This window comes from Hydractinia symbiolongicarpus, chromosome 6 (genome assembly GCF_029227915.1).
Source record: "Hydractinia symbiolongicarpus strain clone_291-10 chromosome 6, HSymV2.1, whole genome shotgun sequence".
NCBI lineage: Eukaryota > Metazoa > Cnidaria > Hydrozoa > Anthoathecata > Hydractiniidae > Hydractinia > Hydractinia symbiolongicarpus.
The window spans coordinates 18,959,060-19,028,288 of record NC_079880.1 but is presented as its reverse complement, the minus strand read 5'-3'; the positions used below and the strand labels follow the sequence as shown (position 1 = coordinate 19,028,288).

General features: G+C 35.8%; 4 protein-coding genes across 5 annotated transcripts; 3 read left to right on the top strand and 1 right to left on the bottom strand.

Annotated features, from left to right (window-relative positions):
- Positions 1–25,184: 25,184 nt before the first annotated feature.
- Positions 25,185–30,182, top strand: LOC130648140 (uncharacterized). The gene is made up of 3 exons (XM_057454172.1): positions 25,185–25,218; positions 25,345–25,925; positions 25,971–30,182. The coding sequence occupies exons 1-3, from the start codon at positions 25,185–25,187 to the stop codon at positions 30,180–30,182; spliced, it is 4,827 nt and encodes a 1,608-aa protein (XP_057310155.1).
- Positions 30,183–40,877: 10,695 nt separating this feature from the next.
- On the top strand, positions 40,878–43,671 carry LOC130648139 (uncharacterized). The gene is made up of 5 exons (XM_057454171.1): positions 40,878–41,998; positions 42,129–42,589; positions 42,646–42,761; positions 42,996–43,051; positions 43,629–43,671. Exons 1-5 carry the CDS (start codon positions 40,878–40,880, stop codon positions 43,669–43,671), a joined length of 1,797 nt encoding a protein of 598 aa, XP_057310154.1.
- A 1,691-nt stretch (positions 43,672–45,362) lies between these two features.
- Positions 45,363–54,694, top strand: LOC130647352 (uncharacterized). Its single transcript, XM_057453176.1, has 3 exons — positions 45,363–51,506; positions 53,304–53,519; positions 54,205–54,694. Exon 1 carries the CDS (start codon positions 45,370–45,372, stop codon positions 47,746–47,748), a length of 2,379 nt encoding a protein of 792 aa, XP_057309159.1. The 5' UTR covers positions 45,363–45,369; the 3' UTR covers positions 47,749–51,506; positions 53,304–53,519; positions 54,205–54,694.
- On the bottom strand, positions 51,405–54,499 carry LOC130647354 (uncharacterized). 2 transcript variants are annotated; one of them, XM_057453177.1, is made up of 4 exons: positions 53,052–53,260; positions 52,620–52,935; positions 52,257–52,446; positions 51,405–52,175 (listed from the first exon to the last, which is right to left on the bottom strand). In XM_057453177.1, exons 1-4 carry the CDS (start codon positions 53,177–53,179, stop codon positions 51,853–51,855), a joined length of 957 nt encoding a protein of 318 aa, XP_057309160.1. In that variant the 5' UTR covers positions 53,180–53,260; the 3' UTR covers positions 51,405–51,852. The 2 variants fall into 2 exon arrangements, 1 of the variants encoding a protein (XP_057309160.1); XR_008982849.1 differs by lacking the exons at positions 51,405–52,175; positions 52,257–52,446 and adding an exon at positions 53,704–54,499 and having other exon boundaries at positions 52,796–52,935; positions 53,052–53,497.
- Positions 54,695–69,229: the final 14,535 nt, after the last annotated feature.

Here is a 69,229-nt window from a genome sequence, read left to right as displayed (position 1 = left end):
CAAAGAACTACCAAAAGATAGTATTGATATATTCAAGCGGAATATGTTAGATAGGTACATAGATAGACCTAATGCAAAATTTTCGAAAGGGAAGTATGCTATCGTTGATGCATTGTGTTATGCAGAGTTTCTTTCCCATTATTACTTGAAAACAAATGATCATTCAGAAAACGATAATCAGCCTACAGTTCTAGTCGATGATATCATTGAAGAAAACCATAACCCAATTATGTACCCAAGTGTATTGCCACTTATGTCATCAAAAGAAAAGCTAAAATGTCGAAGGGTTAAATCTGTGTTGGGGTATCACGTACCGAACAGGCACAAAAAACCAGAAGAATATGCCCATCACATGTTGTTCATGTTTTTCCCATTTCGAGATGAATCTACATTAAAGTGTCCAGATACTGGTAGTTATATGAATAAGTTGATGCAACCAACAGTGCTGGACATTGTCAATGAGAATAAAAATTTTTTTGAACCATTCTCAGATTTAATGGAAGATGCAATCAATAATTATCACAGGGACATGGTTAATAACTTAGATTCATATGCTCAGCAAGAGAATGATGAAGTACAGGAATTATTGAACACTGCTAAGACAATTGAAGATTATGAAGAGGAATGTCTTCTTGATGAGGAATCTGTGCTACCTTCTACTATAGGTAACAACACTTCATCAATTCATGATGATGAAATCAATGCAAATATAAGGACATTGAACCATAAACAGAGAGAAATATTTGAAGTTGTTATAAAATGGTCAAGAGATTGCATTAAAAATTTATCAACTACTGTGAAATCACAAATTGATCCAAAATACATATTTTTGACAGGTAGTGGTGGTTGTGGGAAGTCGCACCTTGTGAAAACTATTTACCACTCATTGACAAAAACACTGTCTTATCATTCTGGGGAATATGACAAACCAAAAGTATTACTTCTTGCACCAACTGGAGTAGCTGCAGTTAACATTAATGGGACCACAATTCACTCAGGATTAGCTATACCTGTCGGAAATTTTAAAAAATCCATCCCTAAATTAAGTGACAAGAAGCGTGCAACATTAAGACAAAAGTTATCGGAATTGAAATTTATTATCATTGATGAAATTTCAATGGTTTCAAATTACTTACTGTTACATATTCATCAAAGATTGGTCATGAAATCAATGCAAATATAAGGACATTGAACCATAAACAGAGAGAAATATTTGAAGTTGTTATAAAATGGTCAAGAGATTGCATTAAAAATTTATCAACTACTGTGAAATCACAAATTGATCCAAAATACATATTTTTGACAGGTAGTGGTGGTTGTGGGAAGTCGCACCTTGTGAAAACTATTTACCACTCATTGACAAAAACACTGTCTTATCATTCTGGGGAATATGACAAACCAAAAGTATTACTTCTTGCACCAACTGGAGTAGCTGCAGTTAACATTAATGGGACCACAATTCACTCAGGATTAGCTATACCTGTCGGAAATTTTAAAAAATCCATCCCTAAATTAAGTGACAAGAAGCGTGCAACATTAAGACAAAAGTTATCGGAATTGAAATTTATTATCATTGATGAAATTTCAATGGTTTCAAATTACTTACTGTTACATATTTATCAAAGATTGGTCGAAATATTTGGCGTGTCACAGGAAATCATGTTTGCAGGGATATCTGTGATTGCATGTGGTGATTTTTATCAACTCCCTCCTATTCAACAAAGACCAGTATATGCAGAATATCAGGATGCAATGCTAAATATGTTTTCACTGTGGAGGCATTTCAGAATTGCAGAACTCACCGAAGTTATGCGCCAGAAAGGTGACAACTCTTTGATTGATTTGCTCAACAAAATCAGAATCAAAATCAGAAAGAACAAAAGCAGGGTTGGATGATGATGCCGAAACTCTTCTAAAATCCAGGTTCATTTCTGATAGTGACGATGATTATCCAAAACGTACTGTACATATATGGGCAGAAAATAAACCTGTATCGGATCACAACAATTGTATGCTCGAAAAACTGGACACTCCCTCAGTGAAGATTGATTCCATCGATACCATTCCGAAAAATGTACCAACTTCTCTTATAGAGAAAGCTCGAAATCGAGGTCAAATGGAAACTGGAGGACTTGCTCGCACTTTAACGTTGAAAGTTGGTGCAAAGATTATGTTGACTGCTAACATTGATATTGAAAGCAAACTCACAAATGGACAAATAGGAACTGTTTATCATATTAAGATGGATAGTGTAGTTAATGACCTGAAGGTGATTTATGTTAAATTTGAAGATGACAGTATTGGAATTAAGCAAAAGAATGCAGATATATATGGAAAACATAAAAATGTAGTACCTATAACAAAATCAGAAACCAATATTTTCCTCAAAAAGAGTGCTTCATCTGTGACTATTAAAAGAACACAATTTCCATTAATGTTAGCATGGGCATGTACTGTGCATAAAGTTCAAGGTAAGCAATTTCCAGAGGTAGTGGTGAGCTTCAATCTGCTGAAACAGAGAAGTTTTAATTATGGTCAAATGTATGTAGCACTGAGTAGAGTGACTGCTATGAAGGGATTATATCTTATAGGAGAATACAAGTCATCTGCTATACGTGCTGATCCAAAAGCCATTTTAGAATACGAAACATTGCGAAATAATTATATCATGACCCCTATCAATCGTTTATGTAAAGATGAATCATCATTGACCGTCATGTTGCTGAATGTACGATGAAAAAACATGCCACTGATATTTTATCAGATGAAGCTTTATGTGACTGTGACATATTGTGTCTTACTGAAACTAAGATTTCCAACAATGATGACTTGGGTTTGATCAATTCGACCTTGAATCAATTCACAGTAGAGCATAGTATAAGCAATGATAAATTTTGCAGCTTAGCATGTTGTGTTCAATCAAATATCGAGATTGTTGATATTTGGACGTTAAAAGGTGCGCTGCTGGTTACTGTAAAAGTGTATGCTATTCAGAAACAAGAGTTTAATATTTTGTTGTTATATCGTAAGCAATCACTATCAGTGGCGAACTTTCTGTATGTAATATCACACTGCATGTCTGTCTGTCAAGATAATATACATATTATTTTAGGAGACTTTAACATTAATGCATTGAACACAACTGATAACTCTTCTATTCAACTTGAAAATGCATTAAGAAATTACGACCTTATTGTCAATGAACCGACTCACATTTCAGGATCACTTATTGACCATGTGTACATTAAAAAGGATATTTGTGACTCGCTGAATATAACCTATATGATAACCTATATGATAAAAAATGTTTTTTTCAGATCATGATGCAGTGAAAGTCAAAATAGCAACACTTCCATAATTCACTTTTGGTCAGTCCTTTTTTTTTCTTTTTTTTGTGTGTGTGTGTGTTTGTGCGCTTTGTGTTACAAAGTCGATACAGTCTGACAGGAATAATTTGTATTACCTTTATAATTTTAGGCGTCAGCCAATACACCGTCTGAGTACAAATGTGTTCCAAGCAGTCACGATTTTTTTGCAAATTGCGTTGTCGGAATAAACGAATTATGCTTATCTCCTCGAAGAATTTAGTCATATAACGATTAAAATGATTTTTATGGTTAATTCATGATATGTGACGTCATGGGTGACAAGATGAAAACATTGCATTAGATCCTCTTCACATATGTTTACTGCACTTACCGCTTGCCACCCATGATGATTGAATAGGCTATATAAACGTGATTTATTACGTTATATTTATCAAGATAATGATGAGATGCTAAGCTAAAATATCATAATTATGATAGAAATTAATCAGGTTTCTCAGAAAAATTTTTTAACAATTTAAAACAGATAGTGATACGTGTCTCAATCGATTTTCTATCTTTTGTAATTGCTCAAGTTTCTTTACAAGAAGTCGTTCTGTTAATGAGAATTTTACGTGGTTGGAGACGGGTTTTTTATTTTATTTTTTTATTTTGTTTTTTTTTGCATTGAAATTTTTTCTTAGTTTTTTTATTTAGTGGTTCCAGGACTGAGACACAAAGGACTGACTGACAACATGCAAGTTGAGATTATTATATAAGATGTTTATAAGGATGCATACTTGAAATTCATGTCTCATGTCCTGGTAGTTTTCAGTTCATTGACTTATTGTCTTACTGTTGTTCAAATGTTTTTGATACAAACAGCATATAATTTTTATATTTTACAAAGACAAACTTTCATGTAAACTATCTTTTGCTGTTTATTGTATATTGAGAAACTGTGATTTTTAAAGATATTTATAACGCATGTGAACTCAATAATTATATGAAGCAGTCTGCACAACACACGAAGTGTTACAGATGAATAATTGACAGTCATCATCTCGGCGGTGTATCAGAAAAAGCGAGAACTCATTGGTTATAATCCTTGACATGATAAACACTATTGTATCCATTGAAGTGACAATCAAAAGCAAATTGTATGAAAATAAAGTGGTGATAGACAGTTTATCGAACCAAACGATTATACGAAAGCATGAATGAAGCACACATGTTTCAAGCTTTACATTACAAGTATCCTTCGCTCCATTCATAGAAATGGTGATTGAAACCGAATAGATACAGGTGATTAAAATATAGTTCAAGGAAGTCAACACACAAAAACAAGCATGCGTGTTACACCAGTGATCATATAGAAAGAACATATAGTTATAGCTGTTATTAGCTGTGTGTCTTATTTTCAGACATGAACCTACCCTATGAAGAGAGCGAATGACCCGGCAAGATTTACCAACTCTGCTGATCAACTTATTCATTGTTCTTTTGTCCGTTGTCCGGAGAGACACATTCGTTGAATTTAGAAAACCAACAAAATGGTCACGGTACTATTCATCACATGTACAGTCCGACATTTGTTTTGGTAGTAATGCTTTTGGAAGTTATTTGCATCCACTTCATATTAAGCGTGTTGTGTAGGCGTGTGTGCGTGTTTGTGCAGGACGAAGAACATTGAATTATTGAAAGAAACCTTGATAAATAAATGTGAAAATATACATAACAAGTTGATAATTTTCTACCAGTTTTATCGAAACCTAATTTTTAGTACATGGACCTGCCCTATCAGGAGAGATTTTGTAAGCGAAAGTTTGTGTGATTTTTTACAAGTTTTTTATTTTTTTATTCTTATAAAAGGAGTCTCATTTGACTCTGCCTTACCCACGTGTGAATATTTACGCGCACTTCATCTCGTGCTCCAGATGTGACAATGGCGTCGTCAATCACCTCCTTTGCCGTCAAAAGTCGTATAAAACAACTTCTTGATGCCTTATCCGTTTTACTTGAAATTTAATAGGAAAGACTTTCTATACTTGGTATTTTACTGGCTCTAGAGAATAAGATTACGTGATGACCCGTATGTCGAAAAATAATTCAATTAACTGCTAAAACATCTGGCTGTAACGCATGAGGAACTGAAACAATATTAATATCCAATATTAAGACTCAGAATCAAATTATCAATAGGAAGCAAAAGTCGTCCCCAGTGCTTCTTAGTTTTTTTCATTGGTACGCGCATGCGGCTTTCATAGCAAGAGCCATACAGCCCTGGGTTCGACGTTGGGTATGAACCGTAAAGCCCGTTTTCCACTCAGCGGAGTTAGAAATTCTGAACTTTCAAACTGCACTTTTTTGTCTCAACCAATCAGAGTGCGTATATTTTCCGCCCGTGCGGTCTGTGCGCTGAGTGAAAAACGGGCTTAAGGGACAAACTGTGTTTCTCTGCTGTTTGTTAGTGGACTTTAATCGGATTATAACTCAAACAACCTCGTTCCCAGGGCATTTTGTCTGTTTTTGCTGTGGGTAGCTACAAAAAGATACGCAACACCGTCTACCATTTCGAAATTTCGCCAGACTAAACAAATCTAGTCATGTGATTCAAAAATCTGAAGTTCACGGCTCAAATGAGCGCCCTGCTGCTTAGAACCGAAAAAGGGAGCGCTCAATTTGAAACTAAGATCTTGGAGGCGCTCATTTGACATGAAAACCAAAAAATCTTTGGCTTGCAATTATTTGTAGACTTTTTAAGTATTGTAATTTGTAAATATGTTCTGTTAAATGTTGCAAGTTGAGGATTTCATATTTGCTTTCTTTCTTCCCCATTGGGTTACTTTTTGTTCCTTCTGCTCAAATTTACTGGACTGCTAACTAATTCTTGCTTCTTTCAATCAGCCCCCCTCAGATGAGCCCCCCACTTAGAGGATGTCGAAAGGGCGCTCATTCAAATTACTATTTCGTGTCAGAGTTGCCTGTTAGCAGGAGCGGTTTCAATGTATGTCAACCCTGTCGCGTGACAGGGTAGTAAAAAACATTACGAAAATTTCCCGGAATATACATGTCGCGCCGAATGCGCAACTCTTGCTACGCATCATGACATACTAAATAAAATTGGCTGGATCCGCCCCTGGTTAAAAACAAAATAAAGATGATAAAAACCCGGGTATAGTTATATGAACATTGAAAGCGAAAGTGAAATTTTGTGGTGCGACCCCGTTTTTAGGTATTGGAGCGACACGAACAGCCAAGCGAGGAGATACATGACGTGGCACTCTCTCATGCTGAATGCATAACTGTTAAAAGTCGATGTTATGTAATAACGCTTTTCTCATCAACTTCTGTATAAGTATAATATGTAGGATTTTCTCCTAGGTAAAGGAGGGTGTTTATTCTTTTATTCCAAACTCCTCCCTACCACTTTTATTTTATTTTTCATTGAGGGGGTGGGTTGTCCTATATGCAAAATTTGTGCCCATATATGGCCGTCCGAAAAAAACACTACCATATATGGTAGAAAGAAAACGTGCAGAACACACGTGTGTATAAGCGATGGAATTTTGCGAACTCACATTTACAATCGAAAGAGGAAGTTTGGTTGGTTGTGTGCAGCCAGATACACTAACTTGAGTCACAGAATGTCCACCAACGCAGCAAGCAAAAAATCGAAGCAGGCATCTGGGAAATCACCCACTGTGTCAGCTATCCAGCCGAATCCAGAGGCAGAGCGTTCTTCAATTTCAACAACTGCTGCGGCAAATGGTTCACAAACAACATCAAGTGCATCAAGCGAAGTAAGTGGTTCACAAACAACACCAAAGAAATTAAAACTTGAAGGTACGCGTAGTTTTGTTTTTCACTGCCATGTTTGGATAAAAAATACAAGGGAAAGATTTGCTGGGTTGTCTTCTCACATAAATTCTGGGAAAACTTATATTATTGACCAAGAAAAATCTAACTTTTGCGCACAAAAAATAATCAGTTTTCAAAAAAAAAAAAAAGGAAACTGATATTTCGGCTTTTTTGTCTGAAAAGGACTATTAAAGATCTATTTTTAAAATTTTGACACAGGTTTCTTCGAAACGATTATACACTTCTCATTCTGCTTTGTGAAGTTTCAAGTCACAATGAGGCGGCAGTATTGGAAAAATAGATTTTTATTATTATATGGCTCCCCCTATGAATTTGGCATCATGAAAAACGCTAACGTCAGCATTTTCCATTTGTCATGATACAAATCTGGTCCAAGTTTGAAGTAAACATCACGAACTCTTAATCAAATGCTATAAGTTTAAAAAAAAGTAGCCTTTTTGCCTACATTTTTACCTTATTTGACAGTATCGACAAATTGTACTTCAAGTTAAAAAGCCTAAAAATTTCTTCGGTTTTTTACTGAGGAAAATTTGAGGCAAGGTCATTCATGGCCTTATGCAAAACTGTTACTATAATTTTTTCCTGCTTAAATCTCTGTTGAGCACAGGTGAGGTCTCGGTAGATAGGAAAACTTTTGTCCATATAAACACGAGGAAAATGTCATATTGAAAAACAAAACATGGAATCACAGTCCCGATATTTACTTGCGCACGCATCTAAGTGATTACGTAATGCCCGATGCGCGCGCAGAAATGGAGGTAAAAATGTAAACAAACTAAGCGGGAAAGTTACCTCCATTTCTGCGCGCGCAGGAAAAACACGGCACTATGATTGAGTGTCCTTTGTATCGACTCTTTATATTTGAGTAAAACAAAGCGCTTTATAGTTTTCTGCGAATACTTTCTCTCTAAAAAGATGGTTACAATGATATTTTAGGCGAGACCAAGTTGATAAGTCATTGTACTAGCCAAGTATACTTAGCACTCTTATTTCGAAAAAACGAGCGCGGAAATGAAATGCTGTGGAAGGTTGAGCTGGGTAGCTATGTCGGCTATCATTGTACGGGCGCGACTGACTCATTTTTTGTAAAATAAAAAATAAAAACAAAATTCACTATAGAAACAGAAAACCCGAAACATTGATGTATAATATTCACCAGATACTTTATACTAATATACAACGAAAATATATTTCATCGCGGTCTGTAATGACGAAGATAGAACATTTCTGATTTGCTTTTTTCCTTCTTTATTTATTTATTTATTTGTATTTTACCAATCACAGTGTGTATGATAAAATTCATTACAGCACCAGGGAAAAGTAACAGGTGTCTTTTTATGGTATTTTTTTTATATTTTTTGTGTCCACCTGTTGTTTACTAATAGTGAAAATCGACAAGCAAAAAGAAAAGAGCACATGCGTAATTAATTTTGTAAAATTTGAAATACATGCCAACAGGGAATTTTCTCCTCAACTTTTTGAACTTCTTTTTTTTTGTTTTTTTTTCAAATATTTTTTTTAATTCCCTTCATTATCATTTTTGATGCATATTTTATTTTATTTTTTTTTGTTTCTTAATGAGATTGATCAGCCCTATATTTGCATAATATTTTATTTTGCTTTTGCAATTTTTACACTTTTTAAATAAGGAGTACTCTGGGCACGAGGTTGTGAAATACATGTAAATAATTCGTGGAAAATATACTCGAGATGAAAAACAAAATTTTTGGTTTTATATTTTTACAAATCGACACTTTGGAATATTCCATGGTGAATATTTTCTGTATATATATAAACAATTCGAACAATTCTGAAAGATTAATTTAATTAAAATAACAGTCTACAACAATGTTTGTGATCAAATTCGTAGCGCAGTCTTCATTCTTTACGAATATCAAGATACGCACAAAGCCGGCGTAGCACTAGGTCGCGGGGTCAGGTCGGACTTTAAAAGTCGTGACGTTACGGCAATCGGTTAAAAAATCGGTCGAAGATACGGTAAAATATTGACCTCAAGTTTTCGCCGGACATGTAACTCGGTTTACCGAAAAAAATTTGTAACTCCCTAACTCACCAACTCGCAACTTCCTAACTTTCCGGTTTTATAACTCGAAGATTTCCTAGACTAGATATTTTTTCTCATAAAAGTCAGGGAAATACATCACTTTTTTCTGATAAGTCAGGGGCAAAAATTCTCTGCACCTGCTATGAACCCCTGGTATATAAGGTTGAACTGGGAATCATGATTGCATAATTTCCTGCAGAGCAATGAACAAACCTCAATAAAACTTAGCCACTATATAATAAGAATGAAACAGTCAATGGTCATCCAAATTTTTGTTGTAATTTGTGAAAATTATTTCTCGCTCTAAGTTGTATTTGTGAACAAAATTTTATGTGAAAATGCATCATGTCGATATCATTTGTTCGGAAACTTTTCTAATAGAAATTTCATCTTTTCAAATATTTTGCAGAAATGAACTTCTAGAATTTAATTTATATCACCTTTAATTTGAAGCATATTTTGTGAGAAAGACTACTCTTTCCAAAACTGTACCACATTTCTTAAAATTTTGTTCGGATTTTTTTTCCAGGAAATGCTGTACATGTGTACGTACATGATGTATCACCTGTAAAAACGTCAAGAAGGAACAGTAATGTGGCGTATTTCAATATGAAACTTCAGGCGGAAGACAAAAATTACCGTGGAATTTCCTATCGTATGGATTTGAAGGAGGCATTCGATTCTGCAATGGAACATAAATCGCCAGTAAAAATAACCACCGTTGTAACCAGGCCGAATAAGTTCTCAAATGAACTCATGGATTTAGAAGTTACGAAAGATTCCAATGTAGAACCGACAGATGCGTCCTTTGAATCAAACCCAATGACAGTACAATCTGTAGATGTCACAGTCAAGGAGATCAAAGGCGGAAACCATGTGAACCAGTTGGTTAATGTAAAGGGTTATTTAACTGTCGAAGACAGACCAACAACACTCATTACAACAAAGTATTCTGTTGAGCCAATCCTAATGAAAACTGCCATTATAAATGATGAAAATGATAACATGTTTGTGGAACTATGGGGATCATTTGCAACAAATGTTACTACAAATGGCTCATATGTATTGCAGAATTTACGTTTGAAGGAATGGCCAACAGGACTCTTCAAATTATCAACGCAAGGTGTGTCTAAAGTTGTGGCATCTGATGAAATATTTGCTCCTTGTAATGATGACGTAGCCAACATTGATTTTTAAATTGCAGATTTCCCCCCGATTAGTATTGAGTCCATATCTCGAAAGTTAGCGTGTCCCAAGTGTCGGAAAACATCACAGGATAGCCATTCAACCTTGTTCATATGTGAGCATTGTCAATTATCTACATTAAAAAAGAATGCTAAGATAAATTTTACATTACCAGCAATGTTCTTGGTTGAAAACAAGCCTGAAACAATCACATTGTTTTGGAATAGTGTTGAAGATTTTTAAACCAAAGTTGCAATGCCGATTCCAGGTGACCAGAATCAAGTTGTGTATGATATGCTGTCGAAAGTTGGGCTCAAAATACTATTTGATCGCAAGTTCCACTGTGTTGGGTTCAAGTAATGCATTGAATAGACAAGCATAAACAGATACTTTATACTTTTATATTTTGTTTACTTTATTCGATTTTTTGAGATGTAGTTTATAACTCTTGTGATTTTGCGGTATGGCAATAAATGTGTTCTTTAAAACAGGAGTTATTTTACTCCTGTTTTAAAGAACACATCACATAGTATATCTTTACTATATTGATTTGAATCTCACGATTTTTATATTGTATCACTCTTGTGATTTTGCGGTATAGCAGTAAATGTGTTCTTCAACGGGAGTGAAGTTTAGAGTTTGTATATCTTTACTATATTGATTTGCATCTCCAGATTTTCATGTTGTATCACTCTTGTGATTTTGCAGTATAGCAATAAATATTCTTTAACAGGAGTGAAATTTACAGTATATCTTTACTATATTGATTTGCATCTCATGTTGTGTTTAAAATAAAAAAAAGTATTCCACTTGATTAGTGAGTATATAATCATTTTTCCTGGCTATCTCCACCATTTTGAAGCACTCGCGCCAGAATTTCGGGGCAATACTTTTCAGACCCCCGAACTTTTGACCTTCGAAGGCGTGTTGTCTTATTCAGCTTCGGGTTTGAGCGCCAACATTGAAAATCTCGCGATAAACTTCCGATTCATGTCCCGATTTGTCTTTCTGAACAAGAGAACGACGTATGGCACTGCGCCAAAAACGAGACAAAATTTGTTCCCGAAGTTTATCCTGTAAACCACCATACTACAAATCAGAGCCTCCATAGACAATTTCTCTGCGTTCTTATGGCCTATCAACTTTCATAGCGTAGCGTGATGCGGCCGGGCTCGACACGTATGAAACTAGGAACGATGGGGAAACTGAAATGTCCCACTATGGTTAGACGACATTTGTTGCTTTGAAATTGACTTGTAATGCTCAACAAAAGACAGCGAATATTTTCTCAGAAGTTTTTGGTTCAAGGGACCGGAAGCCTATTTCATCGACCCCGAACCTACTGTGTTCCTCTGGGTCTATTAACTTTCGTAGATTTTTGCGTACGAGATCTGCCAAATCTCAAACTACGGAGCATGCGCGGATTAGAAAGCCTCCGAGTGAATACTGCGGCGTTTGTTGTCGTTCTCAGTTCCTTATGTTAAGCCCGTACCACGCTTTGCTACGAAAGTTGATAGACTGAAAACGCAAAGAGTGGTCTATGGATAGGCTAGGGACCGGGAAAATTTGTCCCATTTAGCGAAAGTCCTACTTATCCGAAACATTTGCACACAGATGGTTATAGACGCAAGTCTTCTTGTTTATTTTAACCACAGTATATTATTTTATTTTATATTTCGCAGCGGTTGAAACTTTGTACTTTACAGATTAGCAATTTTTAGCGTAGCAATATTTAAGGCTAAGTTGGTGTTCAAACTGCACATCCCATTTTTAGCATCTGGGCACTTGCCCACCTACATATCTGATTACTGTATGAATAAGGCTACGATATATATAAGTGACCCAGTGTGACCCCTAGCTAACAAAAACTACGAGACAGATACAGCCAGCTTTTTGACAATTTTTAATGTGGTTTATAAAAAATGTAGGTAGCTCCGCCCTGGTTAGTTAAATAAAGTTTCTAGCAAACACAAATAAGAAATTTTAAAATTGTTTTTTAATATTATAGCTAGCTAGGTATCTGTTTAATGAGCATGAAACTATAAGTTTAGAAAAAAACACATTGTTTTCTTTACTTGTGTTTAATGAGCTACATTATTTTGGCTGTACTAGTAGCTATATAAATCTTGAATGACATAACTAGCAATTCCTCTTTGATCATCACCGTGATATTTTTAAGACAATATTAAAACTTGTGATGTAACTAGCTTCCAAAATAAGGTTTCTTTCTCTTTTGGCTGCCAACGTTTCATGATGAGTGTACCCCACAACTTGAAGCAATTAAATTAATAACCAAGTTTAGGTCTTGAACTTTCATAATATACAATCTTATGTCAATACTGAGTATCCTTCCTTAAAATAATTGTAAAATCAATATATCGCACCAGTTTAAAAAGTGAAAATACAAAGGAAAAAGTGAATAATTCTCTGCGTACTGCATGTTTTTCTTAGCAAATGCCTTAGGCTCTGCGGGGGATATAAAAAAATTGTCCCCAAGGGCTTCGCTAGTGCCAGAACCTGCGCGGTATGAAACTCCGTAATTGCATACTATGACATCGTTATCAAGTAACTTGAGAAAATACGATAAATTTTTATTATGGGTAAACCACCTTAACTTTTACAAAAAAGTCAAACACGTTTTTTCATTTTGCTTAGGATATCTATTTTTCAACGGTCAAAAATTGGTAGCTTTTGTATACTGTATACTGTATAGACATGGTCAGTGCCAGTTGCCAATGATTCTGAATTCGATCTGGAACCACATTTGTCTATCGTAGATATCTTTCACGAGGTATTATTGATACTGTGATGATAAATATCTTAGTGGTGATACTTAATCGAGTCAGAAAAGCTCCACTAAATATTGTTACATAATTTCGAATTTCGCGTTAGAAAAAAATCTGGCAGCTGAGAAATATGTTCATTCAGACGATAGTCCAGGGGGAACGTGTACATGTTAGTTAAATTTGTAATGGGTTCCACTATGTTGTATCTAACACAAACAGCAAATATTCTACAAAATTTGTTCCAACTTTTATTTCTAAAAGTCGGAATTCAATTCCTTTATCTCTTTGTAACTAGGAAAACTGTAACAGCCACTTGGGGATTATTCGTGCCACTTTGTAATTTAACGCATAATAGGCGTGTTACTATATTGTTTTCAGAAATTCTTTTTTTCACTCATCTCCTTTTAGAAACACAAGGCATATTAGAAGCTCAAAAGACTGTGTTTATTTTGCAGAAAAAAACCCGGAAATTGACACGACATGTCAGCACAGTCCACAAAAAGGTAAAAAGAATAGCAGATAGTCTGCTCTTAAACAAATCATTAAGAATAAAGGTGTTCAGAAAAATAAAAAGAGAAGTCATAGTGACGTACAATAAGGCAGAGGCAGAAAAAGACCATCTACAGTATCAGGGGGGGAACGAAAAAGAAGAAAATACTTTGAACTTCTCCACTGCAGTTCATATTCAGCAATGATATCAATGAGGTTTTTTTCACAACATAGACGATCTTGTGGAAAACAAAATGATGCTCCATCAGTCGGTTTGCCATTATATACGGGATCTATCCCTAATAAGGATAAAATGCCTGAGACATTTTTCAATAACATTTTGTGCAAAATCAGGGAAGATGAAATCAGCTCTATTGTCAGAAAAGAGGAGAACATTCTTTACCTGGGCTGTATAATGTCTAAAAAATTACAGGACAAGAATGAAATAAAGGCCGTATTATATAACGCGTTTAAATCCTTTGATGGTATTCACGAAAAATGTTTTAACATCATTGACATGTTTAACAGAGATAACTTCGATTATCTATGCGATGCCGGAGATGCTATTACTGTCAAGGATGGAAAAACTATATAGGCACGCTTAAGACATAATTTATATTATGTAATGATAAAGGCAGTGAAAACCTTAGGGGATAAAATGTTTCTTGAACGACAAGAAATTTTATCAACGGAGCTGGATAGCTTTTACAAGTCCTTAAAATCCAATGAGGATATCATTGTTTCTTTTGCAAGGTAAATAACCTTTACGTGACCTTTTATCCAGCAGGTTTAAGCATCATGACAAAATTTCTTCTGCACAAAAACGAATCTCCCTCTCCGATAAACAAATACTAATAACCTTATTTGGAATGAAGGTGTGGGGCATAAAGTGCACAAGGGAAAATTAAATTTCAATATCTTCCAAAATACTCATTTAACTGTTATAAACTTTGTGACTAGCACTAATTTTGTCTGACATTTTTTTCCAATAAAATTGACTTTACCTTCAGGATTTATTTATTAGTCGTTGCTCAAAACCACGATATTTAGCAAACTTAAATAATGACCTAATAATCCTATGTGTAAGAAAAGTTAGGTCACTAACAGAAAATCGAAACAGAATGACAAAATATTAGCCAGAATGCTGTTATACAAAAATATGCTGACTTCACAAGAAAATAAGTATGCTAATTTATTCAATTAATCTCAGACTACAACTGTAAAACCACAAGAGCAAAAAAAGTGCATACCAATTAGGGTTAAATAACTCTGACAGCAAACTTTCACATGCATTTTATTCCTTAGGTATGATTTAGAAAGAACAAAACCAGAGAAAAGGAGAAAGCCATGCCAGCTTCCTTTGGGAAGTGATGTAAAAATGTTGCATACGCATGTTTTGTGAGAAGTTTAAATTATGTGAGAAGTTTGAGTTTTGGGTCCTCTTCATTTTCTGTAAGTTGCGAAATCTAGCGATGACTCGGCCAACACTTTTAAATGCGAGATCAGGATGAACGGAAAAAATCTGGCGTGGCAGCATATAATAAGTTTGTATTTGCAAGCACGCACTTATTCGACCTAAATTTTTCTGGTTGGCATGCCATGAAGGATATTTGTGCCAAGTGAAATCTGAAAAACCCAACTTTGCTAAACGGCACAAATAACAGGCATAGAATGAGCACGCTGTATGCCGCCCTTGATATTTCTCAATTTTAAAAGCGATTTGGGCTTTTTCTGTATGTGTGATTTTACACCGACCGCGGTTTCTTCCCTTAATCATTGGTCAAACACCGAAATGTCGGTTGAGCTTGTTCCAGAAAGTCATTTTTCCTTATTTGAAGAATGTTAAATTAAGCAAGAAGTACCTAAGAGGGCAGATGTCACTGATAATCTTGGACACGTTCAAAGGGCAAGATAACGACGTTGTCCTAAATATTTCTGCGAAGCATTTTTGCCAAGTTGTGATCGTACCACATAATCCCACAAACAAGTTCATCCACTGGACATCACTGTGAACAAACCAGCCGGTTCTTGCTCCCAGTTTTTTTGCATTCACCGTTCCTGTAGACAAGATACATCAGTGCAGCTTGCTGTATTGTAAACCTTTTTCATTAAATTTGTACAACGAATGGTATGCTGAACAGGTTGCTAAGCAATGTTAAGGGACACCGGCAAAAGACATCCAAATATCTTCAAATCTGGTTCAGTTGAAAGTTATGCATGCCAGTTGGATATCTACGTTGTATGATTACCTTTGCAATAAAAAAGAAATTACACTCAACGAATTCGAAGATGCTGGTATCACAGAGACTGTAGAATCAGCTAATATTGCGCTGCAAAGGGAAGAGCATCCGTTTAAAAAATAGAACAAATAATGCCTTCGAACTAATATAACGTGACATGCTTTTTTATTTATTTTTTTTGAAGAAAAAATGACTGTATTATGATTATTATTTATTTAATTTAATAATGGTTTAGGATACACCTAACTCTATACTTTTGTTATACCTGTCCCCTTTACTGGAAATTTTGATAGTAAAAATAAGTTCATAAATCTGATAAAAATGAGCAACAATGAAGAAAATACGCAATTGTTCTATTGCTGAGAACAAGGAATTATTAGTTCGTAGAATAGAAGTACTGCTTTTAAGTGAATAATGACAGTTCATTTTTTAAAGTATTATGATAAAATAGCCAACAGAAAAAAATAAAATCTAGTAGGAAATAATAGTTTTTGTTGTCACTAATTCACTGTTAGTTAACACATTGCGCAATAAATATATTCAATTGATACATATACTGAAAATTGGTCTTACCTATGTATTATTAGAGTGATTTTGACAAGATTATCGTAAACACAAGTTTTTCATGCATTTTCCTGTTATTGGACTAACCTGCACAACTAAAAAATTGTTCTCGTATAATGGCTATGACACTCATGAAAAATGAGAGATCCTGGACAGGGCTAAACCTAAAAAACAAATATATCAAGTATAATCATTAGATAAACTAGGGTGGGTAATAGAATAATAGTTACCCTCAACGGGTACGTACTGCACAACTCATTTTCCAGAACCATTTTTTAATTTAGGTGACAGGGGTCAGCTCGTCAAATTCAGATTTTGTAGCTTGTAAAGTGATCCTGCTGTTTAGCATTAAACCACATCACAAGAGAAGAGATTTCGGGTCACTACGGCAAAAGTACCTGACCTAGAGCAGGTGGTCAGAAAGTAAGGGGACTGAATTTTGTAAAATGGCTGCGGCGAAGGAGGATTTCTTTTATGGCAAGAACTTCATGCTATATTGGAGGCTATAGATAAAGATATTTTACAAAATAATTCAGACTTTCAAGTGGAACTAACCACAGTTGTGGACGAAATACACGAGGAGAACACAAAAGCCACCTTTAGCTGTAGTTTGTGTCCTAAAGTTTGTGTTTCTTGAAGAGGATTAGCACGCCATACCAACACAAAACATAGTGACCACGACAAAGGTGATTCTGCAGGATCGGGTGATACAGATGACAAGGAATCTGAGTAGGTGTTGCATCCACTGTATTTTAAAAAATATATGGAAGAAGCTGTTTTGAAATTAGCTGGTGATAAATGTTACCCGTCAGAAATCACCAATGAATTCAACATGTTCAAAGTTGGTGGCCTTGACAATGTTATATCGTCTTATGCTCTTGTGAAAGCCCTTAAAATTGTTCAATAATGGGGATGCGTTGATTTATAAGAATATTTTAAACATAGAACACCCTTTTGGTTTAAGCTTGAATCGCAACTGTAGGGTACTGTTGCGATTTGAATTTATAAAAAATCATTATGATGATGGCATAGATAGTGAGCTAGCTGCAGTTTTCTATCTTGATTTCTGATGTTTTCACAATTTTTTGAAATGTATATAGCTACCAATATAAAAAGGGTGGCGGAGGGTGGGATAGATAGATTCCCCCGGGTTTTGGAATTTTTTAGTGGGTCTTATTTTGAAAGGTGTCTTGAAACATGGCAAGACAAACAAGTATAACTGTCTTTTCTAACCATAGCATTTTTGTGATATGTGAATAAAAGTGGTTGTTGCGAGGGCAAGATAATAATGCTTTTCAAGCCCTGTCCAGGATATGAACCTGTATCTCTCATTTGCATAAGTGTCATAACCATTAGACCAACAGTGCTGGAATGTATATACAAAACTTTACAGGTATAATAAACCTTTTTTTAGGAAACGCTTGGTTAAGCTACAAGTGACTGTGTTATCTGGCGTTAAACATCTAGTGAAATGATTTATAAGATCTCTAAGCTGTCCACGTATTTAGGTGAAGCGCTTAAGTACAGGTATGCAGTATGTCGTAAATCGATTGATATATTTTTTAAAAATAACTTTCCTGCAACTGTAGCTAAAATAAAAATACAGTTTCTAAGATGTTCTGATTCTGTCATAGAAAACAGTCGGAAAACCTTTTATTTTCCATAAAATTTTCCTGGTAAAACTTCTAAAATGAATTTAATCCAGGGTAAGCGCTTAGTACAGATAAACAACGCCATACAACCATATAGGTTAATAGCCTTAGTCATAATTCTCTTTTTTAAAAAAATATCCTAGCCGGTTGTTACACTGTCCAGCTAAAACAATCACTCAGCAATTTTTTTTATAGCATAAGTTATCATGACAGTAATAAAAGGTGTAGCAATAGATATGTGCATATTTTACATGGCTAGCCTCACAGATGTCAAGGGGTATACCCTGTCTATTATTTCCAGGAAGGGCCATGGCTTTGATGGAGAGTCCTGGGTAATTTAATGCTCTCTTCGAGCTACGCAAACTCAATTAGGGTCAGCACTCTGTCAGACAATTCCCTGCAACATCCAACGGCCCACACAGTACGCCATCTCCCCAATTTCCCTCACATGGCTTGGGTAAACCCGTTAATATTCAATTGAAAGTCCGAGAGTGATAACCACTAATTTACGCCGCAATATACCATGGACCAGATGCATTTATTATAAAACGTTAAAAAAAAGAAGAGGCAAGAATAGTATCCGGCATTAGGTCAAGTAAGGAAGAGGGAAATTATTTCTTCATCAGAAAATTGCTATATATATTATATATATCAGGAAATGATTTTCTGATGCAGAACTTGAGACATTACCTGATCAGGAAAATTTTTTTGCTTTTCTGAAAGTAGTTCTGATTGAACTGAAAAAGTTAATGTGATAAATATATAATATATAAGATTTTCAGTATAGTGAGGGCCACAATGTCATTTCGTGTGCACATGTGTGTTAAAAGTGATTTTCCCAAATTACCAAAAAAAAAATGGTTGGCAAAAATGTTTGTCCCGTGGAACAAATTAGATGACGTCATCACTTTTACAATCAGCAAAAAATAATTTCACATTTATATGTCATATTATATATGGTTAGAAAGAGGAGATCGAGTGGATCAAAAAAAATGTAAGAACTATGTCTTCAAAACGTTACGTTCGAAAGATATTACTATTCAAATTTTGTACAAATTACAGACCGGTAATTTACTGACCCAGCGGAAAATGACTATAACCAGCTCCATAGCGAAGTTTTTTTTGTTGAATTTTGGAATTGTATTGGGTCACCCTAATTTCTTTCTCTTTGATCGAAATTTACTGATCAAATCACTTTAAGAGATAATCTACAGACCAGTATTTTACAGACTAAAGCGCGTTTTTAGTTGTTTACTTTTTTTCTTTAAATAATGACAAAACAACTTAAACAACGCTTTTAAAATGTTTCAGTCACTCATCACCACTAGAACTATATTCATCTGACTCGGATTCATCGCTTGCACCACCACTGTTTTGGCACGTCGTACATTTGCACATGCCAGTGCACGAAAAACCATTTTTACGGCATTTACATCGGTTGGATATGCAACTTGTTTTGCAATTACAAGAACTTAACTCGATGAGTGCCAACGGTGCAGAAAGTTCATGAGTCATTATGGGGGATACGATACCGACTTCACCTGTTTCCCAACCATACTTGACTGAATTTGGAAGTTGTTGAATAAGGATATGCGTTCTTCGTAAAACCATTAAAATGAAGTGATACTTGAATATTTTGTACGTCAATGCAGCTAATGTTTGTGGCAACTATTAGCATCACAGTGGAATTTGGAGAATAAATGTCAACGCAATTGAGATACTGATAAGGGGGATAAATGTCTGCAGGACATTTATCCCCCTTATACATTGAAACCACGAAACGTTCTAAGCTTTCCAGTTCTTCCAGATTGGGAACTTTGACAGTACTTCCAAGTGTTGATAATGCCAGAGCAACCTCATTATCCGCCTGTAAAAAAATCTTCAGCTAAGCAGACTTCGATTTTTTGTTGAAAGGCCCAGTTCGGTTACACCCTGCACCCTGTGAAAGTACAAAAACCAAGAATAGCTTTCGCGTGTACTGCACCGAGGGCTTCAAAGCAATTACGAATATCAATATCACGTAGAGTAGACCATCGCCCTGTTCTAAAAATGGTATTCATTGGTAACATCTCATAGTACTAAATTGGCAGTAGACACACGTCAGTATCCGGAGAGTAAACAATACAACTGGTGAAAGGAGATTGTTCTGCAACATCCATAACATTACATACAAGTGCTGTGTCAGCTTCTTCGTGGTCGTGTATTCTGTAATCAACAAAATTTGATACCCTTTTAGTATCATAAGTCACTATATACCGAATAAGAAAATAATTTAGAAAGAGGTAGCTAGCCACTGCAATGATGAAACTCAACCTGTTAGGTCTGTGGAAATAAGCTAGAGGTTGTACTCCTCTAGAGAAAATGCCTCTTTGAAAAGATGAACAGAACTTTAACCAAGGGCAGGTAGGTTTCGACCCATATTTCTGAACCTAAGTACCCTGGATGCCTACTTGGGTCACCTCGAAGAGGTCTGCGGACGGTCATGAGCAGAAGCTAGACATCCCTATCTTCCTAAAGTAAATTTTGACCACTTTCTGCTCAACTATGCTATTCTTTGTTTTTAACCCAGGTAATGACTGGAGTCGTTACTCTCCAAAGACAAGATCATGTGTGATCAAACCCCCTGCTAACTTAATTATTATTTGATTTTGTTTTTATTTTTGACTGGGGTAACAAGTGGAGTCGTCACTCTCCAAAGACAAGAATGAGTGTAGTCAAGCCCCCTTGCTGACTAATTCTGGTCTTACCTCAGCTCTTCTAAAAAGAAAACATATGACTCGTGACTGTTAATAAGGCAGTCATCACAGAAAATTACGGCTCTATCGTTGCAATGTATCCATCTGTAAACCATTTGGTCGAAGGCTATGGTTGTGTAGTGACCATTATTTAAATTGCCGCAATGGTTGATAATCGCCCTTAATTGAAAATGTTTACGAAATTTCACTTCTATATCTGCGGTAAATGGTATGAAAATGGTACCAGGGTAAGCAGTAATACGACAGGCAATTTTTGACACAACGCCGTTGGCACTGGCAAAACGTTTTAGCTGTAAAGTGAGATGGGAACCGCACGAAACTACTTCTTTTTCAACTAGAGCAGTTTGATGAGCGTTACAAACATGGCAGAAGTAGGCATTAGTGTCTGACAACTCCTGGCTTTCAAAGAAATTATCTAAATAAGATTGTAACATAGGGTGCAGAGAAAGTTGAATGCGTTGTGCTATAACTTCTGAGGAGCTGGTAATATGACATGAATTGCAAGTGGTCGATGTCTTGATGCCAATACTAAAAAGACTTCCAAAAAATGGAAAGTCCAATGACAGAATAGGTAGGAGATATTCAAGAACCTCGGGACGTCATGCTGAGCAAAGATATTAAACGCACTTTTCTTCGATATGATGTTTCATAGCACGCAAAAAATGGGAAGGGTCAACTGAACTTCTAGAAACAGCCGAACTTTGAAGAACACCTACAAATGCTTCGCCTAACTTTGAGGTTGTTTTGCTGACAGAAATAACTTCTTTAACATTTGGAAGGTTATAAAAACATTGTAAAATTGAGTTTGCATAACATGTGTTTCTCAAGTTTTTTAAACTTCTATTTCTAAAATCAGTGTTAGATGGGAATGTGACTGTTGTTTTAAATGACCTTGTAGCAAGTTTTTCTTCATTTTTGATTTTACAAGATTTTGTGTGACTAGCGGAAGATTTTTCAGGTGTTTTTGGTTTCTTACATGCAATATTTGTAACAGAAGAAACTTCAGGAATGATTGGGGCCTTTTCAGGCTCAACCCAAGTGGTAGAATTTCGAGATATCCAGATGTAAAAAGAAGCACTCATGGAGATAAAAGTTAGGGATTTTAATAGGGAACGTAAAGGCTTGTTAGGGTTTCTCTTTAGGCGAAAAAAATCTGAACAGAAAGCCCTTGTGCCCACCTTAATGGAAAAGAAATACAGGATCCATCCATTGTTTTTCATAGCCTAACAAAGTGAAGAATATTTGTTAAGCTTTCGTTCGTGCCAATATTCCGTGTTCTCTTCACATGGACAAGTCAGTTCTAACATAATTACAGTTTTGGAAGAAGATATTAATAACACGTCTGGGCGTAGTTGTGTTATTGCAATGTATGGTGGAACAACTAAAAAGGAATCTAAATCTGACAGTATTTTCCAATCGGAAGCAAGGTGAAAAAGGCCTGGACACTTTGTATTCCTCTTCTTAGATGGTGATTGACCGGCCGGAATGAAATTAATTTTGTTGCACTTGGAAACCTTAAGATGTTCATATGATACCAAAAACTCTTTTAATGCCTTAACCAAAACAATTAAAACCGAGTCATGGCGGTGTGCATCTACCCTGGGTAAGGGAGGACCTACAGGCACCCAATATGTGAGAGACATTTGAGTATGGTTTCTGGCACAGAATGCAACTTTTGTCTTTCTCAATTCCCTATCTCACAAGATTGGTTGGAGAGGGAAGTGTGTCGTAGGGTGTTGCCCGTTCTCCATGATAAATCATTTTTCACATAAGAGCACCACTTTGTCCAATTGCCTTGCAAATGCAACTGTACAGCTCTGGCATGGTAGATATCTTCTTCGTTTTCTTTAATGATATGGGAAACAAGCTTTCGGTAAGCATGATTGCCTTTAGGTGGTATATTTTTGTGGTCTAAGAGCCCTAAGCCAGCTCGACCAGTCTGATGCAAACCTAAAGTCCTTTTGACATTGAGCTGGCTATCCGCCGAAAGAACTGCCTCAATAACTTTCCAATTTCCAGCCTTTAAATCTGGAACGCACTTAGACACACAAGGGTAGACAGAATCTCTTAGTAACAGATGTCCACTGATTTTGGAAGATTTGAGAAGATGCAACACTTTTCAGGGGAAAAGGACAAAGCGATGTCAAGGAATATAAGGAAATGTTGGAAATTGAATGATGCAGTTTTAACTAATGAAAACAGAAAATCTTTGCTCTAGTTTTGTGATAGTAGATAGAGAAACTTCATAAATTAATAATGGCCAGCGGATTCTGGGAATTAACAGATGGTGTAAAAAGCAAACCTTATGGACCCCTTTATGAAAGGATCTGTCTATAGCTATAAGTTTGTCTTTGGCATCATTTAGAAATTCTTGTATTGCAGCAGAATCAGACAAGAATGAGTTTATTGGTCTGCCTAAAAACCTAATTGGATTAGAATGAATGGATGGAATTTTTGACGTCAACTGTAAACGGTGAACTTTAGACGGCTTTTCCCTTATCAATAACAATGCTGCGTGATTTAGAATGCCTAAACGACATGCCTACCCAATTATAATTATATACGGTTTAACAGACGCGGTTTTTTCTAGGGCGTTTTAAATAATTTAATTTAAGGGAGTGTGATCACCCGGTATTGGTCATGAATTTGTCTTAAAGTATGTTAGGGTTTTGTGCGGATGATAAAAAAGAACGAGTTAAGTTAAGAAATTAAAGTCAACAAGGTTAGTTTTTAGCCAAGTATATGTATCATTAGTATTTATATTTGAGTATTGTTTAGAACTTGAGCCACATCCACGTAAATTTGTATAGCTGGTTAGCTAGAGAGCTAATCTTTATATAAGTTGGGGAGCCTAATAGCTAGCTATAGCTAAAGAAGGGTAAAACCTCAACGCCTTTTATGTAAAAAATGGCAAAAGTGACAGTGATTTAACCTTTAAAAGTCTTTTGGCTAGCTACTTATGTGGCTGGAGTAACAAATTCAATTTGAAATTGAATGTAGCTAGGTGTAAAACTTTCTGTATGGCTAGCTCAAGCGAGACGAATTTCATTGAGATACAGTACGAAACAAATATAGTGAATATAATATAGTATGTACAGTTTCGGCTAATCATTGTTTAAATAAATCTTTCGTTTGTTACAAGGCTCTTATTAAGAATTGAAAAATACTGTTATGAATTGTAAAGGCTTTGACCATGAATAAAAGTGAAATAACTTTATTTTGAAATATTTTGAAAAGAAAAGTTACGATACTAGTGGAAATAACATATATACTAAATTTTCATGCCGTGAGACTAATTATTTTTTTAGAAAATGCGAAATATTTATAATGCCCATGGTCAAAGCCTTATTAAATTCCTTCTGTTTACTTCCTTTTTTCAATACAGAAAATGGCAAACAACTTAAACTTTTTTCTCATTGGAGGCGTAACTTGATTTTTAAAATATAATTATCGCTATAGGTAGTTTTTTTAATTTTTTTTCCATAGCTAGCTGCTAGCTAGAATATAGTCGAAACAAAAGTTCTTAATTGCACGTCGACGTTTCGAAAGTGGTCTATTTATTAAAAACATTTTCATTGATGTGACGTATGATATTTTTTGTCAAGATTGGATTCGCACAGTTAAGAAAAGAAAACTTAAATAAAATCTTCAACAATTTGCTTTAAATTTAGGATAACTTAAACGTAGGATAACTTAAAAAAATCATATTTGTTGTTATCAATAAAGAAGACCATTTTTTTCTGAAAAATTCTTTTAGGCATTTGTCATATTCTACCTGGGCCATTCTTGTCAAGTGAAATTGTTATTTGAAACTTTATTAGGTGCAACAAACTATGTATGTTAGTAAGTTGGAACCACAAATAAGAATGGTCAAGAAGAATATAGTCATATTTTACTTTTAATGGTATTCTTGTATTATTCTTTCATGCACGTCATTAAAGACTTGTGGACGAATAACAATGATGCGCAAATACAGCTATTTAGCTGTGGAACACACAGCTTCTAGTTTCGGCTGAAAGCTCGAACAAAATCTTGATCTTCTGGGATTTAAGTGAAGTTACGCGTGTCTCCGAGGCGGTTAGTAAAGTTAAAAAAATCACGTGAAATATCACGTTATCTTCGGGTAAAAACTGCATAATCACGCGAAAACTCACATGGTACCTGCTACTTTTCCCCAATCAAATGATTTTGCCATAAAACCGGCCAATCAGCGTCCATGTGCTCGAATACTCCTCCTCAATCCTCAAATGCTGTACCACGATGCCGCGCAGTACTGGTTGCAAACTGGTTGGAAGTAGTAAAGTAAAACTTTGATTGTAAAAAGGTATATAATAAATTTATTTTATTTTATTTTACTGACAATTGACTGTACACTTGTCCTTCCAACATTATTCAACTTTTCCAGCGTTCTTTATGTTAGAAATGTCAGAATGTGGTACAAGCGTTGAAGTAGATTCTGGCCTAACTTACACAATTATTAAATGTACGAAGGGTTCATTTCATCAGGGTCACGAAAAATTTAGCTATACAAGAGGAATCCAATGTACCTGCATATCATTATATGCATCTCTCTTTTCATTTTTTAAGCATGTCTCGCGATGGACAAAAAATGACATCAATTGTGTTCTTAAAAAGGGTGATAATTTGTACAAACTGCAAAATACAACTCAATTTTTAACATGCACTGAACTACCTAGAACTGTTTCACTTGAAGGTGTAAATATGGATGTAAATTTTGACCATAACTGTTTTGGTTTTTTTGTGACTTCAAGTGCTACTTCTATTAATGAGTTGATTTCTAATTTAAGGTCAAATTTAAACAATAAAACAAGAATTATATTTATTATCAATGGTGTTGCAGTGTCAATTTTAAAATGCAATCGTCATTATTACATTATTGATTCTCATTCAAGAGATGCTAATGGTAGACCATGCCCAGATGGTACTGCTGTTGTGTTAAAGTTTATTAATTTGTTTGAAGTCGCAAAATATATATCAAAGGTATACCATAATAATTCCATAAACCCTACACAATATGATATTTAGTTTATCTCGATTTCTGTAGAGAATGTGACAGAAGCTGATAAAGCTGTTATACTTGAAGGCCATAAAGCCCCTTTTTTAAAAGTTGTTTCTAGTCCAAAGAAAAAGTTTGACAACAAATCTAACTCAGCTACAAATTGTAAAAATTTATCATTTTTATTAGACACTGTTGACACTAGCATTAAGGGTTTTCGGCAACAAATATTTGAAGGACCAAGTTATGTATGTGTTATATGTGGGCGATGTTTGTATAAAAAATCTGTTGTAGTGTTTGATCCTTTAAAATGCAGTGAAATAGGTAACAAAATATATAAGAATATTCAAATAGAAAATGGCTTATTGTATATTTGTAATACATGTAAACAAAAGGTTAAAAACGGTAAAGTTCCTTGTCAAGCGATGGCTAATAAATTATATGTCAATGATATTCCGAATGAACTTAAATGCTTAAATAAGTTAGAGGCAGTGCTTATATCGAAGAGAATTTTATTCAAGAAAATTGCAATAATGTCAAAGGGTCAAATGCCAAAAGTTAAAGGTGCTATTTGTAATATTCCTGTTGACGTTGACAACACCTGCAATTCACTTCCTAGGAATATTGATTCTTCTGGTATACTCTTAGTTAAATTGAAAAAAAAATTGCAATTTAATGGCCATGTCTATTATGAGCTTGTTTCGCCTGCGAAAGTTGGAGAGGCTTTAACTTATTTGAAATTAAACAACAAATTGTATAGTGATGTACATATCAATGTAGCAAACATTTCTGAAGAATTGCTTAATTTACATGTTGATGAAGAAATATGCATTGAATTAGATAGTAGTACTGTCAATGATAATTTAGAGACTGATTCTAATCCGTTGGATTCTTTTCGCCAACAAGCAGGGGAAATGTGTATTATTCCAGAACATCTTACAACTGAAATATTTGAGATTGCACCTGGTGAAGGACAAGTGCCAACAAGTATTTTAAATGATCAATATTGTGAAGAGCTTTCCTTCCCTATTCTTTTTAGTTTGGGTGAATTCGGATATAAAGTAGAAAGAGATGTAAAACTTTCACCAGTAAAGTATTTTAACCAGAGGTTATTACACTATAAGCAAACATTTGCATCTTCATCAGATTACATTTTCTTTGTTCAATTCGTTTTGCAACAACTAAGTTTTAACAATCAGATTTCCATTGCAATGCGCAAGAGTTCTGCCAATGTAACGGCAGGTATGTTACAACAAGGATATTCTGAAACTATACAATCACTAGTTTCAACAAACAAAGCTTTTGTTTTCATGAATCAGATAAAAGGTACACCTGCCTATTGGAAAAGATTTCAACTTGAAGTCTTGGCCATAATTCGACAACTTGGTTGTCCCACATTTTTTTTCACTTTGTCTTGTGCCGATTTACAATGGGACGAGCTTGTCAGCATCATTTCTAAACTTGATATGAATCCCCTTTCTGAGGAAGCTATAAGCAACTTGACTTACTTTGAAAGATGCGAAATACTTAACAAAAACCCTGTATTAGTTGCAAGGCATCTTCAATATAGAGTTGAACTACTTTTTCGAAATGTACTATTGAGAACAAATCTTTTAGGGGAAATTTTATATTATGCTATACGTGTGGAATTTCAATTTCGTGGAACTCAACATACTCATTCCTTCATTTGGGTTAAAGATGCGCCTACACTGACAGAGAGCAATATTTCCAACTACATTAATTTTTTAGACTTTACAACCCATGCTTACCTACCACGAGAAAAGAATGAGTTATACAATTTAGTGAAAAAATACCAGACTCACAAACATTCAAAATCTTGTCGCAAATACAAAAACACACCACGTAGGTATAATTTTGGCAGGTTTTTTACTCAAAGGACTATTGTAGCATGTCCAATTTCAAGTAAAAAAACAACTGAGGAACAATTTAATGATTTGACAGAGCGAAATAATATATTAAGCAGGGTAAAGACGTATATAAATGAGTATTTAGATCCCAGCAAGCAAGGTTACAAGGGTGATTCCATAAGTATAAGTGACATCCTTAATGAATTAAATATAGTAGAAAAAGATTACTATCACGCTTTGTCAATTTCAAGTTCAACAGATTATGAAATACACTTAAAGCGTCCTCCAGATTCTTGCTTCATTAACAACTATAACCCTTATATTTTAAAAGCTTGGCAGGCTAATATGGACATACAACCAGTGTTCAATTACTATAAAGCGGTATCATATATGTGTTCATACTTTTCGAAATCAGAGTCTGAATCATCTCAGGCTCTTATTCAAGCAAGTAAGGAGATACAATCAATGAAACTGCGTACCAGGGAAGCTATGTACAAATTGGCATCTGCTTATGCCACATCAAGACAAATGTCCTTGCAAGAGGCTGTAGTGTTTAGTTTACCAGAACTTTGGTTACGAAAATGCTTTCCAAGAACAATTTTTGTTAATACTAATATTCCAACAGAACGAATCAGATTATGCAAACCAAAGGCATTGTTAAATGAACTTGATTCAGAAAGCACTGATATATATGCAAAAAATATGATCGATCGTTACATGGATAGACCTGATAGTAACTTTTGTTCAGGACTTTATGCATCTGTTGATATGTGTCTTGCTATGTTTTTATCTCATTATTGTGTCAAAAATGATAAAATTGATAATGAGTTTTTATGTGATTTTCAACCTGTTATACTTACAGCAGATATTTCAGAGAATTCTCAAGCTGGCTGTAATTTTCCCAGTATTATACCATTAATGTCATGCAAGGAAAAGTTAGTTTGCAGGAAAGTTAGACAAATTTTGCGTTATTCAATCCCAAACAATGATTTGTTCCCCGAAAGGCATGCTCATTATCTGTTGTTCTTGTTTCTCCCCTTTCGTTCAGAAACAGAATTGCTTATTAATAATAGTTACTGTGAAAAACTGTTACAACATGGAGTCTTAGATGTTGTGAATGTAAATAGAAGTGTTTTTGAACCTTTTTCTGATGATGTAAATGCTGCATATATGAGGATGAGTGCATCTAATAATGTAATGATTGAAGATACAATTGTAACTGAACAAACTGATCAGTTGAATTTAGAGGAAGTCTATCAACAGCCAGTTTTGTTTAATTCAGTTTCTAATAATTCTATCAGTTCTAATAATTTAATAAGTGATGATACCTTAAGGCAGAATATACGGTCATTAAATCAACAACAGCGCTTATTTTTTGATTTTTTGTATGAATGGGCAAATAACAAAGTAAAGCAGCAAAATTGTAATTCTTTCAGAAGGGTAGAACCTCTTCAAGTTTTCGTTACTGGTGGTGCAGGTGTAGGAAAATCTTACCTAATAAATACTATTTATCAATCTTTATCAAAGCTGTTTAACTTATATTCAGGTACACCTGAAAAATGCAAGGTATTAAAAGTAGCACCTACAGGTGTTGCAGCTATTAACATAGATGGAACCACCATCAACTCTGCTTTTGGAATTCCTAAATCAAAATCTTTGAATTTACACAATTTAAGTGACAACCTTCGTTGCAAATTTAGAGACAAATATTCGCATCTTAATGTTGTTATAATTGATGAAATCTCCATGGTTTCAAATGTTAAATTATATCATATACACAAAAGACTGTGCGAGATATTCCAGATGAGTCTTGATAACCCATTTGCGAATAAGACCATATTGGCTGTAGGTGATCTATACCAACTTCCTCCGGTTCAAGAGGCTAAGATATTCACTCCATTTAAACATGACTTTCTTAATATTTGTCATCCATGGAAATCATTTAAACTGTATGAGCTATCTGAAATTATGAGACAGCAAGGAGATGATAGTTTCATAAAACTTCTAAATAATGTACGCATTGGAGAAGTAGGTGACAAAGATTTGTTACTTCTTAATTCACGAATTGCAAAAAACATACCAGTTGACTCGATATATTTATTTGCAGAAAATAGTTTAAAAGACCAACTGAATTTGTCAAAACTTAGTAAATTAGAAGGTGAAAACATTGTCATTAATTCCCTTGACAAATTTCCTGAAAATGTATCGATATCAAAAATCAATCAAGCTTTGGACAGAAATGTAAGTCAGACAAATGGACTATGTAAGTCATTAATTATAAAGAGAAATGCTTTGATAATGCTAACTAATAATATTGATATCGATGATCGACTTATCAATGGTCAAATTGGTCTTGTTCGTGATATACAATAAAACAATGATGGAACCATCCAAACTATTTTTGTCAAATTTAATGACCATCAAGCTGGAATACTAAAAATGCGATCTAACCAGTATGCATTTAAAACTCATACAGTCCCAATTAAAAGAATACAAGCCAGTATCCCAGTTTCAATGTCATCAGTGTCCAGCCCTGCAATTTCTAGAACACAATTTCCTATCATGTTAGCATGGGGTTGTACTGTACATAAAGTGCAAGGTTTAACTTTACCTAATGTAGTGGTTTCATTCAAGTTATTAAAACAAAAAACTTTTAACTTCGGTCAGATCTATGTGGCTTTGAGCAGAGTAAAAAAATTGGCCCATATTCACATTGAGGGTATACCAACATTAGAAGCATGCAGAGCTGATCCTAAGGTTTCAGAAGAATACACCAGACTAAAAACTGAATCTGCTTTGTCAATTGACAAAATACAACCTCTTGCAGACACCTTTCAATTTGCATTGCTAAACATTAGGTCACTGTCCAAACATGCTCTTGACTTAAGTCACGACATTCGACTAACTAATGCAGATGTTGTATGCCTAACTGAGACACAGTTGTTAGATAATTCACTTCATCCAACCTTGCAAGAGCATTTTTTAGAGCATGACTTATTTTTGCATAACAATACAGATCGATTTAAAAGCTTAGCTTTTCTTAAAAAACAATATCTTCAATGTAATATTTTGCGATTGCAAAGTGCTCTATATCTCGAGTTTTTTTCAACCAGTGACCATTTTATCTCACTAATTTTGTTTTATAAAAGTAACAATTGCCACCCACAGCGTTTTGCAGATTATGTTTCAAATCTTGTAGAACTTCATAAACCAGATTTTGTGTTAGGAGATTTTAATTCAAATGCACTCTGTGACATACTTCCACCTGTTCTTACTAGGATGAATGAATTAAATTACAAACTTTTGGTCACCGAGCCAACGCATATACTTGGTGGTCTTATAGATCATGTATATGTAAATAATGAATTTCACAATATTGAAAATTTGTCTGTTGCTATTATACCTGTATATTACTCAGATCATTGTGCAATTTCTGTGCAAATCAAACATTGGTAGCTTGATACAATATGTCTAATATCTTTTTGTTTAAATTTATTGTATTTATTCCAAAATCAGGGACTTCATTTACATTATATTTATATATTTATGTCTATTTTATTTATTTATAGATGTCGTCAGAACAGAAAACACCAAAAAAACGTCTTGGTAAGATATCTTTCTTTACCATTTTAAAGGATCCGTTTAAGCATTTGTAAAGTGTTAAGAAAACAAACTACATAATTTAGGTCATAAACTTTAATCTTATATAAAAATATAAATGTCAGTGTCAGTATTCTTATATTTGGCAGGAATTTATAGATAGAATTTATAGATTTTGTTTTTTCAGATAATTCTATTGTTGGGTATGTTACGAATGTATCACCAATTAAAACTGCTAAAAACAATCCAAAGAGGAAATACTTTGATTTCCTTCTAAACACAGAGGACAAAATGGAACGAACAGTTTGTTTTTCCCCTGAAAAACATAAACTGGTATCAGAAGTTCACAAAGATCTCACTGGATGTGAAATAAAAAAATACAAAAGGAGCGACACTAATGACATCATTATAACAGATTTTTCATCTGTGAAAAAGCTTGCTCCATCTTTTGAACTGCAGACCCCTGAAGTTGTTCTCAAAACTATTCCAGCAATTCTTAATGAATCGATGCTGTATGAAATCGTAAACACAAAAGCATATCTATATGAACTGAGTGAAACTAAGGCGCTGACAGACAAGAATGGAAAAAATATGTCATATCGCAATGCCATTCTTATTGACGAAACAAGCGAAAAACTGCCAATCACGTTTTATAATGAACAATGTGGGCAAGTGAAAAACAAGGAAACATATATTTTAACAGAACTAAGGGTATCAAAATATATGAACAATCGGTTCTTGAAAGCCACCCCATTCACCAAACTAAGAACTGTGGATCCATTAGAAATAAACGACGAAGCAGTAACAGTAACAGATTGTACTTCACATTTCATCATAACTAGTGTAGATTTAAAAAGTTTTTCAGAAAAATTCCAGTGTCCTTCATGCAAATCCAATGACCTTGAAGTTGAGAAGGACTATACCATATGCAATAAGTGTTGCACCATGACAGATGCCTCGCAGTGTCGAAAGCACTCCAACATTGGTTTTACTGCAGAAGGCGATACTGGCAAACTTGTCTTAGATTGTTCACCTAGCTTGTTGGAGAAGTGTTTTGGCATTCCGTGTTGCAAAAAGATTCCACTAGCCAAAAAAATGATCAAGGCAAATGTTATAGTTAAGTTTGATCAGCGGGATAACTCGATAATTGAGATAAGGCTAAAAGAGGATAACTCCATTAAGATGTGCCTAAAAGAAAAAGAGCAAGACAATGTGACATCACAAAATTTTATTAGTGAAGAAGAAGAAATGGTATTACTCGACGGGAAAAACGATGAGGAAGATTGACTTACTTATTCAACTGAACTATCATGTTTTTTGTTATGTTATGCTTGCTTAAATGTTATGCTTGCTTGAACTAATTTAAAAAGTTATATTTTTTGTTTGTTTACATTTTGTTCTGATATTTCTTATTGACATTTCAGTTTATAATTTTTTACTCAGCTTGCTGCAGTCCACAAAAATTGCTCCATAGAAATTTACCACGTTCTGTTTGTTGTTTGTTTTGTTTTACTGAACTCTTTTATCATTGTTTTAAAGTACGTGTTCATAATTTGATATGCTTACATATTTCCTACAAAAATTAATATAAGACAAATGATACGAGATAACATGGGGATCATTTATTTAAATACATATTCGGACATTATTATGTTAATGTATTGTTTTTATGCTGGTTAGTCAGATTTCCTTGGCAAGTAATAAAACAATGGTTAAGGACTTCTTTTTGGTACCGTGTATTCGAATCTGAATGCTCTAACAACACTCTTTCCCATTTCTTGGTATTTTATTAAACTCATTCACTTACTACATTTTTGCTCAATTATTTTCCTTGGTGAAACTCTTGCAGCGAAAAACCATTTTGAATAATTTACATTTATCTCTTTAATAATAGCCGTATTAATAGCCGCTTAGCTGCGACGGGCGAACCCGTGGATTTTTCCACGGGCTAACGACTAGTTTAAAAAAAAACATAAGGCGAACTAATTATGCAGAAAACCTATAACAGTTAATATTTTACAGAACGCATTTTATGATTCGTTTCAACCTAGAGGTAACGCGGGAATGTATTATAATTGTTAATGCAAGCCCCTAATCTGGCATAAGCAAAACTAGCACCCAGTTCTTAAAATTCCCAGCAATTTATTCCCCTAGGTTTTTCGCTTTCTTGATATGCGTGCTGGCGCGGTTCGCCTAAAGTCACTGTTGTAGGAATCCGCCGTGTTCGCAGGACTTTTCAAAATTGGAACGTCGGTCAAGAAAGCTTTGCTAATATTGCAAACTGTAAAAGAAAAATAAAAGCTAAGAACGACGAAGTAGCCTGGGTTACGTTTTGACCGTGGCAGATAAGCGAAATAACAGTTGTATTTCAGAATCTCCGTTCCACAGCTTCATAGCTGGTCAGCTATCTTGTTTTAAAATATTCCTATCAAGACATAAATTAATTAAAACCAGTTTGAATTATTTTGGCTTTTGTTTCAGTTGAATGGTTGTTTGAAAGTGTTTGGACGATCTGCATATTCAGATATTATTTAGTGTATTACCACAAATAATATTCAAATAATAATGTAATAATTTTATTCTTTTGTATAAAAATACTATTATTATAAGGTAAAGGCAATTTAATTAGTTGTTCTATCGTTACGACAATTTTTTTGGGTTGCTCGGTAGCAAAAGAAAAAGAAATATATATTTATAAAAAATTTGACGCCAGCACATTAACCAATGACAACACAGAAAAAAAGTCATTTAATCACGCTGAAGAAAAGGAAAAAATAAAACTATATACTATGTTATATTATCATATTTTTTGTGATGGCCTTTGTCTAAGACGTTGATAAACAAGTAAAAAAAGCAATGTTCTTTATGAATATTCTGATGTGTAAGACCTGCTTAAGATTTTTAGTATAAAACGACGAGTTCAGCAAAATGTCATTATTCTTTTTTAGTTTCCTGTTATATTTTACCAATGATTTGGTAAAAAGCCTTGATCGTCTAACGTAAGACGCTTACATTGTAGGAAATCCAGGTTCAAATCCTGGTCAAGGCTGTTAAGGTTGATTTCCAAAAGGTGTAGACAAAATAAAAAAAGGCAACAAAAAAGGAGATAACATTCCTCAACTCTTTTCAGCAAATCCATACAGTTATTATATACATAATATTTTTTTAGAAATCTATTGGTGATCATTTATATACCGTATTTCCTCTAAAGAACGCCGCCCTCTAAAGAACGCCGCCCTCCAAAGAACGCCGCACTTCTATATGAAAATTTGTAATAAACGCCGCCCTCTAAAGAACGCCGCCCTCCAAAGAACGCCGCACCTTAGATGCGGCGTTTATTAGAAAAAAACCATTTTAATAGGGAAAGTAAAAAAAGTTGGTATTTATATGAATTTGATCTGTTTTCTTTCACAAAATTCTTCTACATCTAATGACAAATACGAATATTTAGTTTTACGCTTTAACAGTTCACCGTGAAGAATTTTAGCATAACTTTTGCTAGATGTAAAACAAATGAACTTTGCAGGTACACTCAAACCAATGTCTCGTTTTCGTTTCCCAGTAACTGTCGCATTTACATGATTATCTCCAATTTCAATAAAAAACGATATCAGCTTTGACAACTCTATTGGCAAATGTCCCACTAAGGTATCGTTGCCGTCCATGAGTTTGTACGTTCCAATTGCATTCTTGTCCAGTTCTTGAGCCTCTACTCTCTTGTCTTCTTTGCAAACCAAAGATTCTCCTATAATGGGTGTCCATATATTTTTATAAACATGATGTCCGCGAATATTTGTAGAGAATTTAATGATGAAATACATTTCAAATGTTTTAGGAATCACTCGAGCCATGTTCCTCTCAAATCTCTGACTTCCACGTGTAGCTATCATATATTTCGTATGAGCGTGCAATCAACGATTGATAAAAATAGAACTTTTTCTTATAGAGAAAAAATTCTATTCAAAATCATTTTCCGCGCTTTTGATCTCGTCGAAAATAACACTTCCTTGGATTGTTAATAGTGTTTAAAGAAAAAGTTGACACCAGTAAACAATACTACAAGATAATTGCTCCCAATCTGTATATATCAACCTTACACACTTTTATGTTTGTAAGTGAAAGTTCATTAGAAAAATGTCGCACAACGAGGAGAAGCAGTTAATATCCCATAAAGGGGAAAAAAGAAGAAGCTTTACCTTTGAATTTAAGACAACAGTTGTTGATCACGCAATTAGTACATCAAATCGCGAAGCAGGAAGAAAGTACGGTGTCGATGAAAAAAGAGTAAGAGAATGGAGAGCTAATGTGGAGAAGTTGAAACAAGGAGCAGCGAAAAGATTCAAACTAGAAGGAGGAGGTTGCAAAATCAAGAATCTTGATTTAGAAGAAGATCTGCTCGAATGGATACATCATAGGAGAGCTAATTCTTTGCGTGTTTCGAGAAAACTGATAATGAGAAAAGCAAAAGCAATGCACGATGAAAAAGCTGGAGAGGACACTGTTGCAAAAAATAGTTTCCAGGCTAGTCGATGTTGGTTGGAAAAGTTCATGAAACGAAATTGTCTTTCATTACGTCGTAGAACGACAACAGTTCAAAAGGATCCAGCGTATCTTGTGGACAGGTTGGTGCAGTATGTAGTACATGTCCGCCGAATGTCAAAGAAATACCAATTCAACGCCGGTTCGATTCTTGCAATGGACGAGACTGCTGTTTGGGCGGATATGACAGCACCTACAACGGTGTCACAGCGTGGCGAACGAGAAATTATGCTTAAATCGACTGGTCATGAAAAGGTCAGAATTTCTGTATGCTTGACAGCAAAGGCAGACGGAAGTAAATTTACACCATTTATTGTTTTTGGTGGTGCAAAACGCGAATGCAAAGAACTAAATACTGAATTCAAAAATAAATGCGTAGTTGTGTCCTCAAAAAATGCATGGATGAACGAGGAACTCACCTTACACTATGTGCAAACAATTTTAGGAAAGTTTTCCTTTAATCGACGCTTGTTAGCTTGGGATTCATTTGAATGCCACATGATGGATTCCGTGAAACAAGAATTGTCAAAAGGCAGAATTGAGAATGTCATAATTCCCGGTGGCTGCACTAAATATATACAGGCACCAGATGTCTCATGGAATAAACCATTTAAGAGTCGGATGATCGATCTTTATAACGAATGGATGGTTGAAGGTGTTCAACAGTTCACAAAAGGAGGAAACCAGAAACCTCCATCGCGACGAAAGCTAGTGCAATGGGTTTTAGACGCATGGAATGGCTTGAGCACGGAAATGATTATCAAATCTTTCAAGTCGTGTGGTTTAAATTTAGCTCTTGATGGATCAGAGGATGGACAAATCCATTGTTTTAAAGAAGGATCGTCCTGTTCATCTGGTGCTACCTTAATGAAAAAAGCAACTGAGGCATTGGAAGAAGACCAATCTTCTGACAACCCATTTGAAATTTACGATTGTGATGTAAATGAAAGCTATGAGTCCTTTATGTTATCGACGAAGACTCGGACGGAGATAGCGACATTGACATTGTTTAATAGACTTTTCATAGTTTAATTCTTTTGTTATCTATATTTAATCTTAAAGAAAATACTTAACGTCAACTTCTGCTTTTTGTCTCACTCATGGTTTTGTAATAAACGCCGCCCTCCAAAGAACGCCGCCCTCTAAAAAACGCCGCACCTAAAAAATGCATTTTGTAAAGAACGCCGCGGCGTTCTTTAGAGGAAATACGGTAGTGAAATTACAGTTGAACTCATGTAAATCGACCTCCCATAAACCGACAAATCATGTAAATCGACTAAATTCTTCGGTTCCTTTAGAATGAAACCCGTACAACAAAACTCCTTTAATTCGACAACTCATGTAAATGAGTTCCACTGTATATATTAATGCATTGAAAATCTAAAAAATAAATGTACTATTTGTGGTATTTTTTATAATAGAAACTAAATTATTACAGCTTTTATTTATGCCTTACAGAAAAAATATGTCAGGATTTGATTGATTGGTGGCACGTTTCTTTTGTCATAAGGCAGCAAAATAATCTTTTTCTGAAGGACATCGTTGAGATTTCAACTTTATACAATCAAGGAGGGTAAATTCCACCTATGAAATTTGTTGTTTCCTTTTTCAACAAAATAAATTTAAAATATAGCTAGCTAGCTATATTGCTCAGAAAAAACACTAAATCTCTTTTTAAATAAATTTCTCAAGGATTTTGGCTAACCTCGTCAAAGTAACTGCTGCAATGCAAAAGAATCCTGGCTGATAATACAAGTTTAGTATTAAGAAATATTCATATATACTAAACCTTGCTTTTAAAAGTTTGACTATATTTTTATGTACCTCCTCGTATTATTAATGCCGCCAAACCGCCATTATTATTTACCTTGTCCGATGACGTTCAGCGATTTGATTGGACAAAAAACACATGTCCGTTCCGGTCTGGAAATTTTAATTTTAGCAAAATTTTCTGTTTGTCTGTTTGTTTTTGTAGCTAGCTACTGGGTGTCTTTATCAAATTATCGCATGCTTATTTCACACTAAACATATAATTATTGAGGGTTGGTCTGGGATTTTGTTTTTATTACCTTCAGTATCAATAACGGTGGGGGTAACAAACGCATATTTACTAATAACGTTTATAGCTGCAAGAAAAAGTATAATGGAAAGTGTACAGCCGATAAAAATTCCCCTACAGTGTTGATGCCAACTGCATGGAGCAGAAACCGAAAAAGACTTACTCCACAGGCTGTCGTAGTATAGCTGTATGAGCCCTATCCAGGATTCTGGTACACCATAGCGTCTGAGAGCCATAAAAATCAGCTTGGGTGGAACTGAAGGGTACGCATTAGCAATATCAAGCAATATGGCTGAAAGTGAAGAATGTTGTGCCTTCGCATTCTTAAGTGTTGACCAAACAAGAGACATGTGTTCCCAGCAACCCGGAACTTTTTCCATACAACCTTTTTGAATGGAAGTGTTAATGAAGTTGTTTTTCTTTAAAATATGCGATTCTACCCGCTTGGAAATCAAACTAAAAAAGAGCTTTCCTTCAACATTCAGAAGAGCTATGGGGCGAAAATCCTTTATGTTGGATAGACAAGGTGTATTGTTTTTAGGTATAAAAACTTAGATAAATGTATAACTTTTGGTATTAAGAGGAATGGGTCATTATCAACCCAATAAGCCATATCTTCGTATATCTAACCAGATGGTACCAACAGTCAACATTGATGGAAAATTTACATATCTAGGAAAATAATTTTTTTTTGACATGAGTACAAATTCGTTTAAAGATCTTGTTTCAGAAATGAATAGATATTTTGATATTCTTAACCGTTTATAATTGCATCCAAAGAATAAGTTGCTGTACATCTCGAGGTATATCTACAGCAAATTGCGTTGGCGTTTCTCAATTTACAACCTTTCAACAACCTGGGTTGTACAGAATCTTGATTCTATTGGTAAAGAATGCACAAAACGTTGGCTCAGATTACCTCAAAGCGCAAGTACTAGGCATTTATACCTACCAGTTAAACAACTGGGTATGAAATTAATGTTACCATCTGATTGTTACAATTCCAGCCACTTAACAACTCGAAAAATTTTGAAAGAATCAGTTAATCCTGAAATTCGTAACCTGTATTGATTAACCACTGAGAAATACGTTGAAGCTGATACCCTGATCTTGATCAGCCCAAGAACTCAAAGGATAGACTTATTAACAAAACAATTAAGAAAGTTTTGTCTGATATGAATGTGCTAAAAGAGTAAAATTCATTAATGAATCCTGTTGCACAGGAATGTTCAGTATCATGAATGTTCAGCTATCAGCCAATGGCAGCGTGTTGTGAAAAGTTACCACAAAATGTATTTGTTTTTGTTAGAACAGCAATCATTCTACAATTGGCTAATAATACCAACCTTCTTCGTTGGAAAAAGGCTCAATCAAATATATGTGGGTTGTGTAAAAGTAACAAACAAACACAATTACACATGTTCAACAATTGTTCGTTTGCGCTAAATAGCGGTAGATATACATGGCGTCACGATTCTATTTTCTTCACGATTTGTCACTACCTAAAATCGTTAGAAAATTTGAGTTTTGAGTTATTTGCTGATCTTGATGGTTTCAGAAGTCCAGCCGAATTCTTTGATGGCCCACGTCCTGACATCTATTAAAGATTGGCAACGAACTGAATGCCATTCAACTGTCTTGTTGTTATGAAAGTAACTTTACAAAAGCTTATGAATACAAAGTTAGACGCTATTAAAATTTGAAAATCACTCTTTTAAACAAAAAAACCCCAGGTAAACAAGATGTTTGTAGAGGTTTCCTCTCTTGGATACTTCCCTAAAAGAATCCGGGACTTTTCCAACTTCTGCAGACAGTTTGGTTGCTTGGATGTGAAACGCATGATGAATAAAATTTCTGAGGAAGAAGCTCGTTTATTTTATCTATGTTAGGAGGAATAGTATGGTATGGTAAAAACCCTTTCATACTAAAATGTTATTATTTTTTTGCTTTTTTTTGTTTTTTTATTGGCGATAATTTAAGTACGGTGGCCACAATTATTTCCAATAATTGTGAGAGAAACGTACTTATTATGGTAAATACTTTAATTGTACTTGGTGTATAAATCATTCATTCTTCCTAAGTCAAATTGAAGTCTCTATAATAATAGCCGTCGTCTGTCTGTCTGTTCAAAAGGGTTACCGATATTCCTTTGATCTTTCCGCGAATTTTTAGAAAACAGGGGGTTGTTTAATGGAAAACTTTATAATTAATTGAACTAAACTCAAGAAATTAATTTATTACCTTAATTAATTTAATTACTTTAAGTTATGAACCTTGATGAAAAAAATAAATTAAGAGATAAAAATGAATGAATTACTTTAATACGCCATTTTTAATAATAGTTACCCCCGTGACCTCAATCGCCGTTTATCGCATGTTTTAACCCTAACCGGATAAATATTTACATAAATAATCCGGTTCCTCCCTGCACTTGTGCCTCGATTTAATTACCCAATCATCAGTCTTGATTATATGTATAAGCCAATCAATAAGCATTGCATTTTCCGCGGCAATTGTTACACTTTTACTGCCCGGATAAGAAAATAGAAAATACGATGTAGCAACGAAGTTATGGCAAGATAAGACAAGAAAGTTTCCTGATTATTTCTTTGGAAAGTATCTCATTAATTATTTGCCGTTTTTACCCTTCCTAATTTCTACTTTTGAAATTAATTTCTATTTCTACTTGTGAGAATACAATTAGCTAGCTAGCTAGCTACATCTTTGGTGTTTGCTTAATTTTAGTTTGTTGTTTCTTAGCTGCATCAATTTTTATTCTTTAGCTAGCTACGTACCTATAGCTGTGGGCTACATATAGCTAGCTTAAGAATAAACACTGGTGTAGCTGCTAAAAAAATACACCACATAAAATGGATTTTCCTCATCCAAATGAACTTTTCTTATTAGAACATAATTATGCATTACCCCGCTTGGAAAATGTTGAAGATGTTGAGCATGCTGAAAGGCAAAGACAACATCATCTTGAAATTGTACGACGAAGGAGGGCCAATGAATCTTTGCAACAGGCCCAACAGCGTAGAGCAGCAGATGCTCTACGCCAAAATGCAAGACGAGCAGTAGAAAATGTTGCAGATGCAAATGCACGACAGCATGCTGAAGCACAACGTCATCGTGCGAATAGAGAAAATGAATTACCTCAACAAGCTGCAGTAAGACGCAGGGCAGATGTTTTGCGTCATCGAGTAGCTAGGGCTCCACGTTTACTAAATTTAGCTAGGATTAACAATGTTTTACCTCCTACACATTCTGCAGGTGAGTTTAATATAGTATGTCAGCATTGTGGAGCTATTAAATTTAATAATGAAAATCATTTTAAGTGTTGTCACAATGGCAAAGTGGCCCTGCGTGCCATATTACAATTTCCTGCTGAAATACGTGAATTGTTAAGCAACGACTCTGCCCAAGCTAAACAGTTTCGTAAGTATATCAGAGTATACAATAATGCTTTTAGTTTTGCTTCTTTGTCAGCAAACATTCGACCACCGCCAGGTCGTGGACCACCCTGTTTTAGAATATGTGCTCAATTATTTCACAGGTATGGTGCTTTATTACCTGCTCAGAATGAACTACCTAATTTTAGCCAATTGTATATTATAGAAGCTGCAGCTGCCTTAAACATGCGTATTGAGAATCCAACACATGCTCATTGTAATTGCGAAACAATGCAGATAATTCAAGATGTTCTTAACAGGGATTCTCCATATGCTGCAGCTTATAGCAATATGGCTGAAGTGGAACGTGAAGAAACAGCCAGAGCAGCTGTGGAAAACAGACAGCCTTCTGTTGTAAGTATGGTAATGCGAGAGGGTAATGATCGCAGAAGGTATAATGCCCCCTTGCATCAGGAAGTTGCTGCCATCTTTGTTGGTAATGATGGTGCACCTCCTGCTGCAAGAGATATTGTTGTTTATCCACGTAATCAACCTTTGCGACAAATCCCTTATACATCATGCAATATTGATCCTATGATGTATCCCATTTTATTTCCACGTGGTGAGCCGGGTTGGGACCCAAACATGGCCCATGTCAAGGGAGCATGCAACTGGAGTTAGAAATAGGCTAACCCAGTTGGAATATTATATTTACCGCATTGCTATTAGGAGAGAATTCTCTGCCCTTCATCTAGCAGGTAAATTGTTTCAGCAGTTTTTAGTAGATGCATATGTTAAAGTTGAAGGTCAACGGCTTGCATTTATTCGCCTAAATCAAAACCAGCTTCGAGCAGAGTCCTACCAAGGACTTCTGGATTACTTCCAAAATGCTGCAGATCAACGTAACTTACAAGCAGGTAATGTTGTTGTCTTGCCTTCCACCTTTTCTGGCTCACCCCGTAACATGCATCAGTTGTACCTTGATGCAATGGCTTTGGTTTCAAAGAAGGGTAAGCCAGATTTGTTCTTGACTTTTACTTGCAATCCAAAATGGCCAGAAATTGTTACTAATTTGTTACCTGGTCAATCTGCTTCTGATAGACCAGATTTAGTTGCAAGGGTGTTTAAATTAAAATTACTTGCTTTGAAAAAAGATTTAAAAGACGGTGTAAGGTGTTCTGTGTGCACATGTAGATGTTATTGAATTTCAGAAAAAATTTTCTATTACTGATACAATGATTGACAGCAAGTTACTGTTTACCTCTTGAAAGGTATGTGGGATGTACTGCAACAAGTTATTGTGTACCTCTTGAAAGGTATGTGTGTTGCGTTTCAGGCAAATTACTGAGTACCTCTTTGAAGGTATGTTTGCCATGTTCAGTAATCTATTCAAATTAATTGTCCTGTTCAAATTAATTGTCACTTAAAAAAACAGTTCTACTCCCTACTTCACCATGTTGTTATTTGTCATTACTGTGTTTCCATTTTTTTGAATGTGTTTAATTAGCTGAGTGTTTTATAGGGTGGGGTGCATAATTCCGTGGCTTACCTTCTTGTGGTGCACCCTGTTACGTATTTTCAATTTTACTTTATTAGTACACTAAAATTAATGTTCCTACCTTTTTCAAAACTAAGATAATAGATGTTTCAAGGTAATTTCCTACAGCTGTGTAGCATATCTCATTTTATGTTTAGTTATAATTGTATTTTTATTCACAAGTTTTTTGTTTATATTTTTATCAAGCCTTATGTTCTTATATACTTTGTTTTTAATTAAAAAAACTTAAGAATTACACACAGTCCTAACAATTTATTTTCTTTTTTTCTGAAATTTACTTTTTAAACAACAGCCTTTTTGTGAATCTTTCTTAAAAGATAACCACAAAAATTAATGTTATTACCTCAAGTTTCATAGATTACTGAAATTTATATATAGACATAATTACCCATAAATTTTTTGTACTAAGGTGATCCTGTCTGTTCACGGCGGGTAAAAACGGTCCAAGAAATGCTTATCAAAAGCGTCCGCGTTTTTCGGCCCGTAGGTTTTTAAAAACGGTCGAGGACCGTAAGTATTATATCTTTGGTACATGGTACCATACTTTTATCTGGTATGTGTTTTAAACGTGTCTGATGGTTTTACGAGCGCTAGAATTTGAAAGTCGAATAAATTTTCTTTCGATCGAATATAAACATGCTTATGTTGAACATCGTGGAATGTCTTTTTAGCTGTCTTGAAATAGTGCCTCTTTCAATTTTACCCTTCCAGTAACAAACTTTGTTGGGTATAGAATAGTATTAAATGGTATTATTTTTCTATTTGAAGGCATTAAAACGCAAGTTGTAAGACGAATCTTCAATTCTGTTGTTTTACATTTTTTAATTTTGAAGTTTTTTTGGTAAATAAAAGCAACGGAAGTATGGGAAAATTGTAGTAAGCTACGTATGGCAGTCTCAGGAATTAAGAAATGGCGGCCATTTTTAAATTGTTTCTTTTTTATTATATTCTGTAAACTAAGGTGTGTTAATGGTCTATCTGGCTATGTCCTATGAGTATAAGTATATTTTAGGTCTCATATAGCCGACTTCTCAATTTTTCACAATATATACAAGAAACCCATCCATATAAAAAAAATTAAAACTTGTCTTTAAAGCTAGCTAGCTAGCTAAATATTTTGTGGATGTGTTGTCCCATTGTATAGCTATAGCTAGCTATGCTTTATTCTGACTAAATTTTCTCATGTATTAATTTTTTCGCAAGTTTTCATTCATCCACAAGTAACAAGGAAAAATTTAGGGTTTTTAGGCAAAATAGATGCGTTAAACCGTAGCTAGCTAGAGTTCTGTGTATAGATGAGCGAATGTTTACAAAGTTCTGTATATGTACGCGCATTCTTACAGGCAATAAAAGAAGGACCACATAAGAAAAACTTTTTCCACTAATTAATATATTTAAGGAATAAACGATCTAAAAGGAGCTGGAATTGGAATACCGTTTTTTTTAATTAAGAAAAGAAAAATGTTTTTTCCCTATAAATAACGAACTTGTGTTTATATATATATACGTTTATTCTTATTTTTTTTAAAACATTCCAAGACATAAAAATTCATTTCTTTGTGTCATTCGCCAAAATAAATTCCGTTAAAATAAACATTTTTTTGTATTCGCCAAATTAAATCCTCGCCAAATTTTATAAAATTTATCATTCGCAAAATTAAATCCCCGCCAAGTATTCCATTTTGGTCATTCACCATTAAATACTCTCCAAAATTTATCCACTTAAGATAGTAAATAAAAATATCCTCTCTTTTTCATCTTCTTTTTCTAAAATGACAGATAATAACTTTTCTTTTCTATATATATATATAATATATATATTTATAATTACCTATGTTTTTAGATCATGTATAATGATGTCAGATTTAATTGATTCATATGCAGAGTTGGACGAAAAAAATATCCTCGTCATCAATTTAATAAAGTTTCACTTCGATACAATTTTAACATCTCTTAATCGAAAAATTCAAGCAAAACAAACTTTGTATAATCCCTTCAAAGTTGTCATTAATGAACGTGTCCATTCCGAAATATTTTTAGCTGTTTATAAAGCCATTCGCGACTTCCGCACAGCTTACGGTAGAGAATTGATTGTTAAGAAAGACAAAAGTGGTATCATTAAAGAAATTAGTATTATTTTTCACCATCTTGGGTCATTGAAATTCCATTTATCAAACTTGTCTAGCCTTGATATCAATAAAATATTCAAAAAGAAGTTTAAAAGCAATGCCGTCGGTGATATAATATGTGACGATGAAAAAAAATGTATTTTACATTACAAAGTGTCAACAAAGACATTAAATATAACTGCATCGTACAAAGTTGTCAATCAATATGGTATGGTATGTAGTTATTGACAGAATTGGATTTTTATCCTAGTTAAATGTTTTTATTTTGTTGTATTTCTATGCCATGCCTCCTAAAGGAAAGTCAAAGGCACAAAACATTAAGTTTTCCCAGTTAGGAAAATATACATCAAACAGAAAAAAAATCAACGATATGGATTTGAAAATTTCAAATCAGAGTAACCTAATTGAGGAAAAACAAAAACAATTAGCAGCATTGAGCAGTGAGATAACTTTGATTGAAAGGGATGTTGATAAGTTAAGAAATAGATTAGCTAGAAAAAGAAAACGTGTTAGACACCTAAACTATGAGTGTAGTAAGAATAGAGTGGACTCTGAAGTCAAATTTAGCATCAGCAAGGTAACAGCTGAGAGGCGTAGTAAATTCCCATCATCTAGTGATTTAAATAGATCAGCAAAAGATACACGTCGTCTGGAAACATTTGAAGCTTGTTCTGCCATTCACGGAGGGTCTAAGGAATCTGTTCAGCCGGTTATGTTTGGTATGATTGACACATTGTGTTCGAAAATCCCCTCAAAAATGTTTGCAAAAAGTTTATTGAATGCTAAATCATCTGTAGTAAAACAGATAAAGGAAACTACCATCAAAATAGCAAATGAAGAATTTTACAATTCAGAAGATAATAAACTACGTTCTCTCAATGTTTTTTACAGCCACAATGTCATGGGGAAAGCTAAATACATGGCAATTAGAAAGGCAAATAGAATTTCCCAGAATAAACAGAATTCAGTGGTTAATTATATTCAGTATCCTCATTTAGCAACCATTATCAATAACATTGATATAGGAACACTACATGACATACATCCAACTCTAACCTTTGGAGATGAAACAAAATCAGTTACAGGAAATTATAGATCGTGTGATGAATTTTTGTTACGATTGGCAAAATTCTATTTAAAAGTGAATCGTCAACGGAGTGACAAACTAAAAACATTCAATATGCTTGAAAAAAAAGATTTTGAATCTTTTCTGTTTGTATTTGCTCTTGGTGGGGATGGAGCTCCTATTTGTGGTATGTCATTTTTAGTCTCTTTTCTTAATGTTGGTAATCGGATATGCAGCAGCTCCGAAAACTTTTTAATTTTTGGTGGTGATACTGAGGAAAATTCTACTGTTGTACGCAATTATGTTCTCAAGTTGTTGTCGGACGTGAAGTTTTTGGAAAGTCAGGTTTTCACTGTTTATGTTGATGAAGTTGCCTACAAAGTTGAATTTTTATTGGGTGAATTACCTAACGATATGAAGATGTTGGCTTTTTTGGCTGGGGAACTAACAAATTCAGCCTACTACTTTTCAACGTTCGGAAATGTAAATAAAGATAATTCAGCCAAATTTGAATATACATACGGAACCAAGCAAAGTGACAAATGGATGCCCTTCAACTATCACAAACGCATAAGTGATGCCAAAAAGGTTGAAGGTAAAAAAAAAGAAATCGAAGTTAAATGCAAAGGAAATAGTGCAACGAAACGTAGTAACTTGACATCTTATATATCTAAAGTTTTGAAAGGTAGACAAGAAGAAGTCCCCTTGGTTGGCCATTATATTGATAAAGCAAAAGGCGAACCTCTTCATCTGAAGAACAATGTCGTCAAAGAGCACTTCATGAAGTTATTCAATCTATGTTTGGCAACTGCTCCATTGAATTCCTACAAAGCATTTAAAGATATACCTTCCTCACATGCTTTAATTAAATTTGTTAATTTTATACGTTCAGCAATGGGATGTAATTTTTTGTCGAAAAAAATTATCCGGTGGTTTAATGAAAGCAGTTCTAAGAATGAAAGTAGTTTCACTTTTCGTTTTCGTGGAAAGGAGAGTAAAGCCTTTCTTTGTCATTTCCCAGAATTAAATTTACTTATTTTAAATGAATTGAAGAGTGAACAAATGAAAATAAGGCTGCATCAAATCCATTTTCAGTTCATATGTTTGCGAAAAATTATTTCACTATCAGTACGTGTAGAGAATTTCAATTTGGAACTTTTAAAAGATTTAAAGAAGCAATGTAAACTACTTTTCAAGTCAAGCTGTTGGTATGATGTAAGCGTCTCACCCAGTTTATGGACTTTATGTAACTGCATACCTTTCCATGCTGAAAGTACTTTGCTGTGCTACGGTTTCGGAATTGGATGTAATAGTATGGAAGGGCGGGAGCAAAAGCACCAGATGATTGTAAAGTATTCTAACAATACCACTTTCCAATGTCGCTGGCCAAGAATTTTCCGTCACGAGTACATACAATTGTTGCATCTGAGAGAAAACGGTTACGATAAGTTGCACTATGTTTCAAGAGGATCTGATTACATACCAGAGAGAGATATGTGTTGTGAACATTGCTTGCTGCTTGTTAGAAATAACTTGAAATGCCAACTATGTGAGAGTGCTTTCATGAAAAAGGTTTTTTCTGATTTAGAAATTTAGACACCGTTTTTTGTTTAAAAGTTCAGTATGTTGATAGTTCGTGTTAGATGTATATTTTCCTTATTTCCTTATTCTGCTATATACTTTTTGTTTGCATAACATTTGCAATGTATATTTGTGAATCAGTGAGATAGTGTCTTTCGCAAGAGTATGAATATTAATTTTCCCAATTAGAAAGCTCAAAGAAATCAATTTTTTAATATAAATGTGTGTGAATTAATGTTTTGTCAGAACATTTGGTACATAAATGTTTACGACGTAATCATATAGAAAGTATGGTGACTATTACAGCATAAAATTTATAATATTTACATCAAAGAATATGTATTTTATACAAATATATTTTATTTTTATGAGCATGGCAATGCCAAATTTTCTCTTGCAAAAGAAAACAAATTCTAGATCATCATCATTTTTTTCTGTGAATAGATGTTATAAAACACTAGCTATATGATAGTTTATATTTTATTAAAAAAAAGTTTTCATAGTTCATATGTTTTATTTAAACAGAGTTGTTGTGTTATTATTTGCTTCATATTGAGATACAATGTGTCACAAAAGTAGTTTTTGTTGTTTGACTGTCCTGTGTGTTCTGGCAGCTAGCTAGCTGTGCTGCCTCCATCCCATCTTCTTTTTATTTTTTATTATATGCAATAATGAGTAACGGTAGCTACGAAAGCCATAAAATAACAATAATTTATCCATTTTTTACTCGTTATATACCAAATCAAAACTTTAAACACTTGCAGCAACCTTTCAGTGTGTTTAGCCAGGTAGCCATTTTTATTTTTCTACAAATCTCTCCATCGCGCTGCTGTTGTACCTGCTATTGTGAAAACCTAGGTTGCAATTGAAGGAGTGTCGAATTGCGGCGCAAACTCCATGTAACAATCCTTGACAAAATAGCCAGGCCGTTTGAAAAATACGAGTTAAGCATTTTCACACGGGAAATAGCCCGCCGTGGTTGTGTGCGAATAAAGTAATGTTGAAAATGCAAACTAAAAGCCACGGTTAAAACATGTTTTCTACTTTTTTATTTCACTTAAAAATACAACAATTTTGTGTACTTGCAAAAATGAAGACAAAAACGGGGGTATAAAACCATGTCTTTGCTGTACTACTGCTGTATTGAAAAACATGATCACTACTCACCCTCTATTTTTTTCCTTTTAGTCAAACAATACAAAATTATAATGGCAGAACACATAAAAGAGGGTATTGTGGTGGACAAAAGTGTTAAAGAAGCCGTGGTCCAGGATGGACGTGTAAATGAAGAGGAACATGTTGTAGAGAAGGTGGTTGAAGGTGGTTGTACAGATGTAAGTAATCCATTGTAACCATCCATCAAAGATCTTTACAGTTTATTCTTACTGTCACACCATTTTATTTTTAGGAAACGAAATCATTTCTTTATTTTGAAATACGTACTTTTTTCAAATATGCTCCTTTCTTCACCCTATACTTTCTAGGATTTAAGTAATAAACAGTTCCTTCTACATTTTCTTATAGTTAATATAGTTAATATAGTTAGTTTATATATAGTTAGTTAGTATTTTGTCTTAACTCCCTTAGATTTAGTAAACAATTTTGCCAGCATTTGAATAATTCTACATAATAGCTTGCAATGCTCACTTTTCCTGGTTTAATAAGTAATTTTAAAAACATTATAGCTAACAAAACTCTGTATTGCGTTGCCTGTTTACGGATTTTAAGTTTGTCTAAACCGTTCAGTTATTGTTTATAGTACACAAAAAATAATCCATATTTTTTTGTCCCTACCACATGCCTAAGTTTGTGCATCACTAACCATGAATTTAATGCTTCGGTTCAAAGCTGACTACAATGAGGTTGAAGATTATCCAAAACTTTGGCCTTTGGATAACCTTTCGGCAAAACTGGCACCCCTGTAGGAAGCAGTTAATACGAACACTATAAAATGTTCGGGGGACCAGCAAGCCTGAACCTGTTATATTTTTATATTACCATCATGTTAGTTATTTCCTTTTTTTCTAGAAAGCTTAAAAACTGAGTTAATAAATGAAATTTTATCTTGGAAACTTTATTCCTGATTTAGTTCAAGGTAATGTTTTATTTATTTCGTATATTTTTTTATCTTTGTGTCTCGCAGGCATTATCATTATCTTTACTAAAAGCCGCATGTCTACCTCCACCTAAGCCACCAATAATCATTACTTGATTACTATTATATTTACCCCGGCGTTTTGACGCCGGGTTTCCCGGCTAGTTTAAGAAAAATTATCCGTATATCTGCGTTGGACACTGGTAATAACTTTGCTACGCGAAAATGTCTATGCTTTATGGCTATGAATAAATGAAAATATATTTCCAGCTATTAACATCGAGCCATATCAATCAATCAGTCTATATTTCCAAAAATAAACAAAATAATTTACAGGAACATACACGAATTAACCTATAGCAGGCTTTGCTTATGCAGATATATGTATATATAAAACAAAATGAACAACAATAACTAGTTTGTGATAATATTTTGACCATGACGTTATCAAAATATCGATTTTCATTTTCAAAAAGAAGTAAACAAATATCAATAAAACACTTTTTCCTTGGAACATATACAATCAGCATTACAAAATTAGCTAGATATAGCTACATAAACAAACTGCTCACAATACAGCCTACTAGGTCGGCTACGAAGTAGATAATTTGCAGAATATACTTTAAAGCACGATAGAATCTGTGGTACCTCCGAATCCATATTATGTTAAAGAAAAGATTGCCTGGGGTGGAGTTTGGTCCATAGTCTTTATAAAAAAAACCGAAACAAAAGGATATAATTGTAACAACACGGATAGTAAAAAATATCTAAGTGTAAAAAATGTAAATTTAGAAGTCATTTCTCGTGGTCCATACAGGTAAACACATCGAAACCGGAGGCTAAAACACCCACGCAGGACAAATATTACATCGCCCAAGTTCCTTTTTGTTGTTGTTTTGGAAATGAGTGTTTGGTAATTCTGTATATTCGTTGATAACTGAATGTTATTCTCTGACCTAACATACTAAGATAAAATACAAATCGGGTTAACTATCGGATAAATATAAACGGGATACATATACACGTCCCTTCCTACTTTTTTTTTTATTTTTTTTTTTACCCTAGGAAAATATATAAATCCTTCATTCCTATTTCATAATAAAATCGTTGTATCGAGACGGTAACCGTCTCTCTCGTGTTGAGCGTCTTGGTAAGGGAGCAGGTGGAGGAGTTGATCCCTGCTCAGTTGAATGTGTTGAATAATATTTGTTATGGTTCTGAAGATATATTTACTTCACAATGTACATACATAAATGTTTACAGTCAGCTTATATATAGTCTTTACATGGAACTTGCTAGAAAATACCTAGTATACAAGAAAAAACGTCTAGAATGTTCCAGAAACAAAGATGGTGTCTAGTCACGGGTGGTTCGAAGCGGAATCTAAGAGTTAGCGCATGCGCGGGTTTTTAACGACATCCGTGGAGGAATAATGGCGGCCGGCATCAAACTACGTAGTCAAAACAAACCAAGAGCAAGTTTAAATCTATTGTTATCCTCCCATCTAATATTCCAATAGATCTAATTTAGCCGTAAACGAACATGTGATAAGTCAACGAAGAGGCTCAGCGAAACATTTTTGTTGTAGTGGAGCTAGGTACGAGGAACAAGACTACTCAAGTAGATGAAAGAAAAAATCAAGATTTTTGCTTATTTGCGTTACGTTGCTAACGTCAAGGTAATTAACTTGTTATTCAGAGTTTTCTAGGGCTGTAGAAAAGTTATTTTACATCAAGGACACATGGCCCTAAGAGAAAAATACAACTTTGAAGTGCTTTCAGTTTTTTTTAATCAGAAAATGACTTTTGAAGTAGGCATATTTTTCACAGTTTCACGATAACTATCAAATACGTATGAAAGCTTCAATATCGTTTAACTAAGCCAATGTGGCATTACTGTGTTATAAATTTGCTAGAAACTGGTTAACACAAGGTTGGTTAACATAAAATATTTATATATATACATGCTAGGTAGGCGACAAAATACAGCCACATCCACTTAACAGCTAGTAGAAAATTCTGTCACTACTCTTCCTCGCCTTTTGTAAATTTACGCTTTTTAGCTGCTGGCTTCAAGTCTTGAGCTTCTGGATTTGTTGTCAAAAGGTGCTGTTTCATAATGTATTTGAGCCTGTCAACTGGGTTTTTGATGTTTGAATAATTTATTCTCATACGATGCAAATCGTGGTGAATAGATTCTCCACCTTGTTCACCATAAAAACCTAAGCCCGTTCTCCACTTGTTTACAAAATCCAATACATGGTCTTCTAGTATGTGCAGCTTTGGACTGATGTATATTGAAGGCCAATTAACTCTTAAATAACACATGAACTGATTGATAGATGTCTCTAAAAGTTGGTTAAACAAATTTTATAAATTGACTTTTCTACTTTTAAGCATTTCATAAAAATCAAACTTGCATATTTTACCTAAATTTGATAACATTTCTTGGGTCATAATACATGAAGAATTGAATATTGAGTGACACGAACCATACAGCTTGAACAGTTGTTCAAACTTCTTGCATGTTTCTTGACACTCCAGATATAAAACTTGATCATCACATTGATTCTGTACAATTTCAGGAATACGATCACATAAATACTTTATGTTGCCATCCTATAATATTGTCTACTGTTTGTTGTAAACCAATTTGTGAAATTATACTTATGCATAATACAATTTCATATTTTTCGTTTACTTTATCTTGTTTCAATACAAATTGTATAGCATTGTATTGAAACAAGATAAAGTAAACGAAAATTTTTATAAATTGCAAAAATAAATCTAACCTTGAGCATTTTATGACAATGGTTGCCAATAAAGCTTTTTCCGTGGTACGCCTGCCTCTCAACACCAAGCTCCTGCAGTGTATCGTCTAGGGATGATACGCAAGGACCAGATCCAATTTCCAATTGGTACTTTTCTTTGAATGCTTTTATGCTTCTATGTTTCTCCTTCAGTTCAAATTCTAAGTTATCCAACTCTGGTTTGTAGTTTTTTTCAAACTCATCCTTGGTAATTTGTTTAGATATAACCATCCAGTTCATATGTTCCTGCTGGTTATCATACTCGTCCTCCAATTCTTTTGACTCATTTTGTAAATTGCTAAATATATACATATATATATACATATATATATAGATATGTTATAAAGAAATGCAGCCCAAGATATGATTGGAAGTAGTATTAATAATAATAAAAATCTAGTAAGGTGTACATACATTAAAATTCTCATATTTGCCATAAACTCTGCAAATTTAATATTAATTTCACCATCAGTAGTTTGAGCATGAATTGTGGCAATTCTTAAATCAACTTCTTGACAGTAGCTTTCCAAGTTGTTGAACATTTTTAAATATATCCCAAGTGTTAGGTGGAGCCCTGGTATAGCCACCTATATAAAAAGTAATAAAAAATAGGTTTGCTGAATTATCATAACATTGCACGAAGTACATTATACTTACTTGTTCTAGGGGGATGTTAAAGAAGCAATCATGTATCACATTTTGATAGTGTTTGGCGTTTTTCACTAACGATCCATTGTCACGAAATCGCTGCAGGTTTGTGTTCAAACTGTCCAAGCTACGTTTTGGAAAAGATCCACGAATAAATTTTGGGATGCAAAGTTGGTCAGTCTTTATGCTGCACCAGAGACAACAGTGACGGCCTGTAAAATTTAAAACACTAAGGTAATTTTATAGATAGATTTTATTTTATATAAGACACATTGTATTATTGATATATAATATACACATAATTTTTTTAAGGAATCTGAAGTGATATGTGCCCAAAGAAGGAACTTTTGAAGCTATTTTTGTTTTTCCTTAATGTGAAATTTGATATTTATTTTAATTTAATAAAACATGTCATTACCATTTGCCCCACTAATTCCATACATAGCACATAAATACTCGTAATCTCCATACATAAAGAGACGGATCTTCAAATTATTCCACTTCTGTTTTTGTAGAATCCTAATTTGTGGTTTAAATCTTTCTAAGCAGATTCTTAAATTTGTCACGGAATCCTTTGCCTCAAATATGCTGAAGATGGTCGTATTTTCTTTGCGATTAGGGTTTCTAATATTTGCCACTTGATAGCTCATTTTGAAACTGTTATCACCATGGTCACCACCAATTTTAACATGTATTTCATCATCCGGTATAAATGAGTGATGAACTAATTGATTATTTTTACTCAGTTCTGTTAACCGGTTTAATATATGACCTACAACATTGTAAAGGTATACCCAAGGCTTGGGATCTACAACAAGCTGCTTATTACTACTACTAAATTTTCGAGTTAGAGGAGCTAGCTCAGCAACAAGCCCTTTCCCTATCCACTTGTCTGCAACCTGTCTTGTTGTTTTTTCAGATGCAAGTTTGATGTCAAAAGTGGCAAGCCATCGGGAAATATTTCGCATAAGGTTCCATGGCAAATTCAAGGTGGCTTTCATGGCGGCAGCAGTCTCAGCTGGAATGGAGACATGATGGATTTCTGCGATTATTTGTTTTCGCTGCTCCTTGTCACATTTTTTCATGATCGCAGCTGTTTGTTTCACAAATGCATCATTTGAATTTCCTGAAATCATGTTGATTATATTTTTAGCTGTTTTGCTCCGATCAGATAAGCTTCTTTTACTACTTTCATTTGATAACTTTCTTGGCATGCTGATCGGTGTAACCGTTATTGGCTAAAATAAAGAAATGTTTTTTATTTTTAGTCTTTGTTAGATATATAATATATATATATATAGTAGAAATATGAATAATTTTCAGGTAAATGCAGAAAAATATGTATATTCTAAATGTTTATTTATATACCTGTGGTCCTTTTGTAGCAAATTGAATTGTTTGATTCGGTAGTTTTGACTGTTTAATTTTGATACCAACCAAATGTGTCATGCATTTTTCAATAATTGTCGGTACAGGCTTAGACGGACTTAGCTTTAAAATGTCGTTGGGTGTCATCAATTCTGGCTCAATGGTTTTTTTCGGCCTTCCACCTTTTTTAGATTTTATAGGCCGTCCCCCTTTAGATTTAATTTTCGAGAAATTTGATGCACTGCCTTCTTTCCATCTTACTGGGCATTTTGATGTTTTTGTGCCCCGCAAATTACAATTTTGCATTGTGCAGTAACATTTATTACAAAATTTTGGTGGATGTATTTTGTTTACATCTTGCTCAAAGTCCTCCTGAAATGCTGACTGAAGGCCAGAAAGGTTTTCCTTTACAAGATAGGAAACTCTTCCATTCAAAATATTTCCACATATGCGACAAAGTTTGGTTAGATCTGTATGTTCTGCCATTCTATAGCTATAATTATTCTAAAAAATAATATTATGTAACCAGTTTAATCGTTGCCTTTCCAATTATATTTTTTAACTTAGTCAAAAGCTTTTTGCAAACATAAAGTTTCACATTTCATGACCATAAGCTTTTTTTCCTGTCTGTGCCACCATTTTAAAAATTTGAATTTTGTTCAACTTTGATGACAAATATTTTTCAGAAAAAAACTGAAAGCAGTATGGAACTTTAAAAAATAGAAAGTATAATCCTTGGGCTTTCGTAACATATAAGTTTGATTAGGTGAAAAACTCTATATAACGTTATAGCCGACCTGTTAGCTAGGTCACTTTTTGACTCGACATTTACCGTCTCGTCTTATTTACGTTTGTTGCGCTTGGAAACGACAACAAAATTGTTTTTTGATTTTTTCCACAGCATCTGAAGACCTTAGATGCTAGTTAAATAGATTTACATAAGGCCACGCGAGAGTAAAATTTCTGTTATCGACATTAGAAGTTGTGCCTTTATCAGCAACTTTGTTACAAAATTTTGGAAGCTCGCCCCAGACTCCCGGCAAATGCGCTTAAATTCCATTGTACGGCCGTTTGAATCACCCGTGTAGTAAGAAACATCAAGAAAGTTCCAAGGTATGTTCTAGAGAGTTCAAGTACATATATACATGATGCAATGTCCATACTACATGAATGTTCAAGAATGTTCTGGAATGTTCCGTAATGTTCCAGTAAATATCTGACTAGAGTGTCTGTAATTTCAATACTCCTCCTCACTCGCTGTCAGATAGTTCGTAAATACCACTCCTTTCGCGTAGTTCATTAAATTGAACACGACCCAATCCTTTTGTCAATACGTCCGCAACCATGTCCTCGCTCGGACAGTACACCAACGTGATCTTCTTATTCGTAATCTGTTCTCGTATGTAGTGATACTTAATGTCAATATGTTTTGTACGTTCATGAAACTTTGGATTTCTCGCCATACAAATTGTTGACTGATTGTCTTCGTAGATCAAAGTTGGCTCGTCTGATTTCTCGTTCATGTCATTAAGAATTCGTCTCAACCAACTAGATTCCTGTGCTGCACTTGACAATGCCATGTACTCTGCTTCTGCTGTGGATAAGGCTACACATGTTTGCTTCTTACTCAACCAGCTAATAGCTGCTCCACTCATCTTGAAAATATAACCAGATGTTGATTTTCGATCGTCAAGATCGCCTGCCCAATTCGCATCTGAATATCCGGTTAAACCACTTTTATCACCATATAATAAACCATAGTTGACTGTGCCATTCAAATATCTCATAATACGTTTGACTGCAGACCAATGATGTGTCGTAGGTTTTGAAGTGTATCTTGCAACGTTTCCAACAGCATATGCAATATCTGGTCTTGTTTTCGTTGACAGATAAAGGAAACATCCAACTGCTGATTGATATATGTCTTGGTCAAACAGAATATCGTCGTCTGTTGGTTTCATCAATCTTGCTCCGGCTTCAGTAGGAGTTGCGACAGCTTTCGAATTTTGCATGTCAAACTTCGTTAGCACTTCTTTGATGTAGGTTGGTTGACCAATCCATATCTTCCCTGGTTCTAGATGAACGACTTTAACGCCAAGGAAATGATATAACTTCCCCATGTCTTTTACGTCAAATTTTACACCAATTTCTTGAATGATTTGTTGGATTCGCGTACTTGATTTCCCTGCTAATAGGATATCATCAACGTATACAGCCAATATAAACATCTCTCCTCCTGAAGTCATCGTGTAAATGCAAGGATCATTCGTCGAAGGGGTAAATCCACATTTCTTGAGATGTTTATCCAAAGCTTCATTCCAGCATCGCAACGATTGCTTTAGACCATATATACTTCTCTTCAGCTTGCAGACCATATTCTCCTTCCCTTTAATCTCGAAACCCTCAGGTTGTTTCATGAAAATGTCTTCTTTCAATTCGCCATTCAAGAATGCGGTTGTTATATCCAATTGATGTAGTTGAAGATTATATTTCGCTGCCAATGCAATCATTGTCCTTATTGATTCGAATCTTACTACGGGACAAAATGTTTCATCATAGTCAATTCCACTTTTCTGTGTGAATCCTTGCGCTACCAATCTTGCCTTGTGCTGCTCTACGTTTCCATCTGCATCACACTTTCGTTTGAACACCCATTTGCTTCCAACAGCTTTACGTCCATCCGGCAGTTCAACGACATCCCATACATCGTTCTTGTATAGTGATTTGATTTCCTTTTTCATTGCGTCGATCCAATTTTCTTTGTCATCACTTTGAAGTGCTTCTTTGATTGACTTTGGATCTGGTACTTCTTCTGCAACATATACCCAATCACCGTAACGATCTGGTGCTTTTCGTTCTCGTCTCTGCCTATCGGTTTGTAAAGGTTCACCGTTGTCATTTTTGTCAACGTCATTATCTTCAAATTCCAATTCCACTTCATGTTGCTTGACAACTTCTTTTGGAGCTTCTTTGTCATCCTTCTCCTTAGTTCGTGATTTGGTTTCGTTGAAGACAACATCTCTGCTGAAGAAAACTCTTTTCTTTCACTTCATGGTACAACCGAAAGCCTTTGGTTGTCGTACCATATCCCAGGAAAATGCATCGTTTCGTCTTTGAATCCACTTTTGCTCTCTCGTCCTTTGGAATGAGTGCGTAAGCGTTGCATCCAAATATACGAAGATCGCTGACATTTGGTTTGTGTCCAGTCCAAACTTCATATGGTGTCATACCTTTAACAGCACTTGTAGGACTACGATTTCGTAAGTAACTTGCTGTTGATAATGCTTCTGCCCAAAAACGCTTGGGTAACTTTGAATCCGCTAACATGGCTCGCACCATTTCCAAAAGTGTCCTGTTCATTCTTTCAGCCACACCGTTCTGTTCTGGATTCTTTGGAACTGTTGTTTCATGTCGAATACCTTCTCTTTTGAGATAGTTCTCAAATTCATTTGAAGTGTATTCTCCTCCGTTGTCCGTTCGAAATACTTTAATTCTCGAACCGCTTGACTTTTCGACCATTGCTTTCCATTCCACAAAACTTTGGAATGCGTCGCTTTTGTTTTTCAGCATATACACCCACACATGTCGTGACTTATCGTCGATAAAGGTGATAAAATATTCAGCTCCGCTAAGTGACTTTTCTTCAATCTTTCCACACACGTCACTGTGCACTAATCCAAGTAATTCATTGGACCGCACTCCTCCTTTCTTTGGAAAAGGTGTCCGGTGCTGCTTTCCATCAACACATGATTCACAAAACTTTGCATTCTTTAATGTATCGTATTCAAATCCATCAACCAAATTATCTTTTGCCAGCATTTCCAGACTTTTAACCCCAAGGTGACCGTAACGTCGGTGCCAAATTGATTCTTTTGTGTCGTCACTTCCACACATTGCAAACTCGCTTTCCGCTTCTCCCTGTTGACTACAGTTGAGAAGATACAGGTTTCCAGACTTTGTAGCAGTAGCGACTACTTTGTTGCCATCCAATATACGGCATTCCGACTGACCAAACTCAAACCTCTTACCGGACTTTGTTCCCTTTGAGACACTCAAAAGATTGTAAGACAGTTGTGGTACGTATAAAGTTTCATACAATCGGCATTGTTTCACTTTTACATCCGGGATGTTCACGAATAATTCCACTGTCCCTTTACCAATAGCTTCCAGTGAGTATCCGTCCCCAACAGTAATCTTCTGTGGTTCCTCGAGTTCAACAATGTCAATAAATAAGCTCTCGTCATTGCACATATGACACGTGGCTCCAGAGTCCACTATCCAATCGCTTAACTTTTCGGATGCTACTAAAGAATGTTCGACAACAAATCCGAGTTCGATTTCTTCGTCGGACTCCTTCTTTTCGGCGGTACAAGCTTTTTGGTTCATGGGTTTCTTCTTGAACTTTCCATCCGATCTCGAATAATTTCCCGCCTTGTTGAGATCACAGTTTCGTTTAATATGTCCGTAATTACCACACCGATAACACTTTGGACCTTTCTGGTTACGCTGATGATGCTTTAACGTCATCGCCTTTATTCCTGGCTCTGTTTCTACCATGTCTTTCTGTTTGCTTTCTTCGTGAAGCAGTCTCTCTGTAACAACGTCAATTTTTGGTACCTCCGAACTTGCTTCGAGCGCCGTGACCAACATGTCGTACGAACGCGGCAAACTTGCCAACAAATGAACCACCTTATTTTCGTCATCCAAAGGATCACCAACAATCGCTAACTCTTCAAAAATCTCCGTCATTGTTTTGATGTGAGTCTGTACCGATTGTCCTTCCTTTAACTTTAACGCATAAAGTTTTCGACGTAATGCCAATTTGTTGGCCCAAGATTTTTTTTGAAATTGATTGGCTAACCTTTTCCATACTTCTGCGGGATCCTCTGGATCCGGACCAAGTAGATATAGGAGAGACGGTTCAATCGATAAAACGATAGTAGCCAATGCCTTGTCTCTTCTCAATGCATATTTCACCGCTGCTGCTTCGCCATCAGCAGGAGCACCTTCAGTTTCATTAACAATTTTCCACAAACCTTCTCGTACCAATGCCATCTTACATTGCAACTTCCATGTCGCATAATTTGATCCATTCAGCGGTTTCGAAAGAATCTTCGTTGCTTCCGCAGCCATTATTCCTCCGGATACTTTCAACTAAATACCGGAATACCAATGTTTTGATTCCGTGATAACAATCACCAAAATTCCGTGAACTACAAATTTCCAAGATGGCGTCAAGTTGTGCACGTACTTTGTTTACAAGTTTCTTCTCACTATCTTCAGTTATACTGGGCAATACTCTGGGCCCATAACCTGTTGAATAATATTTGTTATGGTTCTGAAGATATATTTACTTCACAATGTACATACATAAATGTTTACAGTCAGCATATATATAGTCTTTACATGGAACTTGCTAGAAAATACTAGTATACAAGAAAAAACGTCTAGAATGTTCCAGAAACAAAGATGGCGTCTAGTAAGAAACATCAAGAAAGTTCCAAGGTATGTTCTAGAGAGTTCAAGTACATATATACATGATGCAATGTCCATACTACATGAATGTTCAAGAATGTTCTGGAATGTTCCGTAATGTTCCAGTAAATATCTGACTAGAGTGTCTGTAATTTCAATAGAATGTTCATTGCTTTCATCGTTATTTGTGTCGTTTGTGTTCATTATTTCTTCTTGCTGTTCTTATATATGTGGGGGAACAATCGTGTGTTTACCATTTTCAGTTTCTTTGACATTCAACTTTCTCATTTCCGGTACTAAATCGGGAATAACAATATCTTTGGTGCATTCTTGTGGAATTTTTCGAAGGAACCGGCGGTTTCTTAATGTTAACCTCCGGCTTCCATCCACAATAACACTGTATTGTTTGTGAGGTAATGCTTCAGCAATGCAGCCAGTCTTGTCCCATATGTTGGGATGGTTGCCGTGTTGGTTTTGGATCGCGACCGAATCACCGACCTGTAGGGGTTGTAGCGAGTGTCGATCCCCCTTGTTTGACAGTTCAATTCGATGGGCGTGTGTCATTTCACGTGCGTCAGCAAGGTTGGACCACTCCCTTCTGAAAGTGATTGGTTGTGGTAGATGGTCAGGGAGGTTTCTTCCAAACAGTAACTCGGCTGGAGAAATTCCCATGTCTGGTGCAGACGTGTTCCGGTGAAGTAGGAGTGCTTTGGTTACTGCTTCGGTATTGAGAGAACCAGTTGGACTGACGTTCGATGTGAGGATGCGTTTCATGGTTTTTACAGCTACCTCGGCTCTTCCGTTACTTTCCGGTAGGTATGCTGACGATAATCTGTGACGTATTCCCCAGTTGTGGAGGAACGCGTTGAACTCGTTTGATTCGTATGGCGGACCCCCATCGGATGCAATTTCTTCTGGGATACCAAAGGTGCTGAAGTATCGACGCAGAATGTTTTGACGGTTGCTGCATTCGATGAGGCTCGTAGACAGGCGACTTCGGTCCAACCAGAGAAGCGGTCAGCGTAGATCAGGTATCTTTGCCCTACCATATGAAAGATGTCCGTGACGGCTAGCTGAAACGGGTAGGACGGTTGAGGTGGCTGTTCGGCTGGTTCTTTCGATTGTGATGGGGCGATCTCGTTGCATCTTCGGCAGTTGAGACGTTTGTTTTAAATGTCCGAGTTCATACCTGGCCAGAAGAAACGTTGTCTAGCGTTGCTTTTCATCGAGGAAACTCCTTGGTGACCGACGTGGAGCTCATCGAGAAGACGTTGTCGAAGAGATTTCGGTACGAGTGGTATCCCCTTGGAGAAGATTAAATCATTACTGGTATATAGGCGTTCACGTAGAGACCAGAACTCGCGTAGGTTTGGTGGAACTGATTCTTTATTCGTTGAGAATCCCTCTTCGATAAGCTGGCATAGATGGTGATAATTTTTGTCCGTTTGTGCGTGTTTACGGATAGTTTCAAGACGAATAGTGTCAGTGGGTTGTTCGAGGGTAATTTCTTCTTCAATGTAGGCGATATGATTGTCGAGGTCAACAAAAGCGATGGGTTTCATTCGTGACGTTGCGTCAGACGCAGGATTTAGTTCTCCAGGTATGGGGATAACTTTGAAATTGTACATAAGCATTTTTCACGGAACTTAAACACTCTAGGATTTTCGATTTTCTCTAGAGCGCGACTCTTGAAAATAGGAGCGAGAGGTTTATGGTCGACTGTTACGATTAATGAAGGGCAGCCGAGGACGAACATTCTGCAGCTGTAAAGTCCGAACATAAGGGCTAATGCTTCACCCTCGATAGGGGCGTATCGGCTTTCCGAGTCTCTCGTGAATCGGGAACCAGCGTAAATTGTTTTCCAATGATCGGGGCCGCAGAAGACGTCTTCTTTATTTGGGCAATGGCAATGTTTTTGAAACAGGGTGAAACCTATACCGGTTTTCGACCAATCTGTCGATAACCATGTCTGGCGGTTGAGCTGAAAAGATTTAACCCCGTCTTTGAAGCGTCAATGATTGCTACCTTCGATCGTTGAAATACAGTTTCTAGGGTATCGTCCCAATAAAATTTCTTACCCTTCTCTAATAATTCTTGAAAGGCCATTACTGGGGCTTGGGCAAAGGCGTATGTAGTTTGGTTGATTAAGCCGAACCAGGAACGTATATCTTTAATGTTTTTCGGTGTTGGGAATTCCTGGATGGCTTGTAATATTCGAGCTGGTGGTCGGTAACCATCCTCAGTTATATCAAAACCGGCAAACTCTACAACGTCCCCAGCAAAGTGAAATTTTTCTGGATTAAAGATGATACCGTTTGTTGCACACAGGTTGATGTATCTAACGCAATGCCAAAACGATTTGATAATGTCATTATCCCAAAGGATGGAATCGTCAATACATCGAGCTACTCTAGGAAAGTCTTTGGTGATATCATCAAAGCGCTTGGTGTATCCGTCCCCGGAAGCATGGAAACCTTGAGGTGCGCGAAGGTATCTATAGCGTCCCCACTCGGTGATGAACGTTGTTGCATCACGGGCTTCTTCGGACAAGGCGACACTGTGATATCCGTTCCAAGCGTCTAGGACGGTTTTCTTGACTCTTGGGGGTATGGCGCTGACAATATTGAACGACGTTTGGGTGTGGTGCGTCTCTCGACGAGTAGCTTTATTCAGCTCCTGGAGGTCGACGGTTCGCCTGGGTTTTCCGTCCTTTTTGGGGACAACGACCATACGAGAACACCATGTTGTTGGGTGACCAGGAGGAATGGGTTCAATGATCCCAAGCGCCACGTCGGAATCGAGTTGGGATTTCACGGTGTATTTCCAGTGATGTGAAATCGGGATTGGGGTGTGTACGGCCTTGGGTGGATGGTCTGGTAGGAACGATTGCGAAGAGGTTCACCAGTCATTACTTGGAGTTTCTTGTGTTTACATACATTAAACGCGCTACTGGCGTAATAGTCTTTAATCCATTTCTCAATATCCATTCGGTGGTCATTTGTTGGCGGAAATGGTGGCTTGTCAGGTAATGGTGGGCATTCTGTTCTAATCTTACAACCACACGGTGCGATGGAGGTGTCTGGTGTGCTGGGTTTAGTTATAGCGGCGTAAATCGCGTAAAATGTCTAAGCGTTTCAGGGCGGTTTATGAGAGGTAGGTGGTGCTAACCCCCTCACATATGTATAACAGTTCTGTAGTTTCGCCGTTGGCTGTGATAATATCGACGAGAAGGGTTCCGATAATTATTAGTTTGTTATTACCCACTCCCCTCAGGCGATTTTTTGTAGGTAGAAGCCATCGCTTGGCTTGCGTAATGTTATTGAGTATATGTGGTCCGGTAGTGCATATCTGTGCACCGGTGTCGGCAACAGCTTTCTCGTTGACTAGTTGTGGGATTTCAGGCCAGTGTTCATTAGGCCGTAGGTTCATATAAGCTTTCTTGTTTATTTTAACTTCAATATCTAACGTAGGTGATTTTTCTGGTGTGCTTGGGATAAAACGATTATCGTCTAGATCACCATGTGGGGGTCCATCTAGTCACAATGGGGATGCGGTATCTACTGCTGAAAATAGGAATTCGGCAGATTCATCGGGTGGGACTTCAATCGCCGAGGTCTTGGGGCTACGGCAGACGTTAGCGAAGTGGTTCAACTTATTACAGTTTCTACAAGTCTTACCGGGCAGGGCAAGTTGAACGACCCTTTGGGTGGAAGGGCTTTCCGCATCCGATGCAAGTTTTGTTGTTGTTGTTGTTGGTGGGTGGATGGGATGATGGCTTTGATTTCAAGGCGGATACGTTAGATGTCGACTGGTGTGGTGATTGAAATTCGGATGAAGCGCGTTCAGTTGATTCCAATGTCAAAAGACGGGTTGTAAGCTGGCTCAATGTTGTTAATATTTCCATTTCAGAAAGTACTTTCGATTGATGGGACGAATTTCGGAGACCGGCAATCAGCTGGGATCGAATCATTTCGTCAGCGTATGAAGGGGTGCATCCGTTGTCTCCACAGGTTCCAGAGCAACTAAATCTACAAAGCATAGCTTGGGCTTTCAAACGGGAAATAAATGACGTAACTGTTTCACCATCACTTTGTTTTAATTTGTAAAAGTGTTGGTGATAAACTTCGGGGTGTACGGCTTTTACGAATACTGACTTGATGAATCCAAGCAAGTCATTCTCAGACGCAGTAAGCAGAGTGTCAGGACCGATAAAATTAAACAACATCTCGTTTACCTTTTGAGAGCATGCAGCTCTGAGTTCGTTTCTGATGTCCTGCTCACTCGACAAGCCGGCCATCTCTCCTTATAGCGGCTCCATTCGTCCTTGAAGATGATCCAACGGTTATCGGTGGAATCGGCGTCAATAATGGGTCTCGTGAGCTTTGCACGTGATCTTCCTCCGACAGATGGGTTGGCGGCGGGTAGCAGTGACGGGAGTTGGGCGAACAGTGTGGTCATTGTTTTTTGCATTTCGAGGTGTTGCTGCTGCATTTGAATTATCATCTCGGCTTGACTAGGGGACGGAGCGTCGGGTAACGGGGCGGTGGGCGGTATGCCGTTACCTTGTGAAATGGTCAAAACAAAATGGCGGTGTGACCACGGATGAAAATCGGATGAAAACGATTTAGAATGTTTTGTAACCCCTTTGCAACAATTATGAGCAAAAGAGATATGAAAAGTATGCTGAAGTGAGTGTGTGTGTTTTATACAATATACAACGTTTCAATAATTAATGTAAATGTTCAAGGTGCGTTCGATGTGACGTGAAGAGACTTGTTGTTGAACGTGTAAACGAGCGTGGAATGTGTTGAATGTCTGTTTCTGATGTGTTCAGTTTCCACTTACGATGTTTTTTGTTGATAAGAGAGTGCTTGCTTGCGTGCAATCTCACCAATTGATAGAAAAATATCCAGGAGTCGAAGGCTCACTTCTGACACCATGTATATTCGTTGATAACTGAATGTTATTCTCTGACCTAACATACTAAGATAAAATACAAATCGGGTTAACTATCGGATAAATATAAACGGGATACATATACAAATTCGAGGTCCTTTTTTTCCATTTTAGTGTGTGCATCGATAAAATTGAATAACGCTGACTGTTAATAGGGTTTTCTGTACAATACTCGCAGGAACCACACTTTTTTTCTTTCTGCAATTTATCTGCTGGCGGAAGTGACAGGTATGCAGAAGGTCTTTCATCGCCGTCTGCAATTGGGTTTCCCAGCACGCCAGTTAGAGCTCGAGAAATTGGCGACCACAAATGTTCTATGGGATCGTAAGTAGAATAGCCTGGTGCGAAAGACGATACAATTATCATATCCAAGTCATGTTCTTTCCACAACTTACAAATTAGCGTATGATTCCTGGCTTCGGTCAGGACCTGTCTCAGTTAAAAGAAGGAAAGCTTTTGTGTTCTCACTTTTGATTTTTTCCATAAGTGGCCTAATATCCCTATTGTGAGTTTTCATATTTACTCTTAAGAGCTTTGACGATCTCAAGTAAACAAAGCTGCGACTACTGTGTGGAGTTTTAATATGTTTGCTACAATGTGAATCCACAACAAAATCTTCGTTAGCATTTTCACTCAACGATTCAGATACAGCAAAAACTATATTATTAGATCATGGTAGAATACGTTTGGTCCATCATCTTCCATGAATCGATAACTGATTTGGTGATAATGTGAAGTCATGGTGTTTAAAGAGCACCGCAACTGATTCATGCAATCTGCAGACATTACACTAAAATTGTTGGAAAACATAGCTGCTAATCCACGTCTGTATTTTACTCTAGCAAAAAGAAAATGCTCGTTTTTGTTTTTCTTTCTAATACTGTTTTTCTTATGTGGTGCCTTAGCCACAACATAACCTTTGTATACCGTGGAGCTATTAGCTGCTTTGTTGGGTGGACTAAAGAGATATCTAACAGCATTGAGTGAAATTCCACATTCACCTAGTTCCAGTATCTCCTTAAGTAAGTGGTTCCGCGCGTCCTTGAAACTTTCGCCTGCAGACTGGGAATTGTCGTTACGTCGTTGCTCTTGTGCGACATTACCATGTGATTTCACAAAGGTTGTGACAATGGGAATAATGTCAGGATATTGAATAATTAACGGAGGTCTGCCAACTTTTTTGTGTGGCTCATCCGTTTGATTCTCTCCTGATCGCATATTGTTTTTGATATCATTTGTTGAGCTTGTTTCTTCTTTTTCTTCCAGATGTTTGTGTCTAAGCCTATTTGCTAAATATTGACATAAGCTGCGGAGTTTGCAAATTTAGTATACAAACACTTAAAAAAAGCTAAGCATGTGTTTTCTTAATAGGGCGTGTCTATCATCAGCAATGGAGAACTCTTTTGTCAAGCAGATCTAAGTGTTGTTCCAAATCAAAAAGCGTTCACTGACATCGTATTAGAGGCATTTTCCATAGGGACGCCTAAGGCTAATGTCGAACACTGGGCTACTTGTACAGAGGTTCATGCAGATGGTGAGCATCAACACTACCACATGGCATTGAAACTGAGTGGAACCCGTCGTTGGCGCCCCATTCATCAGCACATTTGCAAGACACGTAAGATTTCTATGAACTTCTCATCCAAAAACTATGGGTACTTGGCTGCATACCGTTATGTTTGCAAAGATAAACCGTTTGAGTCAGTTTTGCACAGCAAAAATCACCCAAACTTAAAGAATGCCAAATCACCAGTGTCAAAGCGGGGTTTCACTCGTTTTTCCCAAAATTCAAAGAAACGCCGGTGTTTGAAGGGTCCAGTACAAAAACTGGAAGCTTCAGCTAAACGACGCTTATCTAATAGTGATGTTGCCAAGTTTCTTGTTGAAAACGACATAAAAAATGACACTCAGCACATGTCAGTGGCAAACCGGAGATAAGCTGAGAATCAGCCAGACTTATTCAATTTTATCTTAAATAAGTCTTCAAAGGCATTCTCAGAACTCATTTCTGTAACTTGGAAAATGCACAGTGCCCCTAAAGCGATCGAGCGACAGCAAAAATGTAGACTTGACGTTGTGGTAGAAAAATCAAACACAGCCTGCGTAGACGGATGCAACGGCACTTGGTTGGTGTGTGCAAGGCAAGTGTTGAGAAACAATAGCATCAATATATACGTTTTTGCTGATGCTCTGCGAGAATGTCTGAAGCGTGGTCGCAAGAAAAATAACAATATCCTGTTAACAGGACCAACAAATTGTGTAAAATCATTCTTGTTGAACCCGTAGAACTAATTTTTAATTGTTTTGTTAATCCTGAACAATGTGAACTCGCCTACCTTAATTATTTTAGGTGGTCAGCGGAATTAATCGCATGGAACGAATTTCTCCTCCTGTTGGAAGGTCAGACTGTTCACCTGCCAAGGCCTAAAAACCAGTTTGCCACTGACATGGTTATAGGCAGGGACAATTCCATGCCAATTTTGGTACAAGCAAAGGTTCAATTGAACATGTTGGAAAATATAACCAGAGAGACCAACGCAAAACAGATATGATGAGTTCAAGGTGGCGAGAATTCAAATTCATTGAAGAAATCCCAAAGGAATCGATGAAAGACTTAGAACCTTGTCCGCACTGTTTTTGCGCCCTGGTTATCCAAGGCATGGATGCGTATAATGTATAATATATAAAAACTATGTTCGTATTTAAAAGTAGCTGATTTATGTTGGTCAGTGCACCGTGAAACCGGAGTTTGCTCACTCCTCTCTTTGTATAGAGACACTGTAAGAAGCACAGCAAGGGGAATTGATATCATATCTTGTCTTTGGGCTTAACGTCCCCACTTATTACCCCAGTCCAGTAGGGAGGCAGAGTTTGCTCACTTTGCTTTCAGGTTTTACAATCCTGCTGCCCTTAGTCATTTTAGAAGAAGCTTTGCAAGATTTTCTTATCTGGTCTTCGTGGTGTTACGCCCACGCATATTACCCCAGTTATGACAGGCTGGTACTGTCATTAGGCAGGTCCACAGCAACAATTATCTGTGTAAGGCTGAGTGTTGGAGCTCCATAACACATGTGGAAAGCTACAGCCAGGGTCACAAGTCCTGGCGCGCAGATAGTTGTTTGCTTCTTAAACACATTCTCTAAAGAATAATTTTAAATTTATCCGTTTAAGGATATTCACGTTATGATAAGTTTTATTTATCTCATTTGTACCTATTCAATTCATTTTGAATTGCTTTAATATTTATTGTTTAGTGTTGTGTTCTGTCGCTGTTGTATTTTTCTACCTTTTACGGTCAATGTTTTTAGGAAATCCTTGCAAAAAGGGGGATTTTGCTTTTTTGAAAAATCTCTAGAGGGTTGCAACCTCTAACTATAGTAGAACCAGCTGTCATTAGACAAGAAATATCATTACAGCTAGCTGTTTTGTCACCTCATTATCAATATTATATTCCATGCGTCACAAGTGCGTCACATATGCGTCACAAGCTATATAGTACTATGCTCTAACAGAATTTAATGCGTCACATGCGTCACATCCAAAGTTTTAAAAGAATAGTATATATATCTTTAAAAAAAATGTTGTGACGCATGTGACGCATACATTTAACAGTTAAACACATGCAAAAAACCGAGTGACGCATTAGTGACGCACTGTGACGCATAGAATTTACAGCTAAATATCTTTAAAAACTTAATATTTTGTTCTGGCACCTTTGTGCTTTTGCACAAGTGCCAACCTTTTTGGCATTGATGATATCAGGTTGTCAATAGTTTGTTTTGGAATACCTGTCAACATGGTTTGCTTGATTCTGTTCACAAACTGTTCATATGTTTCTGCTGTGATGTTCTGTTTCATTGCGTCTTCTTTTAATTTTGTCCTAACCAGGTGAAAAAGATTTTCTATTGGGTTTAGATCCGGGGAGCGTGCCGGTATTTTGACCATGACATAACCTTTGCGCTCCAAGGCCACCCTCGCTGCTTTTGAATTTTGTTTAGGACATCCATCCTGAAGAAACTTGTACGGTAGCGCAGAGTCGCTCTTCGCGAAGGCAGTGGGGAATTGTTCATCAATAACATACCTGGCAAAATTGTCGCCAGTGATTTTCCAGTCATGATGGTGACACATGACAACCCCATAACCAA

Bases quoted from the DNA above. Each gene is read 5' to 3' on its own strand.
- LOC130647354 (XM_057453177.1), bottom strand. From the start codon at position 53,179: ATGTTCAACAACTTGGAAAGCTACTGTCAAGAAGTTGATTTAAGAATT. The intron at 52,936-53,051 runs GTATGTACACCT...GTATATATTTAG, and splicing joins GCAAATATGAGAATTTTAAT to CAATTTACAAAATGAGTCAA. The intron at 52,447-52,619 runs GTTAGATTTATT...ACAATATTATAG, and splicing joins ATTGTCATAAAATGCTCAAG to GATGGCAACATAAAGTATTT.
- LOC130648140 (XM_057454172.1), top strand. From the start codon at position 25,185: ATGCCGCGCAGTACTGGTTGCAAACTGGTTGGAA. The intron at 25,219-25,344 runs GTAGTAAAGTAA...TCTTTATGTTAG, and splicing joins TGGTTGCAAACTGGTTGGAA to AAATGTCAGAATGTGGTACA. The intron at 25,926-25,970 runs GTATACCATAAT...TATGATATTTAG, and splicing joins TCGCAAAATATATATCAAAG to TTTATCTCGATTTCTGTAGA.
- LOC130648139 (XM_057454171.1), top strand. From the start codon at position 40,878: ATGGATTTTCCTCATCCAAATGAACTTTTCTTATTAGAACATAATTAT. The intron at 41,999-42,128 runs GTATCCCATTTT...CATTGCTATTAG, and splicing joins TGCAATATTGATCCTATGAT to GAGAGAATTCTCTGCCCTTC. The intron at 43,052-43,628 runs GTAATTTCCTAC...ATGTCTTTTTAG, and splicing joins AAGATAATAGATGTTTCAAG to CTGTCTTGAAATAGTGCCTC.
- LOC130647352 (XM_057453176.1), top strand. From the start codon at position 45,370: ATGCCTCCTAAAGGAAAGTCAAAGGCACAAAACATTAAGTTTTCCCAG.